This window comes from Aethalodelphis obliquidens, unplaced genomic scaffold (assembly GCF_003676395.1).
Source record: "Aethalodelphis obliquidens isolate GAN/ISIS:26980383/991018 unplaced genomic scaffold, ASM367639v1 scaffold113, whole genome shotgun sequence".
NCBI classification, from domain to species: Eukaryota; Metazoa; Chordata; class Mammalia; order Artiodactyla; family Delphinidae; genus Aethalodelphis; species Aethalodelphis obliquidens.
In genome coordinates this window covers 2,265,861-2,337,949 of record NW_020838057.1, presented here as the reverse complement: position 1 = coordinate 2,337,949, position 72,089 = coordinate 2,265,861, and the positions used below count along the sequence as shown (strand labels likewise).

General features: G+C 41.1%; 3 protein-coding genes and 1 pseudogene across 4 annotated transcripts in view; 2 read left to right on the top strand and 2 right to left on the bottom strand.

Annotated features, from left to right (window-relative positions):
* Window positions 1-5,945, bottom strand: part of ZNF583 (zinc finger protein 583) — a 23,279-nt gene extending 17,334 nt beyond the window's left edge. The window contains exons 1-2 of one of the 2 annotated variants that reach the window (XM_027097303.1): window positions 4,533-5,945; window positions 2,579-2,671 (exon numbers count right to left, since the gene is read on the bottom strand). In XM_027097303.1, the coding sequence (XP_026953104.1) occupies window positions 2,579-2,587 (9 nt within the window). In that variant the 5' untranslated portion in view covers window positions 2,588-2,671; window positions 4,533-5,945. The remainder of the gene's footprint in view (window positions 1-2,578; window positions 2,672-4,532) is intronic. The other variant, XM_027097300.1, reaches the window with a different exon arrangement.
* An 11,138-nt stretch (window positions 5,946-17,083) lies between these two features.
* LOC113615157 (zinc finger protein 420-like) lies at window positions 17,084-66,288 on the top strand. The gene is given in 13 exon segments (XM_027097227.1): window positions 17,084-17,621; window positions 18,926-19,014; window positions 20,629-20,755; window positions 21,007-21,102; window positions 40,588-41,632; window positions 41,634-41,653; window positions 52,372-52,466; window positions 52,742-52,879; window positions 54,209-54,236; window positions 54,828-54,919; window positions 57,725-57,851; window positions 59,942-60,037; window positions 62,943-66,288. Coding segments are annotated over 12 exon segments (3,894 nt in total). The 5' UTR covers window positions 17,084-17,621; window positions 18,926-19,005; the 3' UTR covers window positions 64,964-66,288.
* Window positions 26,295-28,694, bottom strand: LOC113615133 (solute carrier family 25 member 36 pseudogene; annotated as a pseudogene).
* ZNF582 (zinc finger protein 582) lies at window positions 28,935-31,705 on the top strand. The gene has a single exon (XM_027097309.1). It carries the CDS (start codon window positions 29,339-29,341, stop codon window positions 30,578-30,580), a length of 1,242 nt encoding a protein of 413 aa, XP_026953110.1. The 5' UTR covers window positions 28,935-29,338; the 3' UTR covers window positions 30,581-31,705.
* Window positions 66,289-72,089: the final 5,801 nt, after the last annotated feature.

Genomic DNA, 72,089 nt, shown 5'->3' with positions numbered 1-72,089 from the left:
CAGTGCTCTGTGGCTACCTAAATGGGAAGGAAATCCAAAAAAGAGGGGATATATGTATACGTATAGCTGATTCACTTTGCTGTATAGGAGAAACTAACACAACATTGTAAAGCAACTATACCCCAATTAAAAAAAACCAAAACAACCCCATATGGTCATACAGTGTCATGTACTATTAAATACTATGACAAAAAACAAGGTAAGGTAACTGAAAGTTACAGGAGTGTTTGTGTAAGATAAAGTAAGATAAAGTAATGTAGGGCTTCCCTGGTGGCGCAGTGGTTAAGAATCCGCCTGCCAATGCAGGGGACACGGGTTCAATTCCTGGTTCAGGAAGATCCCACATGCCGTGGAGCAACTCAGCCTGTGTGCCACAACTACTCAGCCCGCGCTCTAGAGCCCACAAGCCACAACTACTTAGCCTGCATGCCACAACTACTGAAGCCCACGCACCTAGAGCCCGTGCTCCCAACAAGAGAAGCCACCACAATGAGAAGCCCGTGCACCGCAACGAAGAGTAGCCCCCGCTCGCCACAACTAGAGAAAGCCCGCACGCAGCAATGAAGACCCAACACAGCCAAAAATAAATAAATAAAAATAAATTTATTTTTAAAAAAAGTAATGTAAAACTTAACAAAGAGGTGATTTTTGAACAAAAATCTGTCAAGACATAAAGTGGGAGAGCCAGCCATGTCATCATCTAGGGAAGAATTACAGAAGAGGGAGGAGCAAACGCAAAGGTTTAGAAATAGAAGGTAGCTTGGAACATTTGAGGAACAGCAAGTTGACCAGTGTGACTGGAACAGAGAGCAGTAAAGACTTGTGGAAAATGAGGTCTGGGGTAGCCAGGAGCTGGATCATGTAGGACCTTATAGGCCCAGGTAAGGAAACTGGACTTCATTCCAAGTAAAATGGGAAGCAAACAAAGTTTCTGGGCAAAGGAGTGAAATAATGTGTTCCATCACACTGAGCACACTGCTCCCTAGAGTCCTTCATTATTTTCTACCACCCTCTTTAAATCTCTCACCATCATGTGTGTTACTGACCCTCAATATATAGTACAACTTCCTACATCTGACAGTCACTAACTAGTGATGTGTATACATCACTTTCCTTCCTTGGCTTTTTCCTCATTTGTAAAACAAGTGTCTTAGACAAGATCACCTGTAATTTTCTTCCTGGCTTTATCATTTTATGAACCTACATCTTTGCTGTCTAATACACTAGCTACTAGCCACACGTGGTTATTTAAATCTAAATCAATTAACATTTAAAAATTCAGTTCTTCAGTCACACTAGTACATACAAGTGCTCCACAGCCACATGTGGCTAGTTGCTACTGTATTGGGCAGTGCAAACATAGAGCACTTTTATCATCAATCATCACAGTGCTTCTCTAGGTGATTGCTGCTTCTGAGTCATCTTCTTAAGATGTAAGAAAATAAAAAGATATAGTATTTTGTATGGTTTTATTTTTTATGTTTAACCTACAAAATGTATTTAACCTCAAAGTATGAGGAAGAAAATTTTTTTCTAAATGAATACTCCAGCTCTTCTCCACGGATTTAAAATAACATCATTACGTTATTATGTAATAAACAAACTAGTAGACATTGAATTCCATGAAGACAGTATTTTTTTCACCACAGTATTGCCAGCAGTTAATATACAGTAAGTCTTTAATAACTATATGTTCAGTGAATGAATATTTTCTATTCTTATTTATATTTGCATTTGTTTCTGGATATTATATGCTGATTTTTTCATTTATTTCTTCTGGCTCTCATTCTATACTATTTTTGTTATTTACTATTTATGATTTGTTATTACAGATGTATTTAGCCATTCTTTTATGTAGATTCAATACTCCCTACTATTCTCCTTTTTCAAAAAATTCCCTGCTATTTTTCCATATTAACTCCTCTAATCTTTACTGCATGATCTAGAATATTTTAGCTGTAACCAGCTACTAAGTCAGGATATCCCTAGAACAGGACCTCATTACCCCCATGGAATCCTACTCTTCAGTGCCTACAGAATGCCTGAAAAACACTCCTGCCCTAGCTGACCCACACTTTAATACTCAAGACACAACAAATCCCACTCCTCAAAATCACCTTGAGCAAGCAACCCTGTCATGTGTCAATACTACAACTAAGACTTCCCCAAGTAGTCCCTGTCTACTTTTCAAACCCAGGTCTGTGGAAAAGCTCTAAACTGTTGGTCACATCTGAACACCCACCTTGACCTCAGTGAATCACTTCACTTCCCTACAGGGAAGACTTTCAGATTCCACCAAGGAGTGTATTTTTGCCTCTTGAGACCTCCCAACAGAACACCTAACCCGCAGGAAGTGCTAAACTGTTTCTTGAATGAAGATGAAAATTCTGGCTGAGAAAAAAAAAAGGAGGCTCAGTGGGTTTTGGGGGACCTCCTTTTACTAGACTGGAGAACATGAGGACCAGGTCACTGAATGAATGGAATTTTAGAATGGGAAATTTCAGAAGAAAAGCAAAATGTTCATATAAAATCTGAAAAACAAGGCATTTCAGAGAAGAGAGTAGAAAAGCTTCCTTACCTCAGGCATGGCTTTAAGAATTTAGGACAGCCCTTCTGTCCTCCTCCTTCTGGCTTCTCTTTGGGAGAAGGGCAGTGTCCAGAGAAAACAGAGCTGGAGAGGGAGAAAGAAAACATGAAATGCTGGGCCTGCCCTCAGCTCCCAGCATCACCAGCCTAGATACTCTCCTTTCCTTCTCTGTGCACTTCTCCCCAACCACAGACGTAGATACGAGGTGTCACTGCATTGGTCATTCCTATCTAAATTTATAATTCTTTCACCTATGTGCTTTATTTTTTGAAGTATAGTTGATTTATAGTGTTATATTAGTTTCAGGTGTTCAACATAGTGATTCAATATTTTTATAGATTATACTCCACTTAAATCTCCCACGTGCTTTAGATCTCAATATGCAACATAAACTTTCTGTGCTTAAGATACCTCGTTTATATTTATAAGAAGTAACAGTATTTATCCTTCAGAATGGCACTGCCAAATAAGGATAATTCCCCCTTCACACGTGAAGGCTATTCATCAGTGAAATCATCCAATGCCTCATGGTAATTAAGTAATTGAGCCCAACTGGAATCCAGGTCTGACTCATTAGTCTTTCCACCAGATGATGACATTGAAAGGAAATGTGTCCCCACCCTTTCTACAAAGATGAGAGATAAAACTACAAAGTGAATGCCTCAGAGAAAGCATCTTTACACAGAGTAGGCATCAGAGGGATCATGTGGTCTGGAAGACACTGGACCAAAAAGAACATATTGCTTCTGGTCCTGGCTTATAATAAAATGCACCTGAAAACCAATCTCTCAACTTTTCTAAGAAATTTCCTCAGAAGGGGCTGGGGGGAGGGATATGCAGAAACAGTCACTGCAACCCCTTAATCATTAATTATTTTCCACTAAACTTCACTGCCTTGGAGAGTAAAGAAATTATCTCAGAAGCAGCATAACTTAGTGGTAAGAACAACTAGGTTTGTGGATCAGAATGCTCAGACATCTGATCCACCACTCAACTGGCTCTGCAGCCTCTATTCCAAACCTCAATCTCCTCATCAACAGAGTAGTACCTACTCTCTATCAACGGTTGGGAGGGTCATAAGATGATCCATATCAAGCATTTAGCGCAGTACCTGGTCGATAAATATCATTCAATCATTAATTTTCATAAGTAGCACACAGTAGGTCTCCCCGTCCTTTTTTCTCTTCGATTCCTCACTAGGAGAGGGACGGAAAGACCTTCTGTGCCAGAGAGGACTAAGGTCCAGCAGCTCAGTCTTCTGCTCTCCAGGCCCGAGGCTTTCTCCTCCTCTCCAGCTCTCTTCCCCTCTCCCACTCTCCTCTCCGTAAACCCCATCTCTTCCCCTTCATCTCAATCTCGGTCTTCCCGCTACAAGTCTCCCAAATCCTGGAGCACACTGGCCTCCCAAAGCATCCACACAGCCTCCCAGCCACCACACAAACCCTCATGCTGGCAGCTCCCCTGGCAGACTGTGGACATGCTCCCGAGCTGTAGCTTGCCCACCCCTCGCAGTGAGTCACACAGTCACTGACATGATGACACATGGTGCCATATACTGTCACACACTCCTAGGGTCACACAATCTCAAGCAGTCTCATGTGAACACAGCTGCACGTTCACTGTTACAGAAACTGTCACACACATTCTCAAATTCTGTTCACACACCGTCTCACAGAGCCCCATACACAAGGTCACACACACAGTGACACTGTAACACACGGTCCCATACACGGTCACACTGTTCACACACAGTTACACGGTTTCCCTATCACATTCTCAGACACTGTCACACATTCTCCCTCGGTCCCACACAGCCTCACACACTGTCACACGGCTTCACTCTGTTCAAACACGGTCACACACACCGGACCCAGGCTCCCACCGTCACAGGCCCCCTCACACGCCCGCTCCCGCCCGACAGGCCTGCCCAGGTGCGCGCACTCACCCCGGGCTCCTCACCGCTTTCTCCCCGAGAGTCGGCACTTCGTTCCGCACCGTTCGCGGAGACTGGGAGCTGAGCGCTCTGCGGCCGGGGCGTGGACTCGATCTCGGGCCCGACGGGCGGACTCACAAAGGGGCCAAAGCGCTCGGGCAGGCTGTCGGCGCCAGCCGCAGTGGCTGCTGGGAAATGGAGTCCGGGGCCAGGCGCGGTGCGGCGCGGAGCATCCTGGGACTGCTCGCCGCGGGGGGGCCGGGCAGACAGCTGCTTCCTGCCTCGTCCTTTCGCGTCGTCTCTGCCACGCTCCTTAAACACCCCGACCTTGCGACCCAGAACTCGCACTCGCCCCGCCCTCTCAGGCCGTCCGACCCACCGCCCCCGCCACCGAATCCAGCCCGGACCTGGATTGGCCGGCTCGAACTGCGCAGGTGCAGCTTGCTCGCGTCGCGGAGGCGTCCAGGCTCGGTGCACGCGTCGGCCGCGAATAGCGGACGCGGCTGTGTTGCGCATGCGCGGTGGTCGGGCTCGCGCCCGGGCGCAGCAGGTGGGGCTCCAGGCCCGGTGCTGGAAAAACGCAGCTGGTTGAGGCTGGGTGTGAGGGCTGGGGCCCGCCGGAGGGGGGGACCCCGGGAGGATGCGGGCGTAGTTAAGAGATAATGTGCTCGGGATTTCTTTCTTTGCTCTCTGTTTCTTCTGTCCTCCCTATCCTTTCATTCGCCACTTATTGAGCGACTACTGTGTGCCAAGCACTGTTGTAGATGCTGGGGACGCAACTGTGAACGTGCAAAAATCCCCACCCGTGGAGCTGACATTTTATTATGGGAGAAATTTAATAGGAAAAAAAAAGGTACTAATATATACTGGGAATTGATACGCGTTATAAAGAAAAGCAAAACAGAGTATAAACATCATTCTTTCAGTTCTTAATTCTTTGTTACACCCTCTGGTTTCTATTAAATCTATGTCTGAAAATACTTCATAAACTTCTATCTCTAGTCCTAACCCACATTCATTCCTCACCTCTTTAGAAATTTTGTTATAAGATGCAGAGCTTCAATGTAACTTGTCTCACCGAAGTAACCAATGACAAAAAGCAAATAAGCTGGTAATTTTTATATTGAGGAAATGTAAAACTGCAAATGTTATATTCACAAAGTTATTGAAACACTGTATATAGTAATAAAATGTTGAATATAAACAATATGGCTAAAAATAGAGAAGTAAATAAATAACTACATCTGTTTGAAACTATACAACATAAAAATAATCGTGTGATGATGAAGCAACCTGTAGAAATATTTCTTAAGTTTTGTTCTGAGGAGGAACAGAGCTGTTACAATTACACTAAGATTGCAAAATTGGAAAACTGTTCCTATGTATAAAAAAGTAAAAGGAGGGGCTTCCCTGGTGGCGCAGTGGTTGAGAGTCCGCATGCTGATGCAGGGGACACGGGTTCGTGCCCTGGTCCGGGAAGATCCCACATGCCGCGGAGCGGCTGGGTCCGTGAGCCATGGCCGCTGAGCCTGCGCGTCCAGAGTCTGTGCTCCGCAACGGGAGAGGCCACAGCAGTGAGAGGCCCGCGTACCGCAAAAAAACAAAAACAAACAAACAAACAAAAAAAAACATATCAGTAAACGTCCAGGTTTTTGCAGCCTTTTCCACATTTCACAAATGTATGAAGAAATTGGGCATATTTAGCCTGAAGAAGATAGGTGATGACATTTTTCGTTTTCAACCATTACCTTTTAAGCTCCTTCTGTTGACAGAACCCTCTACAAAGCTTGTATCAAAATCTACTGTGACTTGCATAAAAAACACATTTATCATTTTCAAGTCGATAATCAGCAAACAGATGTCTGCCTAGCATATCTAAATTTAATGTAATAATCTAAGTACATAATCTTGAGTATTAGAGATAGAATATGGAATCCGAGACAGAAGGAACCATTTATTTTTCCCTCACTGTCACAATGAAGATACATTTATTTTTTCATGGGTTAGTACTGGAGCAAATTTAAGTCTGTACTTTAAGGTTTGTAAGAGGTGTGAGGTCAAAGTTCTCTCTTTTTTCTTATGTGGCTATGGATGTCTAATGGCTCCAGCATTGTTTGTTGAAAATGCTGTTCTTCCTCCATTAAATTGCTTTTGCAGCTTTATCAAAAATTCAGTTCTGGGCTTCCCTGGTGGCGCAGTGGTTGAGAGTCCGCCTGCCGATGCAGGGGACACGGGTTCGTGCCCCGGTCCGGGAAGATCCCACATGCCGCGGAGCGGCTAGGCCCGTGAGCCATGGCCGCTGAGACTGCACGTTCGGAGCCTGTTGCTCCGCAACGGGAGAGGCCACAACAGTGAGAGGCCCGCGTACCGCAAAAAAAAAAAAAAAATTCAGTTCTGACAAGGACTTGTATCCAGAATATGTAAAGAATACTTAACAAGTAACTAATAAAAATACAATTAACACAATTTAAAAATGGGCAAAGGATTTGAATAGACATTTCTCCAAAGAAGATAAACAAAGGGTCCAAAAGCACATAAAAATATGATCAGCATCATCAGTCCTTGGGGAAATGCAAATCAAAACCAAAATGACTTACCACTTCACACCTATTAAGATGGCTAGAATCAAAAAGTCAGATAACAAGTGCTGGTGAGGATGTGGAGAAACTGAACCCCTCATACATTGTTAATGGGAATTTAAAATGAAGCAGCTGCCTTGGAAAAACATTCCAGAAGTTCCTTAAAAAGATAAAGATATAGAGTTACTATATGAACGAGCAATTTCAGTCCTAGGTGTATACCTAAGAAAAATGAAAACATACATGCATGCAAAAACTAGTACACAAATTGTTCATAGCAGCACTATTCATAATAGCCAGAGTGGAAACAACACAAATGCCCCTATTATTCAGCCATCGAAAGTAATAAAAGTAATGAAGTACTGATACACACACTACATGGATGAACCTTGAACATCACACTATGTGAAAGAAGCCAGTCACAAAAGACTACATATTGTATGAGTCTATTTATCTGAAATATCCAGAATAGGCAAATTTCAGAAAGTAATTAGTGGTTGCTTTGGAATGATGGAGGAGATGAAGAATGAGCACTAATAGATAGAGGGTTTCATTTTTGTGGTGATGAAAATGTTTTAAATTTAATTGTGATAGTTACATAACCCTGTGAATATACTGAAATACCATTGAATTGTATGCTTTGAATAGGTGAACTTCATGGTATGTGAATTATATTTTCAATGAAATTGTTAAAATAAGTTCAGCATACAGTGAGGGTTTACTTCTGGTTTCTCTATTCTGTTCCATTGACCTATGTGTGTATTGATTACTGTAGCAATACAGTTAAGCACTGATATTGGGTTGAGTTCTCCCACTATTCTTTGTCAATATTGTTTAGCTATTTTACAGCCTGTGCCTTTCCATGTAAGTTTTAGGAAAAGTTTATCTTATATCTACAAAAAAAAAAAACCCTTTCTTTTTTTCTTTCTTTCTGCTTGGTTTGGGTTTATTTTTGCCCTTCTAGTTTCTTGATGTAGGAACTTGGAATATTAATTAAGACCTTTCCTTATTTCTAATGTAAGCATTTAGTGCTCTAAATTTCCCTCTTAGCCCTGCTTTAAATACATCTTACATGTTTTGTTAGGTTGTTGAAAAGAAAACCTACATTCCTGTGTGTCTCCTTTCTTCTCACAGAGAACACTTCACTACACTTCTGACAACAGATGTGTGAGGGTGCCCCCCCACACACACACCAAGCAATTCTGCAACACCAGCTGGGTGTCCTAGAAACTTAACTCAATTCTGACACTATCCACCTGGAGATAGCATCAAATCCCAGAGATTAAGGGTTCAGTCCCATGAGACTGCCAATCACAAACCCCAGTTGTCACCTGTGTTTCTGACCAATCAGCTATAATTTGGAGGCTCCATGACTCTCCTCCTCAAGTTTGATTAATTTCCTACAGTGGCTCACAGAACTCAGGAAAACAGTTTACTTACCGTTTACCCATTTATTATAAAAGGGTATGATAAAGGGTACAGATGAACATCCAGATGAAGGAGGCTCATTGGGTAGGTGGTAAGGGCCAGCTTCCTGGTTCACAGACTGCCATCTTCTCACAGTAACCTCACATGATGGAAGGGGTGGGGGAGCTTTAGGGGCCTCCTTTTGAAGGGCACAAATCGCATTCATGTGGGTTCCACCCTCGTTACCTAATCACCTCCCAAAGGCCCCACCTCCAAATACCATAACATTGAGGACTGGCTTTCAACTTATGAATTTGGGAAGGGGTGGGGGGGCATTCAATCTATAGGACTGAGCAAATAAAATCTACTCACTAGGAAAAAAAAAACCCACTATTTATCTAGAAGGTAGACTCAGTAGGCTTTGGCATCTGATTGGATGAAGGGAGGGTAATGAGGTAAGAGTCAAGGGTACCACCTAAGTTTCTTGTATAAGTGGACAGAGGTGCCAGGTGGTTTAGTTGCACAACTCCATAAGTCTGCTTAAACACAAACACAGTCCTCTGAAATAAGGTCATATAATCATAGACTGAATAGACTTATATGTGAAGATAACAACAGAAGCTATAAAGACAATAGCCAAAGATGAAAAGAGATCTAGGTAAAATACTTGACAATTTGAGGGAAATTAAAGACCTTCTCAAATAATTAGAGGACTCAAATTTGTATTACCTATAAAACTTTCTTTACAAATAAATATATATTTAAAATATTAAAATACTGAAACTATGTTTGAATTTTCTACCAGCGAGAGAGATGCAATCTGAGAACCATATATAGTGTTGTCAGTAATAACAGTAAAACACAGGGTTAATTATGAATAACTGCTATTAATGGAAAAGAAAAACACAACAAAAGTATACAAACCAAAAACCCCACAGAGTTTCGTTTCCTTCTTTATAGAGATTGTATGTCAGAAAAGTTATGGGAGGCGTCCATGGTCATGGTCATACAGGGAGGGAGTAGCTAAGATAGGGTTAGAATCAACTCTGTTGTTTCTTCCATTCCTTATTCCATAAACATTCCCTGCAAGACATGGCCTCCCCACAGCTGATTTCATTCATGTGATAATGGCAGGTCCCATCATGGAGAGAAAGAATATAGCAAAACCACGAATGTAGCTGAGGGTTTATAGAAGAGGAGAGCTAGAGTTACTATGTATGTATTTTGGCACAAGAGAGGGTACAGGGTAATCTCTTGGGAAGTGGTTGACAAGGCAGCTGTGGATCTGATAGAATGGAGAGGAATCAAGACATTCATGTACTCTTGCGTGAACAAAAAAGGAACAAAGAGTATCACTCATCATCCAGTTATACAAGGGTTAAGTCTCAACCCATTGCAGTCACCCACCAACAGTGCACCCCGAGGAGAAATGAGGATGAAAAACCAGTATGAGACACTTAGTGCTTTGGCAAAACAGGCCCTTATGACAGTTAAGATGCATATCTCAGGAAGCATTTCAATGACCCCAGACTCTTGCATCTTCCCATACATAGAAAAGCACTGAAATCATTTATGTGAGATATCTGTTCTTTGTGATTAGCAGTAATCTTTTACCAGGATGTATGCTTGGTTGCATGTATATCCTAGCCCCTCAAAATCATACATATACTGGGGCTCCTCCTCTACACCTCTTGGGAGCTCTGAGTTCACTCAGAGCTACTGAGTGTCTCTCGGGCTATCCAGTTAAGACTGAATAAAACTTAAATTCACAACTCTCATGTTGTACATTTTTAGGTCAACACTTGAAAGAAACTGTGGTAGTCAGCCTCCCAAATGGCCCTCAATGATACTTGCCTCCTAGTACTCATACCCTTGTGTAGTCTCTGCCCATACTGACTCAGTCAGAACTGGTCTACGTGACCAACAAAGTATGGTGGTGTATGACTTCTGATGAAATAAAAATTCACGCTTTATGGCAAGCCAAGAAAAATTTAAAAACAAAATTTTTCTTTGCCCTTTTGGGCTTCCTCCCTCCCCTTTATTGTGAATTGTGCATCTGCATTAACCAGACCTCGTTAGGAGATAACCTTCCTTCTTATCTCATAAAGGGTCACAACTCCTTAGGAGAGAGCCTTCCTTCTCAATCTTATAAGGGGCATGATGAGCCATGACTGATGACTTGCTTTGTGTAGATCTGGATTGTGTAAGCAGTCAATGTCATCTGATATAATGACACGTATAATACATATAACCTTTTGTCTCAAAAAAATTACATAACTCTGCTTTGACCTCTAACGGGTGGAACAGTCCTCAGAGCTTTCTGAAAGAGTGTCTCCCCAATTATAATCCTCAGGTTGGCTTGAATAAAATTTTCCATTGCTTTCTTAGATCAACCGTTAATTTTTTCATCAACACTTGGTCATAAAAGTCATTGCAGCTCCTGAATCACTCATTCTAGGGGTGATTTGCCACCATGTCATAAAGACACTTAGTGCTATGGAGAGACCCACATGGAGTAGGACTGGGGCCTCTTTTTGACAAGGGATTGAACCTGAATCCTTGGCAGTGAAAGTGTGGAGTCCTAACCACTGGACTGCCAGGCAATTCCCGGAACTAGGGCCTTTTGCCCAAAACCAGCACCAACTTACCAGCCACATGAGTGAGACACCTGGAAGCAGATATTCTGGTCCCAGTTCAGCCTTTAGTTGACTGAAGCCCTAAATGACATCTTGACTACAGGCAGCTAAGCTGCTCCCAAATTCCTGACTCACAGACACTGTGGGAGATTACAAATGTTGACTGTTGTTTAAGCCATTAAGTTCTGGGGTAATTTACTATACAACAATAGGTAACTAATAGAGAAATCAAATAAATTAAAACTATGAAAGACCACATCGGAGAATAAAAAATAAATCCAAATGACCCAAAATATAACAGGAGTATGAAAATTAAGAAAAAGAGATGAAGAACTATAAGAAAAATTTTAGTCATCCTCTTAAAATAACCATGTAATATTTAAATTAATCGTCGATAATTAGTCATGAAGAAAACGTTAATAAATCTTCAAAGTACAGATTTTACAGATAGTATTTGATTCATCACACTTTACAGCATAACAAATTCCAAACAGATGGAAATAAATGCATTGTAAATATTCCCATAAAGTTCTACAGAAAAACGAAGATAGACATTTATAATTTAGGAGTAGGAAAACAACTTTTGAGCAAAATAACAGGTAGAAAGGGAAAAACTGATACGCCTCAGTATGTAACAGAATACAAAATAGCTACCTGATAAAAATATTTCTCAATTTAAGATTTCAGTCCAGATATCTCCCCTGAAGTCATGGTCAATATTTCTACTTATATACCTAACAGACATTTCAAACTATCACATTCCAAACCAAACGCCCAATCTTACCTCCACAGAGGTTAAGACTCTGGTCTGTTATACTGGCCAGCCACAAACAACCTGTCCCCACTTTGGTGCCTGGGGATCCTCACCTTCAGCCTTGTTATGGCTTTGTGGTTCCATTCAAATTTGTTCCCAGTTGGGTCATCCAGCTGCCTGACACTCACAGCCTCAGGAATCCCAGCTGACCTACCCTACAGCCCTGACCAGAAACCTATCCTTTGTGGCTATTTCTTGGAATAACCAGCACAAGCCTGAATGGCCCAGTGACTTTCTCTTCTGGGCACCTTCACACTCTGTCTCCCTCAGGTCCCAGCCCAGAGTCCAGGGCTCCAGTCTCTTTGGTTCTGTTTCCAAGAGGCCTCATGGCTTCTGTGACATCATGAAGCAAATGCCTTCTGTCTCTGAAGATGCCTTCTCCAAGGTTCCACCACACTGGCTCACTCATCACTCAGAAGGCAGAGGCAGCATCTCCTCCACCCACAGGTACTAAGGTCTGGTTTGGTGGAAATACCAAGTCCTCCACTCCACCAGCTCTGTGTCCTTTAGCAAGTCATTTAACCTTTGTCCATCTCCATTTACTTCATAGTCAAAATGAGGAAAATAGTATCTGTTTTACACTGTCAGTATATGTGAAGCACAAAGCGCAGCTTTCAGAATGATTAGTTTGGGATTGTTGGAATCAGACAGCTTTTCAAAGGCCAAGGAGTCTTTCAAATAGGTGAGAAGAAAACAACTTTTCTCGAAGAACAGAAGGGACAGGAACCTGAGAATAGGGTAGAGTTTAGATGCCGCAGCGCATCTGTTCTTCCATCCTTCCTTTCCTCAACCCCTCCCAAACATGCTTAAGCCAAGGCCACAACTAGAGTGAGGTGAGTGAAGCACTCCTTCAAGCACAACGTTTAATGGGGCACCAAAAAAACCCCCCAGAAATCAAAAAAAGTGATAGATCAATGAAATATTTTTTAAAATAAAGATCAATGTAAAAAGTTCGGGCTTCCCTGGTGGCGCAGTGGTTGAGAGTCCGCCTGCCGATGCAGGGGACATGGGTTCGTGCCCCGGTCCGGGAAGATCCCACATGCCGCGGAGCGGCTGGGCCCGTGAGCCATGGCCGCTGAGCCTGCGCGTCCGGAGCCTGTGCTCCACAACGGGAGAGGCCGCAACAGTGAGAGGCCCGCGTACCACAAAAAATAAATAAATAAAAGTTCATGATAGGGACTTCCCTGTTGGCGCAGTGGTTAAGAATCTGCCTGCCAATGCAGGGGACACGGGTTCAAGCCCTGGTCCGGGAGGATCCCACATGCGGCGAAGCAACTAAGCCTGTGCGCCACAACTACTGAGCCTGCACTCTAGAGCCCACGAGCCACAACTACTGAGCCCACGTGCTGTAACTACTGAAGCCCGCACGCCTAGAGCCCATGCTCCGCAACAAGAGAAGCCCGCGCACCATGACGAAGAGTAGCCCCGCTCTCTGAAACTAGAGAAAGCCCGCGCGCAGCAACGAAGACACAACTCAGCCAAAAATAAATAAATAAATAAAATGTGGGGGCGGGGAGGAAAAGACCCATTGGTGGTCTCAATTAGAAAAAAAGTTGATGATAAACAAAACATCAACATCTTAGAGACAAGATCTGGTTACTATATTAAATCAAGAAGTGACTGAGCACAGCAAGTTTGAATTTCACACCTCGAGAACCTACAGTCCAGAAGACAGTTGCAAATTCAAATCATTTGATTAACTGTGATCACGCTAAAGTATTTTTGTTTTTGTAGCAAGTCATCTGTGGGGAGATAATTTGAGACTACAGAAATATCCTGTTCATCATCAATCTTTAGCAACAGATTTATAATCAATGAGATTTCTGCCTGAATCAATTACTACCATGATGGTTGAAAGATATTTTCTAACTCTATCATTCCTTCTACATTTACTAGTTGGAATTCTGTAAGTTCTTTCTCATCTCATTAATTCATCATTTATTTTAGTATGGACATATGAAATATTTTGACTAATACTGCTACTCTAATTATATTGATGCTTCAATTGTCCTGGTTTTGCCCACAGAAGCCCCCTTCAAGCTGAATCCTGAAGAATATACGTCAAAGAGCTTTGACAAACATATAGATCCATGCAATCATCACCTCAATAAAGATATGGGAGGTTTCCATCATCCCCCAAATTCCCCTTCTATTCCTTTTCTGACTTTCCCTGGACCCCTGGACCAAAGCAACCACTGATCTACTTTCTGTCCCTACAGTTTTGCATGTTCTAGAATTTCACTTTAAATAGATCTATGTGCAGCTTAGCTTTCAGCCAAAAACTCAGGGAGACTCATGCATATTTCTGGAGCTCTTTGTCAGAGTATCTCCCTCCTTCCTCTTCCTTGCTCTTCCACGTTCTGCTCGGCAAATTCCAGTTACTTCAGTTTCCCCAAGTTCTGTTGTCTCACTTTAGTAAATCTGTTGCGCTGTGCTTGCGTTCCTCCTTCCTGCATTGTCTGGAATATGCCTCCAGGGAGAAAGCCATTGCAGCTGTAGGAACTCATTTATTCTTCCCTCTCTTGGGGATTAAAGTCTTGCACTACCAGTTGTCCAATATCTGAAAAAACTTGTTTCCTACATGTTACCTAGTTTAGCACTATCACACCATCACAGTTGTGAGCAGGGAATCCTCTGCGATGTTTTTTGAGCATCTCCCTACTTTTTGGCACAAGAAGATATTCCATACTCATCTTGTACTTTCCCTGCCATCGTCCTGGAATCAGACATTACCCCAAGAAGCTTTGGTTCCTTTTATTAGAGAATTGTATTTAAAGACCAAGATCTGCTTATTGCTACTGAGGCATCATTGCTTCCAGGCCCATTCACCAAATAGAAACGTAGAAAATACATAAGTACATAAATACTTTTTTTAAAGTAATAGTAAGACTAATTAATTTAAATAAACTTTATTTTAGAAGTTTTTGATTTACAGAAAAACTTCAAAGATAGTACAGAAGATTCCCACATACTCTGCAGCCAGTTTCCCCTATCATTAGTCTGTTTTATGTTTAACAATGAGTCAACATTGATACATTATTATTAACTAAAGCCCACACTTTATTTTTTCTTAGTTTTTATCTAATGTCCGTTTTCTGTTCCAGGATCTCATTCAGGATACATTATTTTTAGTGTAGTTGTGTCCCCTTAGGCTTCTTTTAGTTGTGATGGTTTCTAAGACTTTCCTCATTTTCAATGACCTTCACAGTTTTGAGGAGTTTGAGTCAGATATTTTGTCTAATGTCCCTGAACTGGCATTTGTCTGATGTTCTCTCATCAAACTGGGGTTATGCATTTTGGGGAGGAAGACCATAGAGGTAAACTGTCCATATCTTAGCAAAAGTAAATGATATCAGCATGCCCTCACTATGGGTGTTAACACTGATCTGGGTGAGGTATACAGACACACTTTTAATCATGAGTTCACACCAACCCAACATCACAGGGTTCTTCCTTACCTTCCATTATCCTTTTTTATATCTCTCTTTTCCCACAGTAGAACACTGGCTCCCAAAAAATCTATATATTTATTCATTTGCTCAATCCTATGATGCACACAAAACAGTTTGGAAATCACTACACCAAAGCTATTAGGAAAAACAATCTACTAAGTTGAGTTCAGAGATTGCTTGCATTTTCTGGCTTTTTGTCTTTATATATTAGGAATATTAGCTCCTTATCTGAGATTTATAAAGTTGTAAAGATTTTGCCATCTGTCTTTTGCCTTTGTTCGTGGTGTATTTTGCCTTACATAAGTGCTTTAATTTTATGTTTTAAGTGCAGCAGTCTTTTATTAAGTCTGGATTTTTAAGTCGAAATTAGAAAGTCTTTCCACACATCCAGGTTATAGTAGAATTCACCTCTGTACATGTCTGCTATTTGCATGGTTTAGTTTAGAACTCTGATCAATTTGGAGTTTATTTTTTGCATGATGTGAGGTATGTATAAAATTGTATAGTAATTGTATAATAATTACACAATAATACAATAATAATTATATTTTACAAATATTATAATTATAATTATTATAATAGTTGTATAAAATACAATTCTATCTTTTTCCAACTGACTATCCAATTATTCCACAAGGTTATTTATTAAAAAGTTCATTTTTATCCCAATGATTTGCCACCTTTACTACAGAGTAGATTTCCCTCTGTATTTGATATTTCTGGACTTTCTAGTCTCTTCCACCTGACAATTCATGAGCCAATACCACACAGCAGGTATAATTATAGAAGTTTTTAAAATGCTTTAATATCTGATCAGGTTAGCATACACCATAGCTTTCTTTTCTCAGAGTATTCTTAGCTATTTTTGTACGTTTATTTTTTCATTTGAACTTTAGCATCAACTTGTCTATTTCCAATGAAGAAACAGTACTGGTATTCTTACTGGGTTTAAATTACATTTCTAAATTAATTTAGAGAAAAAGACATCCTCCAGATAGGCAGCAACATGGATGTGCACAAATCTCAAAAAAGTGTTTCAAGAAGTGAGACACAAGAGAACATATTCGAAATCAAGAGACAAGGTCTCTGGACTGTGGGCCTGGGTCAAGGACAAATGTACCACCTTGGATAGGGATGCTTTCCTCATTCACAGACCAGGTATAACAGGGCCTGACCGGCGACCAGGACATTGAACTTCCGACCATACTGAAACACGCTGTCCCGGGATGGGTGAAGTTCAGAGCTTCTCATGCTTTCACAAACCAAAGTTGTAGCACTAGAGGTCTTAGCCGAAAAATGTCATCTCATAACAGGAAACTCCTTGACAACACCTTTAAAACATTTTTGCTGATTCTGCATTCTCCTTCATAATCTACAAGTATTTCGACATAATGTTTTAAAATTAGTTACCAAATGAACTCTCGGGTTTTTTCCTCTCTCCAAATCTTTCAATAAAATGGCTGTTCCACGGCAAAGGTGATTTAACAATAGACGAGAAAAATTCTGTCATATACTACTTTTACACAGCCACACGCAAACGTGTACCTGGCGTTTAACGGTCCCAGTCACACACTGAACGACCGGGTGAGAACCGAACACGGCGCGCCCAGTCACAGTCACACACACTCAACTGCAATCAGCGAGACAGTCACACGCAGACAACGGGCCCAACAGACCGACCCTCACCCTGCGACTCAGGGAACCCAACACGCTCTGCCGTAACCCCGACAGCCTCCCACGCACACAAGCACCCCGCCCACCCGAAGCATCGCGAGACGCGGCCTTGCGGTTTGGTTCCAGCCTTTAGGCCTGGAGACTACGTTTCCCAGAAGAGACTGCGGCGCTGGCCCAATCGCGACACATCAGCCGAGGGGCTTTGTGCATCTGCGCTGTCTTCCGGCTCCCGAGTCCGCCGGTACGGAGGGGGAAGCGCACCTGGGGCTGCGCGGGGCGCGACCACGGGGGCAACTGGACCCGAGGAGGCGGCAGGTGAGGGGCTTCGGAGCTTGCCAAGCGCTCCGGAGTCCACGCAGGACTGAGCGCCGCGGCCGGGCGGGTCGCGGGCCTGGGAAGAACCCGAACGTCTCGCTTCATCGTCGGTCTGCGGCTTTCCCGGCTCTGGACTACACTTCCCATAGTCCCCCGCGGCGCGCGCCCTGCTTGCGTTCCCTGTCGGCGTCAGGGCTCATAGCCCGGGTCCATAGACCCCTTAGGTGGGTGTGTCTGTTGGGGGAGTCCCCACCTCCAGAAAATACTTACGGATGTTTTGCATTTATTCTTACGCGTGCTTTTTAAAAGATCTGGGGCGAGGTCTTGTTTCATGAGATTGTCAACGAGTTGCAAGACCCCAGAAGATTTGGAACCACTAGTTTAGAAGGAGCAACTTGGAGACAATTTAGAGGATCTTGTTGAAAATTTGTCCAACCGTGGGGAAGTGGTTGAATAAATCACTAGCCACCGCTGTAATAGACTATTTATAAATAATACAAATAATGCTTAAGAAAAAGTGGTCATAAGGAAAAAGTCTTACTACATGATATTAAGGAACACTTATCATTATTTCATTTACACATTACATTACTTAGAATTAAATATTTGTAACATGCCAGGCACTGTCCTAAGCTCTTTTATAAAATACTGCGGTTTTACTGATGAACTCAGGAAGTGGTTAAATGGCATCATTGTTAACACTTGGTTGTTTTCCATTCCAGTTTTGGGTGTTTTTTTTTTGGGGGGGGGTGGTTAGCCTGTGTGTCAGTAGGTGGGTGGGTTTGACTTCTTTTGCTGAATGTTCTCTTGTTGTACAAAGGGTCCAGTTGTGAATGTATTTGTCAGTTGATGTTGTTCCACATCATTTTTGATAGTTGCTTGGCATCCATCATACGGCTGTGCCAAAAATGATTCAACTACTTGCCTACTTGTGAACTGTTAGGTACTAATCTTTGGTTCTGTTTTTTCAGCAAATGTTGTGCACACAGTTTTGCTCACTGTTGTATCTCTGTGCAGGGACACGTTTATGTGATGATAATGGAGTACGGGGCTTGCTCCATCTAATTTGCCCACTGCAAACATTTGTTGACTCAGGCAGGGTCCACAAAATTGTGTCTGCCAGGCCTTATGTATGGCTGTAAGGTTCTTTGTGAGTTAGGAAGTTAGGGTAAGAGCCAGGGAGACTTCCAAAGGTGTTACATTGTGGGAATGAGACAGTTAAATGCTTTGGTTCTGGGACTGTTTCATTGTGGGCTGGGCTGATGCAGATCAGGCAGGCTTTGCTCCCTGGCCTAAGGATGGCCTTCCTTGTCCTTGGGACACCGTCCTTAGTCACTGGACCAGGTCTGAGCATCCCCACCTCAGGTTTGCATCAGTAACAGGGTGGAGCTGGGTAAAGGCCACCGTTTGTCCCAGCTCCCTCTAATTTGGGGGGATGGGGAGTAAAGGAGGTGGGCATTTGTCACCGTGGCATTCTGGGAGCTGTGAAGCAAGCCTAGCCTCTCATGTTTGCTCTTTCCTCCCTCAGCTCTGCCATCTCAGGACTCTGCCCTTCCCTAAGAGAGAAACCAGGAGGAGGACCCATCAACCCATGAAATTTTGACAGTCATGTCCCTTGTGAGTTTTAAAATCATATAAGTATTTTCCTTCCTTATCCTGAAGCTTCCCACCTGGGTTCCATCCAAGACTCTGGTTCTCAGAGGTTCCCATTTTAGGGAATAAAAAGACCAGGCAGGGCTTCCCTGGTGGCGCAGTGGTTAAGAATCCGCCTGCCAATGCAGGGGAATGGGTTTGAGCCCTGGTCTCCGGAAAGATCCCACATGCCGCGGAGCAGCTAAGCCCGTGCGCCACAACTACTGAGCCTGCACTCTAGAGCCCGCTAGCCACAATTACTGAGCCCATGTGCCACAACTATTGAAGCCCACGTACCTACAGCCTGTGCTCCTCAACCAGAGAAGCCACTGCAATGAGAAGCCCTCGCACCACAATGAAGAGTAGCCCCCACTTGCCACAACTAGAGAAAGCCCGCACGCAGCAACGAAGACCCAACACAGCCAAAAATTTAACAAAAATAAAACTTAAAAAAAAAAGACCAGGCAGCTAGTACCGTCTCCCATAGCCCCATCCACTCTGATCAGTGCCCACACGGATTCATTCTATATAGCATTCCACATCTTCTGTTGGCTTGGTATTTTGCTGGGAGGCCAGAGGGAGAAGAAATCCATTTCCTTACACAAAATGAGAGCATCCCTTATAGGAACTGAGGTTTGATGAAATGGTGATGGCTACTGATGAGGGATCGCACATAAAAACGCAGGGAAGCTGGTATTGGTTGGTCTCAATTTCAGTGTGGGGGGTGACATCTCCTGTATTGACAACTGGGTGTGTAACTGAAGTTTAGCTGGGAATCTAGGAGAGATTAAGATGCCAGAATTAAGGTCCAGTTTGGAGTTGAACAGAGCATTGGAATCTTGGTTATTCTTCATCAGCTTCTTGAGTTTAAAAGCAAGCAAAGTGCAGAACCGAGGACTGAAAGATAGATAGATGGATAGATGTTCAGAATCTGGGTAGTCATAGTTTTGGAACAGCCTTAAGAGATCTGACCTTTGAGACCTCTGCATCCAAAGGAAGAGAATGGTTGAGTCAGTTATTTCACTTGATAGAAAATTGTACAGCTAATAATCTTCACTGAAGATTTTTCTCATAAGGAAAAATGTTTGTGATATGCTTTCACATGATCATGAGCCTACATCTTGAAGCAATTCTTGACTTAAATGAAAGTTCTGTTTTCTAAGATAGAAAATATTTTTTAATAAAATATTTTGGGGAAAGTCTACCAAAAATTGTTGGGTTTTGTTGTTGTTACTCCATAAAAGTACAAATGATAGGTTTCACATTGAGAATTTATCATATATCAAGGACAGAGTAGGCAGTGTGCTTGATTATATTGTCACAACTGAGAAACTCCATTTGGCTGGATTTTAATTTTCATCCCAGAACTGAGTACAAGAGCTTTGGTTTGTAGTAAAAAGGGAAGTTCAAGAATATTTGAACATCTCTTTTACCTGTGCTCATCTTTTCCTGTCACTTGTTCACATCTAAGGCCTCCAGCCCCAGCCTTCTTTTTCACCAGAACACCCCATTCTTGCAGAGACCTCCTCCATCTCCTCTCACCCCAGTGAAAAACGTTTCCTTGAAATACACATATAACATACCTGCCTGTTGTTCCAGGGTTCAGACTTGTTCAGGGATGTGGCCGTAGTCTTCTCCCAAGAAGAATGGGAACAGCTGGCGCCTGCTCAGAGGGATTTGTACAGAGATGTGATGTTGGAGATCTATAGCAACCTGGTCTCACTGGGTAAGGCGATGTGGTCAGTTTGGAGGTTACCCCTGGGCACATCTCTTCCTTCTTACCAATTTTGGGGTGTCTTTTGATTGGTTAAAGGGTAGCTCTATGGCCTGAAGCTACATCTTCCTCAGCCTTCAGGTGACTCACATATTCCCCTGGCCCGTCCTGCAACTGCCTCTCCTGCTCGATAACCAGGCCCTAGGTCTGAATTCTGGGGGCCCGCACCGTAACTGTATGGCATGTTTTCTTCTCACATCCAGGTTTTGCCATTTCCAAACCTGATGTGATCTCCTTCCTGGAACAAGGCAGAGAGCCCTGGATGGTGGAGAAAGTAGCGACAGGAGGCCAGTGCCCAGGTGAGTGAGGCATGTGTGGGGAGAGAGAACCCACTGCAGATAACTATCTAGCTGGCTGGTGAGGAGGTAGTCCTTTTGAGTTAGAAAATTTTCCTTCCAAGTTGCCAAACTCAGAGGTCTGGTCTCAGTCATCATCTTCCTTTGCTTATCATCAGCATTTGACAAAAGTGGTTGTTCCTTCCTTCCTGAAACATTTATGTATATCTGGGTCATCACTACCTCTTGTTCTCACCTACCTCATTAACCATCCTCAACTTCCTTTGTTGGATCTTCTCATTTTCTGTAAAAGCTGGAGCACCCCAGGGCTCAGACTTGGGCCTCTTCTGTTTATTTCCATTCCCCAGGACCTTCTCCATGACCATGCTATACGTACCACTCACACCTGTGCTGTCTAATGTGGAGCCACTGGCCACATGTGGCCATCGAAATTTAAATTCATTACAATTAAATACTTTTGGGGTGGGGGGCATGGCGTGTGGCTTGTGGGATCTTAGTTCCTGGACCAGGGATCAAACCTGAGCCCCTGGCAGTGAAAGTATGGAGTCCTAAGTACTGGACCGCCAGGGAATTCCCTACAATTAAATACACTTTAAAATTCAGTACCTCAGTTGCACTTGCCACATTTCAAATGTTCCATAGCAATTTTGTGGCTTGTGGCTACAGTATTGGACAATGCAGATACAGAATATTTCCATCACTGGAGAAAGTTCTTTTGGACAACACAAATTATTACCTTCACGTTCAGCTTCTCCCTTAAAACTCCAGATACCTATATCCTACAGCCTTCTTATCAACTCCACTTGGATGTTCACCAGACACTTTGAGCTTAAGTCCAAAAGGGAGTCCTTGATCCTTCCTAACAAATATACTCTTCCCCCTTTCTTCTGCACTTCAGTAACAGGGGACTCTATTCTAATTGCTCAAGTCAAAAACTGCTGAAGCACCCTTGACTTTTCTGTCTCACACATGTATTCATTCTGTCAGGAAATCCTGTTCACTCTGCCTTGAAATATATCCAGAATTTAACCACTTCTTACCAACAAACAACACTGCTACCACCCACGTCCCCAGCGCCACTTGGACTACAGCAGTAGCCTCCTCCCCGTGCCTCTGCCTGCACTGTTGTCCACTACAGTGCATTCTCCACACAGCAGCCGGACCGTCTCAAAACTTCAGTGAAGGTGTATCACATTTCTGCTCAAAACCTGCCCACAGGGCTTCCCTGGTGGCACAGTGGTTGAGAGTCCGCCTGCTGATGCAGGGGACACGGGTTCATGCCCCGGTCTGGGAAGATCCCACATGCCGCGGAGCGGCTGGGCCCATGAGCCATGGCCGCTGAGCCTGCATGTCCGGAGCCTGTGCTCCGCAACAGGAGAGGCCACAACAGTGATAAGCCCGCGTACCACAAAAAAAAAAAAAAAAAAAAAAAAAAACCTGCCCACAACTTCCCATCATTCAAGAGGAAACCTAAAACCCATACCATGACCTAGAAGGCTCTGTGTCTGTACTGTAGCCATCAGCCACACATGCTGTTTCAATTTTAACTAAAATGAAACATAGAATTCCATTTCACAGTCGCCCTAGCCACAGTGCCAATGCTGAGTAGCCATGTGTAGCTAGTAGCTGCCGTACTGGAATAGAATAGAACATTTTCAGTATCACAGAAACTTGTGTTGAACTAAGTTGCTCTAGAAAATCTGCCCTGCAGCCTCCACTCTGATTTGATTTCCTACCACCCTCCATGCTGCTGACTCGGTTATAGCCACACAAGCCTCTTTGCTGTTACATTAACATAGAGGTTGGCAAATATCTTGTTTAAAGGTCCAGACAGTTAAGTGTTTCAGGCTTTGCCCGCTCTGTGGTCTCTGTCGCAAGTACTCAGCTCTGCCATGGGAGCACGAAAGCAGACAATACAAGTATATGCATCCTGGCTTTGAAACATCAAGCGTATTCCTGTTTCGAGGCTTCTTCCCTTGCTGTCCCTTCTGCCTGGGGTGCTCCTGTTCTGGATGGGGATTTCTGAACCTCAGTGGTATTGACATTTTGAGTGGGATAATTCTTTGTTGGGGCCAGTGTGGAGGGGGTGTCATTCTATGCATTGCAGGATGTTTAGCAGCTTCTCTGGCCTCCCAAAAATGTCTCCAGACATTGCCAAGTGTCCCCTGGGGGGGCAAAATCTTCCCGAATTAGACCCAAAGTTACAGTGTGACACGAGACCAAAATCATGTCCATAAACAGTTTCTGCAGCATTCAAGAGAATTTCAAATGGGAAGCTAAGAACTAAGCGTTACTGATGTGGTAGATTCATCCACGTTGAAGTGGTAGTTGGCCCGTTGGAGTGAGTGAGATCAGGGGTGGAGTGAACATGGGGAGAGAAGCTGTGTGCTTCCGTGTAACCTAACATATTCGTGGTTCCGAGAATTAGGACATGGGCATCTCTGGGAGGCCATTATTCTGCCTACCACACCTGAAATGTCACAGAACAGATTTTTTTGCTTTTGTCGTTTGAGTTTTGACAGCATGTGTTTGTTTGAGGTGCTCAATTTGTTTACTCCTTAGATATGTGGGTTTGTGTCATATTTAAAGAGAACTTCACCCTCTGAGGTTATGAGTCTCCTGTGATATTTTTCTAGCTTATTTATGATGAAATTTATGATCCATATGGAATTTTTCCCAGTGTAAGATGTGATTTCATGTTATTTTCCAGATTATTATCCACTTATTGAAACAGCATTTATCTCTTCACCACTAATGTATAAAGCCACCTTTGTCGTCTGCTTTATCACCTCTGTATTTGGATCTATTTTTGGACTTTCTGTTCTAGCTCATTAATCTCTCTAACCATGTGTCTATACCATTATGGTTTTAATTTATTAAGAGTTTAAATGTTTTAAATATCTGGTACAATTAGTACCTCTTCATTCTTATTTTTCAGAGTTTTCCTGGCTAGTCTCATTTACTTTTCTATCCAAACCCTAGAATCAGAATATTTGCTTTCAAAAAAAAAATCATGCAATTTTTATTACTGCGATCACTGTAAATTTATAGATTAATTTAGGAGAAAACTGATTTTATTATGCGGAGTCTTCTATTGAAGAACACGACAGGTTTTTCCTTTCATTTATGTCCATCCCTGATTAAGGTTTTAACATTTTCTTCATATAGATCTTATATGTGTCTTATTACATTTATTCCTAGGTAGTTTATATTTATTGCTGTTACGGGCAATATCTATAATATAGACTAATATGGCATTCATCCATTTTATACTCCAACTGGTTATTTTTTTATATATGACAGAAGCCATTCACATCTTCAGATGAATTTTGTAGCTAACCCAACTTAATGAATTTTCTCATTGTTTATGACAGTTTTTTATGTAACTCTCTTGAGTTTTCCAAGTATTCAATTATATCATCTGCAAATGGTGATAATGTTTTTACATTTTTATACCTTGCAGGTTGTTTTCTCTTGCCTGATTAGGATGCTGATTATGTAGTACCCGCAGAACACTGTTAAGTGGGGTTTTACGTACTAATCTTGTTCTTGACCTTAATAGGAATATTTTTAGTGTCTTTCATTAAGCATAATATCAGCCATAGGAATGAGATAGGGGTATTTTCTTAGGTTAAAGAAGATCCACCTTTTCATATTTTATTAAGTGTTTTTTTCTTTCCATCTATAAAATCTGCATTATATGAATAGGCTTCCTAATACTGAACTCCTGATACTGAATACTGAATCTAACATTCAAGTGTTGCATTTCTTGAGCCAGTTGTGGTCATTTATAGTTTTTATGGAAAATGTTTTAAAATTTTTTTAACTTATGGTAAAATATACATAACAAAATTCACCTTATTAAAGTGTATATATAGTTCATTGGCATTTAGTACATTCACCATTATCTAGTTTCAGAATATTTTTATCACCCTGTGATATTGTGATTTATAATAAGAAATATATATTTGTTCTTCATCCCTGTTTTTTGGCACACAAGTCTTAAAACCCTTGGAATCTCCAGAGTCATATGTGTCGTCTTATATGCTAATTAGATGACTGGTGGCTGGGGTCTCCTGGATAGCTTCAGGATGGTGGCTGGTTGAGAGGGAAACCAATTATGTGATTAAAGGGTTGGAACTGTCAGCTCCACCCCCAACCCCAGAAAAGGGGGTGCTGGAGGTTGAGTTAATCACTGATGGCCAATGACTTGATCAATCATGCCTACGTAGTGAGGTTTCCATAAAAGTCCCTGAAGTATGGGGTTCAGAGAGCTTCCAGTTTGCCGAACACATGGAGGTGCTGGGAGGGTGGTGTGCCCAGAGGTGGTATGGAAGCTCCAAAGCCTTTCCCCACATCTTGCCTGATGCATCTCTTCTGTCTGGCTAGTCGTAAGTTACATCCTTTGTAATAAACTGGTAATATAGTAAGTAAACTGTTTTCCTAAATTCTGCAAGCCATTCTAGCAAATGATTAAAACCCATGGAGGGGGTTGTGGGAACTTCCATTTATGGGGGGTGGGGCGCTGGTAGGGGCAGTCTTGTGAGACTGAGCCCTTAATCTGTGAGATCTGCAGCAAGATAGTGTCAGAATTGAATTTGTAGGTTGCCCAATCAGTATCTACCAGAGAGATGGAGGGCTGCTTGGTGTAAGCGAAAAACCCACACACATTTGGTAACCAGAAGTGTCAGAAGTGAAGTGTGGAGAGTAGAATGGTGTTGAGAAGTGTGTTTTTCCTAGATATACCCCAGAAGGAAACACATACCCATTAAGCAGTCATTCCTCATTCCCCCCCCCCCCCCCCCCAGTGCTTGGCAACCACTAATCTGCTTTCTGTCTCTATGGATTTGCTTATTGTGGATATTTCGCATAAATCATACAATATGTGGCATTTTGTGTCTGGTTTCTTTCACTTAGTATGATGTCCTTAAGGGTGACCCATAATGTAGCATGTGACAGGATTTAATTCCATTTTAAGGCTGTATGTATATGCCACAATTTTTTAAACCATTCATCTGTCAATGGACATTTGGGTTGCTTCTACATCTTGGCTATTGTGAATAAAGTTGCAGTGAACATGGGTGTGCAGATATCTCTTTCAGATTCCGCCTTCAATTCTTTTGGATATATACCCAAAAGTAGAATTTCTGGATCATATAATTCTGTTTTTAACTTTTTAAAGAGCCACTATACTATTTTCCATAGTGACGGCACCATTCTCCATTCCCACCAACAGTGCATAAGGGCTCCAATTTCTCCACACCCTATCAACACTTTTTTTTTTTTAATAGTGGCCATCCTAATGGCTGTGAGGCAGTATCTCATTATAGTTTTGATTTGCATTTCTCAAATGATTAGTGATGTTGAGCATCTTTTCGTACGCCTGTTGGCCATCTATATGTCTTCTTTGGAGAAATGTCTATTCAAGTCCTTTGCCCATTTTAAAATCAGGTTATTTGTGTTTTTTGTTGAGTTTTAGGAGTTCTTTATATTGTCTATTAACCTCTTACCAGTAATATGGTTTGCAGATATTTTCTTCCATTCTGTAGGTTGCCTTTACACTGTGTTGATTTTTTTCCTTTGATGCACAGAAGTTTTTAAGTTTGATATAGTCCCATTTGTCTATTTTTGTTTTTGGTGCCTGTGCTTTTGTTACCATATCCAAGAAACCATTGCCAGATACAGTGTCATGAAGCCTTTCCCCTATGTTTTCTTCTAGTTTATAGTTTTAAGTCTTAGGTTTATAATCCATTTTGAGTTATTTTTTTAAATGTTGTATAAAGTAAGGGTCCTGCTTCTTTCTTTTGCATGTGAATATCCAATTTCCTCAGCCCCATTTGTTGAAGAGCCTGTCCTTTCCTCATTGTGTGGTCTTGGCATCCTTGTTGAAGATCATTTGACAATATGTATATGGGTTTACTTCTGCGCTCTCTATTCTGTTCCACTGGTCTTTATGTTTTCCTTTATGCCAGTACCACACTGTTTTGATTACTGTAGCTCTTTAATATGCTTTGAAATCAGGAAGTGAGAGAGGCCTCCAACTTTGTTCTTCCTTTTCAAGATTGTTTTGGCCATTTGGGATCCTTTGAGTTTCCATATGAGGAAACCAAAACATTTTAATGCTAAGTCTATACATAAGATTTTTAGACATTATTTCATTTGTTGTTAAAAACAGTAACTACTAATGCTAAATAATCAGCTTCTAAAAAAACTGCAGCAGATCCTATCAGGAAAATATAAAAATAATACAGAGGACCTCATTATTATGTTGCTATTTTGCAACTTTACATGAAGTAGAACAGAAGCCAGAAATTAGAAAATTAGTACTATCTTTGTATAGTTATAGCACAATATATGATTGGAGATGGCTTAATCCAGATGAGTGCAAAGTGCTCATGGAATAAACACTGTACTCTGACTGCCATAAATCAGCAAAACTCAACTGTGTCTGATGTCTGTGACAGAAAATATGGCATTTTGGAGAGAGGAGTGCTTTTAATGGCATGTCCTTAGAGGCAGCAGTTTTTTTCACATTGCCAAAAAGACCAAGTAATGTGTTATCACTTTAGTTCTTAAAGCCAGATTTCCATTAGGGCATAGTTACATTCCCAAACTAATTTTCTTCTGTCCACCAGGCTGGCTTTAATATTCCATGGTCCACTGCAATCTTTTGGTCCCTTCTTTATAGGATGGTAGCCAGATGTTGCTAACCATTGAGTAGATGGACCACCAGTTCATAGGTAGCCATTATAATGGATGTGTTTGGAATCTGTCTTAGCACAGTTGTTAGAGCACAATAAAGAGACCCGTAAAGAGAGCTTCCCTCTTCAACAACCAAACATGGTGTCTGAAAAAATACCTCTACTTTCTGCTCTTTTCACTCTTTTTGTTCTTACAACTTCACGTGGTGCAAATTTTTGAGGCGACAGCAGCATCATTCCCAGAAAATTGATACTTCTTTCACAGACTTTTCATCATCTTGCATTGTCAAAATAATCTTTTATTCCAGTAGTTTTTGCTTAATAATTTCACAAAAAAACCAATAGTGGTCTCTGATATGCTACCACAGGAAGCAGACGTGCCCCTATAAAGTCCCCTTTGGCCTTCTGTCTGTAACTTATGAATACATTCAAAAGCACCCATTCACTTTTCCCCATAGTTCCTTGCATGAAGCTGAAACCAATTCTTTATTAACCAAATGGGACTGATTTCTGTGACTGCAGTAAAACGGACCACTGTACAGAAATCATGTACCAGGTAGAATCAAGATCAAATACACCATTCAGCCTTTCCTTGCAGTTTGAATAACCAGCAAAGAATATTGCTCTGGAAGAGGCCACCCCTATTAAATTTGGGCCTAATCTTCTAAACAAGGAACAAGGCCCTTCTTTTTCCAAGGACACTTTTAGGCAGTGGAAAAGTCCAGGAGAGACTGGTCCAGCTGACATTAGCTCTAGCCACGGTGTTCAGCTAAACTTCAGAGACAGAAAGCATTACAGCAGAAGGCCACAGCTGTGTTATTACACCTTCCAGTGGACATGTGAAAATAGCCCTCCTATAACACCACATCCCCTGTCAAGCAGATGCACCGTCATGTTCTTCTGGCCAGAGAAGTATCCAGTCACCCCTCTCCATCATTTTTAAAAATCTACTTTATTGAGGTATAATTTATATTAAATTAAATGCATACATCTTAAGTACAATATTTTAATGGCTACTGACAAATGTATACACTTACATGACCACCGCCACAGACAAGATAGAGAACATATTTATCACCCTGAAAAGTTCCCTATGCTCTTTCCCACACAGTTGCTCATACCCCCCCAGCCCCTGGCAACAAATGATTTGCTTTCTGTTACTCATATGTGTCTTTTCTAGGGTTTCATAGAAACATTCATTTTTTAAAGCCATGGTTCAGTGGTGATTCTGATCCACACTAACATTTTAGAACTACTCTTATAATCTCTTTGATTACCTCATTCATCTTTATTTATGGTATTTCCTCTTTCTCTGTTCTACTCCATTTTCTAATTTCTTAGTCACATTCAAGAGCTTACAGATATTATCCTGAGTCTGAACTTTCCAGTTTTTACTATAGAAGTTACTTTTTCTGGAAAAGGAAAAAACAAATACATACTTGTTTTGTTCTTTTTCAGTATTGGAGTCCAGGTATGATACTAAGGTATTATCTCCAAAGCAGCACAGTTATGAAGTACAGTCACCCCGGTGGCAGATAATGGAAAGCCTTACAAGTTATGGTTTTGAGTGCTCAAGTTTCCAAGATGATTGGGAATGCAGAAGTCAGTTTGACAGGCAAGAGGGAAATCCAGATGGACATTTGAGTCAAATGATAATCGATAATGAAGAAATGTCCACTTTTGACCAGCAAGCATCCCTTACTTTTTATCAGAAAATTCATATTGGAGAAAAACCCTATGGATATAATGAATGTAGAAAAGACTTCTGGCAAGAGGACTTCCTTATTAATCATCAAGGGATTCATACTAATGAGAAACCCTACAAATGTAAGGAATGTGGGAAAGCCTTTAAATATGGCTCACGACTAATTCAACACGAGAATATTCATTCTGGCAAGAAACCGTATGAATGTAAGGAATGTGGAAAGGCCTTCAATTCTGGTTCAAATTTCATACAACATCAGCGAGTTCATACTGGTGAGAAACCTTATGAATGTAAGGATTGTGCAAAGGCCTTTAGTCGAAGCTCACAGTTGATTGAACATCAACGAATTCATACTGGTGAGAAACCCTATCAGTGTAAGGAATGTGGCAAGGCCTTCAATCGGATCTCACATCTTAAAGTACATTATAGAATTCATACTGGTGAAAAACCCTATGCATGCAAGGAATGTGGGAAGACCTTTAGTCATCGTTCTCAGTTGATTCAACACCACACTATTCACACTGGCAAGAAACTCTATGAATGTAAAGAATGTGGGAAGGCCTTTAATCAAGGCTCAACTCTTATTCGACATCAGAGAATTCATACTGGTGAAAAACCCTATGAATGTAAGGCATGTGGGAAGGCCTTTAGGGTGAACTCACAACTTAAGCAACATCAGAGAATTCACACAGGAGAGAAACCCTACCAATGTAAGGTATGTGGTAGGGCTTTCAAACGGGTCTCACATCTTACTGTACATTATAGAATTCATACGGGTGAGAAACCATATGAATGTAAGGAATGTGGGAAAGCCTTCAGCCATTGCTCACAACTGATTCAACATCAGGTAATTCATACTGAGGAAAAGCCCTATGAATATAAGGAATGTGGGAGGACTTTAAATCATGACTCAACTACCATTCAACATCAGAGAATGCATAATAGAGAAACACAAGTGAATTTAATAAATGTAGAAAAACCTTCCATCAGCACTTATCCCTTATTAATCATCAGAGAATTTATGTTAGCAAGCAACCATATGAATGGAAATAATGGGAAGAGTCCACTAGCTTAGGCTAATCACAACTTACTCTTTTTATCTTGGAGAAAGACATGAAGAATGTAATGCAAGTGAGAATTCCTTTATTCAGAGTTGTCCTTTATCCTGAGTAATAAAATTCATATTGAAGAAAAATTATACGGATGCAAATTTTTTAGACCATGATTGTCAAAGACGAAAAGGTTGGAAAAAATTTTGTCTCTAACACACACCAGAATCACACTTTCTCACCACAGTGTAATAATTTTAACAATAGCCAAGTGTGAATTTTATTGGAAATTAAAAAGAAAAAAAAAAAAAAAACAGCCGAATTACTCTTGGGTTAACAAGAAACTAAGGAATGCAGTTACCATCAGTGGTAATGAACAGAATGACAATGAGAGTTTTTACATGTCAAGAAATGTGTGATGTGGCTGAAGTTACTCAGAGGAAATTTTATGGCCTTTAAGTATATGCAAAACATGAAAACCTGAAAGATAGTACTCAAATATACTAAATGTACTATTTAAGAAGCCAGAAAAGAGAATACCAAACACCCTGATGATGAATAAATGAACAGAAAACAAAAACAGAAAATGATGAAATAGAAAGTGGTTATCCTACAATAATCTCATTTTTTATTTCTTTCTGATCCAAGAGTAAACTAAATTTACGAGACTGTTTCTTAGTTTCCAGGTTGTTGTAGATTATCTTTTATAATATCACAGACAGAAGGGGTTGGTTGCCTACCTAGCAGCCATACCCAATTCCCATTCCTATTGGCAACATCTGTGTCTTGTCTTAGAAGCTGCAGATGTCACATGCTAATTTTCAGCCCACTTTGCAGCTCAAGATGGCCCAGATGTTCCAGTGTATGGCCAGTATGTTCTAGGGATCTACAGGGCCTTCTGGGAACGATCTTCCTCATTCAGAAGAGACAGATACATTAGGAAGACTCCCTCCTCTTTCATTTCTTGCTTTTAAACATTTTCCTCTGAGAACTTGATGCCTGGAGCTGCTGCAGCCATCTTGGAACCAAGAGCAGAAAAGAAAGGACCTCAAAGAAGCTGACCCAGCACCCTAACACTGAGCTATGAGGCCAATTTGGAACTGTCTCTTAGATGCCTTGTTATCTAAGAAAAATAAACCTTTATTGCTGAAGTTACTTTTAGTTGGACATTTTGTAAACTTGAGCTGAAAACATCCTAAGTGATGTAACTTCAAATTTTATTTTATTATGATTGGTAAATGTGGCCTGAAAGTATCTACTTTTTTGTATTTAGCATTTTTCTTTGTGGCTAAGTACAGGATTGATTTTTGTATATGTTCCATAACATTGAAAAATAATGTATATTCTTTTTTGGATACTAGATTCTATTTAAGCAGTAGATTATAATGATAAAATTCTCCACATTCTTATATAATTTGGTATACTGGATCAGAATTTCCTAAAATTGAATTTTTTAACCACAATCTTGAATATCCAGAGATTTTTTACTTTATGTTGTTTGACCTATAAAGACATATAACTTAACCCCTATTTAAGAATCATACTTTTATCACTAAACAATATCCTACTCTGCTAAGTGTAGGGGTCAACAAACCAAATCTGGCCTGCTGCCTGTTTTATAAATAAAGTTTTATTGGAACACAGTCATGTTCATTTATTTACATATTGTCTACAACAGCAGAGCTGAGTGGTTGCAACAAGGACTATGGCCACAATGCCTATTTATTTCCTATCTGGCCCTCTAGATAAGAAGTTTGCCAACCTTGGCCTAGTATAATCCTTTTGGTATTTTATTTCCATACTGTGTAACACTAATAATAATGATTTATCCTTGTTTACTTGGTATGTTTTTGCCCATCCATTTATTTTCAACCTCTGTCGTTTTAGTTATTTCTTATAAAAAAATATAGCTAATTTTTTAATAACTCAAAATACAAATTTCTTTTTCTGTAGGGAAATTCACTTTTTTTTTTTTTCCGGTACGTGGGCCTCTCACTGTTGTGGCCTCTCCCGTTTCGGAGCACAGGCTCTGGACGCGCAGGCTCAGCGGCCATGGCTCACGGGCCCAGCCACTCCGCGGCATGCAGGATCTTCCCAGACCAGGGCGCGAACCTGTGTCCCCTGCATCGGCAGGCAGACTCTCAACCACTGCGCCACCAGGGAAGCCCCACATTTTTATTTAGTGTAATAACTCCACCTTATTCCTTTCATTTTACTTTGTACTATTTATGTTTTCTTGGTCTTTTCCTTTCCTTATGTTCCTTTTCTCTTGCTAAATTGGAACTTCCCACTGTGCTTAGGGTAGTGGTTATCTCCCCATTCTTAATCATTATTGGGCAGAATGAGAGCACTATTATACTTTCTAACCCATCATTAGTTTTCTTTGTTACTGTCCTCTGAGAAGAGACCATCCTTGCTTTCTCTTTCCCTTCCTTCACAGCCTGTTCTTTAACATTTCCTCCGTTTTGCTAACCTAATGAAAACTCATAGTTTTACTAGTTTTACTCTTATTTACAGTAAGTCCCCTACATACGAACGAGCTCTGTTCCAAGAGCATGTTCGTAAGTCCAATTTGTTCATAAGTCCAACAAAGTTAGCCTAGGTACCCAACTAACACAATCGGCTATATAGTACCTACTGTAATAGGTTTATAATACTTTGCACACAAATAATACAAAAAAAACAAACACAAAAATAAAACAGTTTTAATCTTCCAGTTCAGTACCTTGAAAAGTATTGTAGTACAACAGCTGGCCCTTCTTACCAGTTTCATCACCGCTGCTTTTACGCTTCCAGACATCCTGGGCTTAAAATAAAGATACTGTACTACTGTACTCTACACAGTACTGCATAGTAAAGTACACAAAAGCACAACTACTTGGAGAGGATGCATACACATGACAATGTACGCCAGACACATGAACTAACGTGATTGGATATGCAAATGCATGTTTGCATCTTTGAAAGTTTGCAACTTGAAGGTTCGTATGTAGGGGACTCACTGTATTCGATGCTTATATTACTTACTGCCAGACCCATTCATGATTTCCATTTAAACTTAAATATAGTATTCAGAGTAACATTCATTGCTGGCCACTGTTTTTTTAACTGTTTTCCCCTGTCTTGAGTTTACAGATTTATTTCAAATGCAATTTGGTTAGACTATTTTATTGAGTATTTATGTTTATCTCAATAAATGTTACATAGTTGGTATTCTCTGAATCCTTATATGTCCAAAAGAGTTTCTTGGACCTTCACAAGTTATATTTTTGGTTAGTGGAATGTTCTTGGATTACAGTTTTTTTCTCAGTAATCCAGAGATGTCACTTCACTGAATTCTGGCTTCTGATCTTCTAGAAGAGGAACCCAATGCTAGTCTGTTTATTTTAGCTTATGGGGATGTATTCATTTCCTGTTGCTGCTGTAACAAATTATCAAAACCTCGCATCTTAAAAAAACACATTTATTGTCTGGAGATCAGAGTCTGAAACAGGTCTCAGTGAGCCAAAATCAAGGTCTTGACAGGGCTGTGTTCTCTTCTAGAGGCTCTATGGGAGAATCTATTTCCTAGCCTTTTCAGCTTCTGGAGGCTACCCACCACCTTCCTTGGTGTGGCCCATTTCCACCTTCAAAGCCAGCAGTAGCCAGCTGAGTCTTTCACACATTGAGTCATTCTGACACTGACTCTTCTGCCTCCTCCTTTCTTTTCACCTTTAAGGACCCTTGTGATTATATTGGGCTCATCTGGACAACCCAGGATAATCTTGTCCTAAGGTCAGCTGATTAACCTTAATTTTATTTGCAACTTAATTCCCTCTTGCCATGTAAAAACATACCCACAGGTTCCTGGGATTAGGACATAGACATCTTTGGAGGGCCATAATTCTGCCTACCATAGTAACTGCTTCCATCCCAGCATTTGGCAAGAGTTTCTTTCTATCCTTAGAATTCGGGAACTTAGCAGGATATGTTTAAATATCTCATGTCTTTTTTTTAGCCCAAGATAATTTCCTTCTAAATATTATTACTTCTCAATTGTTCTATTTTATTTCTGCTTAAAAATGTTTAATATTTTGAATAAGCAGTATATCCTCATGATTCAAAAACTTGAAGATGTAAAAGGGATGCAGTAACAACTAAAGTGTGAGATTCAACCTCTTTATGCTAACATCACTTTTAATATCAGTAATTGTAATTCCTCAAAACAACCTTGTAGTCAGATTTTCTTTGTAGGAGAAAAAATAAGACAAATGTAGAAAAGTGACTTGCTGAAAACCACAAACTACAAGTGACTTGTAGAATGTGAGTGGTTGAGTTGGTATTTACAGTCAGATCTCTGTGACTCTAAAATTTCCTTCCATGAAATACAAGGCCTACAGGGAAATGTTCCTCTATTTATTCCAGCCCCATATGGGTGGAATCAAGGTGGTAAACTCTTTAGAGAAAGCAATATCAGAGATAGCAGACATTTGCTTCATGACATCACAGAAGCCATGAGGCCAGATAAAAAAAACTATATTAAGGGATAGAAACTCTGAGTTCTGGGTCTGACTCAGGGAGAAACTGCTGCCTTGGGCAAGCTTCGAGACCTTCTGAGGGAAAGCGTCCTTCCTCAGAGAGTGGGCAGACCAGGCCATGCATATTGTAGATGAGCGCTTCAGGATGGGTAACGCTAATTCTGCAGTCCAAGGCTTCCTGAATTTCTGCAGGTACATTCCAATCAGCAAAAGGAAATGACTAACTGTGGTGTTTGGGGCAGAGCCAAGACAGGCCGTACCATACTATTGATAAGAAATTGTTTTGAACAAACCCATCTTCATGGTTTAACATTTTAGGCTGATTTTGAATTTTTCTCTATAATAATTTTGAGTTTACTTAATGTAAAAGTCATGTTTTTATCATGTTTTATGTTGTTTGCGCTTTGCTGCAGAACTTCAGGGTAATAAGAAATTTGGAGTTATTACCCTATTTGTAAAGGGGGAAAGCAAACCTGGAAGCAGTTATCACAATCCCACAGGCAACCTAACAGAAACCCACATTCATGTTATCTTAAACCTACACAGTTTCTGAACAACTCCGGTCACACTGATAGACTGAAGGAAGGTTGAGAGTCACACCAACTTTTCACACATAACCAAGGCCACACATTCTAAGACCTGCGGTCACACACAAAGACACGTCACATACAAAGCCCTCCTCGCACGGTCACGCTCCACGTCGCAGAATCCCATCCGCCACCCACGCAGAGGCAGGTGTATCCACTCACCTGCCTCTCCCCACCCTCAGTCACTGGCACCGTCTTGGGCCAAACCTCTCACGTCACAGACCCACAGCCTCCCCTTTGTCACAAACAGGCTGCCCCACAGCTCATACCCGGAGAAGTACGCAGGACAGGTCATGGCCCACAGGCACAACTCACGGAGAAAGATTCGGTTCTGGGCGGTCATACGAGGCCAAGGTTGAGGAGATGGAAGACCGGGCTCCAGCTTGACCAGAGCGACGCACCGAACTACGCTCCCAAAAGCCAACTGCGGCCGGGGCCCAATCACGGTCCGGGTTTGTCTTCCCAGCATTCTTCGGGCGACCGGCCCTCCCGCTCTGGACTACATTTCCCAGAAGGCACTGCGTTGGGGCCGCTCTCGGATGCCTCCTTGTTGTCCAACTGAGGGGCCCAAGCTCCCTGGAGTTTATAAGCGGGTTCGTCCGCGGAGCCTTCGCGCGTTTTAATTCCGGGCGATTGTTTCCACGTTAGAGCGGGTCGACGTTCGGCTCCGCCCGGAGCCGGGTCCGAGCTCTTTATGGGTGGCGGGGAAGGTATTTTGGGGGTTCGGGGGTGGTGATGGGATGACCAAGTTCTGGCTATCCTGCCTCTGGACTACGTTTCTCAGAGACCATGGTGGCAGGGAATGTGTCCAGCCACAAATGGATCCCAGCGTCTTTTCCTTAAAGATACTTAATCTGGGATTCGTAGACCCCACAAACCACTTAAGGTTTTGTGCAGTTTTGCTTTTTTTTTTTTTTTTTTTTTTTTTGCGTTTTCTCTTAGGAATAGGACTATAGTTGTATGGATTCCCAAAGTTATCTGAGCCTTCCTCAGTATATTGTCAAAAAATACCAGAGCCGGACAGAATCGAAAGCTTCTCAAGGCAAACTTTATTCAGGAATTACTGCCATAGGGCGAGACACCTTTGTCCATAACTGGGCTCCATTCCAAATACAAGAACAAGTGGGGATTTATAGTGAAGGGGGGCGGTGTCACTGGATATACGGTTACTAAAAAAGAACCATCAAGGGTAAGAGGGAGTATCTGGCTAAAAGGACTTAATAGGATTCTTGCTGAGGGCTGGCGAGAGTGATGAGATGTTAAGGATGGGGACGGGTGGTGGTGTTCTTGATAAACTGACCTAGGGGAATTCTTCCTAAAACTGGACTAAATGGGTGAAGGACAGAGCCCAAGACTGGGGCCTAGAGGAGCCTGACTAGAGTTAGTTCAGGGAGAGAGACAGAGAGAGTGTGTGTGTGTTTAGAGAAAGAAAGATAGAGACTGACTGACTGATATCCATTGATAAATATATCTGATACATGTCGATATAGATATCACTCTATATATACAGATGGTCCCCAACTTACGATAGTTCAGTTTAGGATTCTTTCACTTAGCAATGGCGTGAAAGCGATAATGCATTCAGTAGAAACTCTACTTTGAATTTTTAATTTTGACCCTTTCCTGGGCTAGTGCTATGCTCTATGATGCTCTCATGATGCTGGGCAGCAGCAAGTTGCAGCTCCCAGGCAGCCAGGAGGTTATAAGGGTAAACCATGGATACACTTACAACCAGTCTATTTTTCACTTTCAGTACAGTGGTCAATAAGTTACCTGAGATGTTCAACACTTTATTATAAAATAGGCTTTGTGTTAGACGATTTTGCCCAACTGTAGGCTCATATAAGTGGTCTGAGCACGTTTAATGTAGGCGAGGCTAAGCTATGATGTTCAGTAGGTGTATTAATTGCATTTTCGATTTAGAATATTTTCAACTTACCATGGGGTTATCAGGCCATAACCCCATAGTAAATTGAGGAAGATCTGTAGCTATAAATGTGTGTATATATACATACAGATTTATATATACATATATATATATATATTTGCTAATCACTATATAGCAAGCACTATAATATAGTAAGCACATAAGTCAATCCTCACAGCAACACTTTGAGGTACATAATGTCACCTATCCCATTTAAAGATTAGAGAACTGAGGCATGGAGAAGTTAAGGATACTGGTGCAGCTGCCCTTCCAACCCCAGCAGTCTCACCATGTTTAGACTCAATATATGTATACCACCTCTCAGAAATTTGGAACCACTAGTCTAGAAGCAGATTCTGGGAAAGACCTTAAGGTCTTATCTAAAAGGAGTGCCCTACAATCAAGAATGACTGGGCAAGTAATAGACTTACATGTGAATCTCATGTCCATTCATGTGGTGGATTACTCTACTGTTAATAAAAATTATGTTTGAAGAATTTTTCAGAACAAGGGAAAATGTCTGTGGTAATGTTAAACATTCACAATGATGTACGTGTTCTCAAAAAATAATTGTATTTAAATTGCACTGTCAGAAAGAAATTTGCCGATTACATTCAAATACTTTTTTAAATGAGTAAATCCATGGGTGTTAGGTAAGTTATTTAACTAGTATTGGACTCAATACATTAAAGCTATCTGAGAAAATTTTTTTATAGTGCCCTCTTTCCCTTTCCGAGACAAATTTGCCCCTCCCCTTAGGGTCATGTGGTCACTTAGCTCTCAAAGTCTAAAAATGTTGGTTTTTCTTATCAGGATAACCACAAAGATGTGGCCATCAACTCCACTTAAGCAGAGTGTGTGTGGGTGGCTAATTCCCTCCCTCTCCTCCCACACATAGCCACCCAGAGGGATGTGTACAAACTGGAGAACGACAGGAGTCTCAGCTGTTGGTTAAGACCGTCCTCTCATAATTCACTATCACCTGAGCATCATGATTCCTCCATCTTGACCCTCCAGGGAAGTGCTAAAGTGTTTGACTGCATTTTGGAAGCAACAGTTTGAGATTTGTAAAGCTAGAAATAGGTCTGAGTTACTTCTGAAACTTCACCTTCCTGATTTTTCAAGGCATTCTCTTTACTTTGCTGTATCCATGTCCCCTCAAGGGATTGGGCATTTGGATAGCAATAGCATGACCAGGTCCCACTCATTTTCCTACATGGAAAGTTTAGCAATTCTAAGCCAAGTGTGATCGATTGTTGGAACAAGGGAATAGCTGTTGGTGGTGAAGAGACAGCAGCCTAGTAGCTGAGTGAGGAAGGGGTAAGCCATTGTAGGGAAAAACAAACAAACAAACCTCACCTGTTGGGCTTTCAAAGGTTTTCCTTCTAAACTCTTTTCTCAAAGGTTTACAGAGAAAATGAGGCTCCTTTCACATGCGATCTTAAACTGACTTTACTTTTGTCTTAGGGCACAAGCTAAGCTGCAAACTTAGCTTGACTCCAAAATATGGTGGCTCAACATAAGAATTTATTTCCTAGACACTGAGTGCCAGCACCTTGAGCTCATTCTTCCCAGCTTCCAGAACTGTGAGAAAAAATTTTCTGTTGTTTATAACTTACCCAGTCTGTGGTATTTTGTTACAGCAGCCCAAATGGACTAAGACACCTGACATAGGTTTGGGCAAAAAAGACACACACACACACACACGATCACCTGAACTAAAATTAGGATTGGTACTCAGGGCAAACCAGCTTCAGTATTCTTTGTGCTGGTAGCTCAAATTTCCTTAGATTTTTGCCTGGTAATTCTGGGCTATTTTTTTCAGATCTTTGATAAAGATTTTTTGGTGTAAGTTTTATTTTTTAAATGTGGTTTTATTGGAAGGGTTGCTCTGGCTTATCTTCTCCTGAAATCCTGTTTTTTTTTTTTTCCTAATTTCTTAAGATCAGTATTAAGACTGTGTATGTGTGTGTCTTTTTTAAATTAGGAAGGTATTTAAAGATATAAAATATGGGAAATGGGTGCTTAAAAACTGTTAGAAGGGTAACAGGAGCTGGCTCTCCAGAAATGCCTTCCAGAATGTGGCAACACTGAATCTTTGGAAGATGTGCTACCTCAGCCACAGCCAAGATGTAGAGACACAGGAGCTGCCACTAGGACCACCACCTGCAAGTGCACACTGCCTTAGCTATGATCTGGGATCAGAAAGTAAGGTGATGAAGCCACCACCACTGCTGCTACATGTACTTTGAAACTGGAGTGAAGAGGCCAGCAACAACATTTTGATAGCCAAAGCAGCAGAAAATGTTGCTTCTATCATCTGAATTTCACACAAGTGTGCCTAAAGGGTGGAAACTTAGTTCCCTTCAGAGTCCTCAGTGCCAGGAGCTGGAAAATTACTTTCCCAGCCTAAGTAGAGGAAGGCCAACTAGGAGGTGGGAATGGATACTGAATGCCAGTTGACAAAATTAACTACAGTCACTGTACTTTCAATTGCTAGAATTTCTATTTAGTTCTTTGTCAGTGTCCTTTGCTTGGTTTGTTTTCCTTTCAGCAGTTAAGATTTTTGTTTCTTCCTTGATCTCTTGATGCATTTTAAACCATACTTATGTTCTCTCTCAATATATGCTGCTGTCTTGTTCTTGCTCCTGGTTTGGGCTTGTGCACTTCTCCTTGGCCAAGGGCACCCAACCTCATCCTGCGTGCTGCCCTGATGAGGTTGTGTCTGGTCCTTGCAGCCAGGGGGGCAGCTCTTCCAGGTCAGAGCCCACCTAGTATCCCATCAATGTTTCAAGCATGCATTGCTGATTGGCTGGATCCTTCCAGCTAAAGCAGGAACTCTGGGGATTTTGGAGAACAGGAACTGCATAGTCACATTTGGGAGCTGTATGGAACACTTACTTTTTTCATAAGCATTATTTTCAGTTTAAAACTATTTCTACTAAAGAAGCTCTAACTGACACCAGGGACTAAAGCATCTCTGCTTTTTCATTATTTTTCAGATCAGGTATCCCAATGGGAGAAAATGGAAAAATTTATAAACAAAGATCCTGAGAACCCCAGTTTCCAAGATGACTGGGAATGTGAAGGCACATTTGAAACATATCACAGAAATGAGGATGGAAGTTCCAGTCAAGTCATAATCACTCATGAAGAAATACCTGCTTTGACACAGCAAACATCCCATAACCTGCTTCATAACATTCCACCTGGAAGTAGACCCTATGTGTGTAATGAATGTAGAAAAGGCTTTTGGCAGAAGAAATGTCTTCTTAGTCATCAGAAGATTCATACTGGTGAGAAATCTTATGAATGTCAGCAATGTGGGAAGGCTTTCCATCGCCGTTCCTATCTTCCTCAACATCAGAGAACTCATAGTGGGGAAAGACCCTATGAATGTACAGAATGTGGAAAGGCCTTTGGTTCTGTCTCACTCTTTACCAGACATCAGAGAATTCATACTGGTGAGAAACCCTATGAATGTAAGGATTGTGGAAAAACCTTTGTTCGGCTCTCACAACTTAACGTACATCACAGAACTCATACTGGTGAAAAACCCTATCAATGTACTGAATGTGGAAAAGCTTTCAGTTACTTATCACTGATTATTAAACATCAGAGAATTCATACTGGAGAAAAGCCCTATGTCTGTAAGGAATGTGGAAAGGCCTTTAGAGGTATCACCCAACTTAATGAACATCAAAGAACCCATACTGGTGAGAAGCCATATAAATGTAATGAATGTGGAAAGGCCTTTGGCCATCGTTCATATCTTCCTCAACATCAGAGGATCCATACTGGTAAGAAACCTTACAAATGTAAGGTTTGTGGGAAAGCCTTTAGGCAGGGCTCACAGCTTAACCACCACCAAAGAATTCATACTGGTGAGAAACCCTATAAATGTAATGAATGTGGGAAGGCATTTAGGCAGGGCTCACAGCTTAAACAACACCAGATAATTCACACCGGTGAGAAGCCTTATGAATGCAAGGAATGTGGGAAAGCCTTTAGTCAGTGCTCACAACTTACTCGACATAAGAAAATTCATTCCTAATGTATGTAAGAAATGTGGGAAGGCCTTCGGGCACTCTCCTCTTCCTCAACTTTAAGGAATTCATGCTATGGAAAATCCCCATAAATAAGTGAAGCAAAGACTTCACTGGTCTCATCCCTCAAGGAACATCAGGTAATTATGTACAACCTTGTGAAATGTGGAAACGCTTTTTGGTTCAACTCATGTTACATTCATCAGCAGATTCATCACCATCACATTCAACATTAAAGATCATATTAATATGATAATGTAGCAAAGCTTCCCAACACTATCTATCAATCATTAGTAATTGGAAAATTCATGCTGGCTAGCAACCATTAAAGTAGAGAAATTTTGGAAACCCTTTAGTTTAAGCTAATTCTAACTTACATAAAGAAAGCAAAAGAGAAAGTAATCCTGTGAATGTCAGGTATGTGGGAAGTTCTTTAGCCATAAGTCTCTTATGGCTAAAGAAAATTCATATTTGAAGAATATAAGTTAAAAAAAATCCCCATTCATCATTTACTGTGCATCAGAAAATACACAGTGAATAAAACACCACACATTTAAAAACAACAGTTAAACATTTAACTATCAAGTTGAGGAAGGTGTGGAGAAGTTTGTAACCAATCATATAGGGCTATAGCTCAGGTAAAAATGTAATAAGTTAGACATTAACAAAATATTTATGTTACATACTACCTAATATTTTCTCCTTCAGTGAAACAATGAGAGCAAGATGAAGTGAATGAGCAGTATAAAACAAAACCCGTGGGATGTGACCATATCTATACTCAAAGTTACTACTTTAAATGCATTTATAGATAAGAAAACTACAAACAATGTAAATAATAAGCAAACCAGAGACCTCGAGAAGGTAGAAAATGAACATAACTCACCAAAAGACAGAATTAAGAAAAAAAATTAATTGAAATTTAAACAGAGAAGTAGGTTTTATTAACCTTGAAGTCTTTTCTTTAAAAAGAAAATATAAGCACTTATAAATTTCGTAAAAGTATGCTACAGTATTGTTAAAAACGAGAATGTAAACAAGCAAACAAAAAAAAAGAGGATGTAATAACACACATAAAGAGTATTCAAAAATAAGGTTGAATGCTTTACATTTTTGATACCAATAAATTTCAAATTTATATATACTTCACTTCCTATAAAGAAAAACCTAAGTTTTCCAGAGTTGACTGAATATTAGAAAAGGACAGATTTTATAGGGAATTCACTTAAGTGGTTTTTTTTTAAACTGTAGTATCATCAGTTGTTAAGAGCAAAGATTTACCAAACTATAAGTGTATAGAAAATATCTATGATACAAATTTCCAAGTTTGAAAACATGCAGATTTCATCAGTTCCTTTTCTGAATCTTGCATAATTTCAATAATATAAACAGAAACCAAGATTTGCAGATGTCCTCAACCTCCCAATTACAAAAAAAATGTTGAGTACCTATGAGAGCCAGGTACTTTTCTACATGTTAACTGTGAATTTAAATTTAAAAAGTCATAAGAACTAGCATATTAATACATCTTAGTTTTTTCTCTTTAAAATGGAAATATTTTTAAACCAGTAATATATTCATTAGTATTTTTTAAACTAGAAGATTACTTTTCAGGAATTTAGAAGAATGTATTTATTTCCAAGTTTGATTATCCTTCCACAGTTTACACAGATTAACTAAAAGGAAAAGATTTAAAAATTACTTGATCCTTGCATTGAAGAATGGTATGATGACCTAGGTAGAATCAGAATGTGATACTTAATTATTAACCACAAAAATAAGAACAACTTAGAATCACCTGGACATATGCATTTTCTTTAGAAAATGTGGAATGTCTTCTTTTATTCAGCCTTCTTTAAAATGGAAATTTTAAAAAATGAGTAGAAAGCTACATTTCTCAATTTTTACATAACTTATACAAATGTTTGTAAAGGCTGTCCTTGGAAGAGAATTGAAGAAAACTTTAGCTAAGCAAGTTTAACCTATGTCTCAAGAAGACCAGTTCTAACTATGTCTTCCTCTATATCCAAATGAAAACATTACTTTTGAGGTTTCCTTCAGTCAAGTATAAAAAGGAAGATTTCATAATATCAGTGTTTTCCTTTATTTTTAAAGTTTGTATTTAAGCATCTCTGAAATCTTTAAGCATGAATCTTGAAAGAACTGCTTGCAGTCCTAAAATGTATTATTTTGTTTTTGTTTTGTAGGAAATAATGTTAATAGTCCTTGAAATATATGCTTCTTAAATTCCTCTGTTACATCGTGAACGACATCAATATAATTTTTCTTCTTTTTGCTTTAGTCTTCCAACCATATACATTCTGTGAAAATTTCTAAACAGAGAGAAAGCAATATTCTCTATTTCCAACTTTTGTTAGGTTTTAGGATAACTGACAAGATCAGAATGAAGTCATTACAGCAATCAGTTATTACTGTTTCAGTTATTCTTGATTTGTGACAACTGTTCTTCACTATACCAACAGAATGTTTAAGTGGCTATAATAAAATCAGTCAATTGCATATACAATCTTGTATAATTATGTGAAATACTTCTAATACACTGACATTATTCCTTCCAAGTATATTTTTATATTAACATATACCTTGACATGCCTACCAACAATATCCTTTCCAACATTTATTCCGTATCATAATGTTGGTATGTGGACATTCCTTTTATTTTATGTATGCTGATATGCGTGGTGGTATCTCACTGTGGTTTTAATCTGCATTTCCCTAATGACTAACATTGAACCTGTTTTCATGTACTTATTTGCCATCAGTTAATCTTTAATGAAATATCTGTTCAAATCTGTGGCCCATTTAAAGTTGATTTGTTTGCTTTCTTTTGAGCTTTGAGTGCTCTTTATATATTCCAGATCAAATCCCTTTTCATATTTGTGAAATGCAAATTTTTTCTAGGCTGTTATCTTCTCATCTTAGGAGTATGTTCTGAGGAGTAGAAATTCTTAATTTTTGATGAGGTCATTATTTATCTTTTATGAATTGTGTTTTTGGTGTCATATCAAAAGAAACCTTTGCCTAACCTAAAGCTACAAATATTTTCTCCTAAAAGTTTTGTAGTTTTAGGTTTTACATTTAGCTCTATCATATTTTTGAGTCAATTTTTGTATACGCTGCAAGAGATGGATCAAAGTTGGTGGTTTTTTTTTTTTTTTTTTTTGCATATAGACATCCAGTTGTTCCAGCATCAATTGATAAAACACTTTCCATTCTCCACTGGATTGCCTTTGCTTCTTTTTCAAAAAAAAATCAATTGACCATATATGTACAGGTTTATTTCTGGACTCTAGTTTGTTCCATTAACCTTTTTCTGTCTTTATACCCAATACTCTCTTGATGACTGTAGCTTTATGAGTCCTGAAGTCAGGTAATGTAAGCCCTCCAACTTTACTCTTTTTCAAAATTGCTTTGGGACTTCCCTGGTGGTGCAGTGGTTAAGAATCCTCCTGCCGGGCTTCCCTGGTGGCGCAGTGGTTGAGAGTCCGCCTGCCGATGCAGGGAACACGGGTTCGTGCCCCAGTCCGGGAAGATCCCACATGCCATGGAGCGGCTGGGCCCATGAGCCATGGCCGCTGAGCCTGCGCGTCTGGAGCGTGTGCTCCGCAACAGGAGAGGCCACAACAGTGAGAGGCCCGCGTACGGCAAAAAAAAAAAAAAAAAAAAAGAATCCTCCTGCCAATGCAGGGGACACAGGTTTGATCCCTGATCTGGGAAGATCCCACATGCTGCAGAGCAACTAAGCCTGTGTTCCACAACTACTGAAGCCTGTGGACCCTAGAGCCCGCATGCCACAATTACTGAGACCACGCACCACAACTACTGAAGCCTGTGCACCACAAGAAAAGCCACCACAATGAGAAGCCCATGCACCACAACAAAGAGTATCCCCTGCTCGCTGCAACTGGAGAAAGCCCATGCACAATGAAGACCCAACGCAGCCAAAAAATAAATTTAAAAAAAAAAACACTTAAAATAAAAACTGCTTTGACTATTCAACTTTTGCATTTCCATATGAATGGTGAATCAGATTATTGATTTCTATTAAAAAGGCTACAGGGATTTTGATTGAGATGTTGTTAAATTTACAAATGAATTCTGGGAGAACTGATGTTTTAACAATATTGGGATTTCCAATGCATAAACATATCTCTGTATTTCTTCAACATTTCTCTCAACTGTGTTTTGTAGTCTTTAGTGTACAGGTCTTTTAAGTATTTCATTTTTTGGTGCTATTTTAATAAGTATTTTAATTTCAATTTCTGATTTTTAATGCTAGTATATAGAAATGTAATTGATTTTTTTTTTTTTCAGTACGCAGGCCTCTCACTGTTGTGGCCTCTCCCGTTGTGGAGCACAGGCTCCGGATGCGCAGGCTCAGCGGCCATGGCTCACGGGCCTAGCCTCTCCACGGCATGTGGGATCTTCCCAGACTGGGGCACGAACCCATGTCCCCTGCATTGGCAGGCAGACTCTCAACCACTGCGCCACCAGGGAAGCCCTGTAATTGGTTTTTATATATTGATCTTATATTCTGCAACCTTGATAAACATTTATTTTTAAAGTAATTTTTTGTACAATCCATAGGACTTTCTATGTAATCATGTCACCCACAAATACAGTTTTACTGCTTTCTTTCCAGTCTGCCTTTTGTTTCTTTTCTTTTTTTTTTTTTTTTTTTTGCGGTACACGGACCTCTCACTGTTGTGGCCTCTCCCGTTGTGGAGCACAGGCTCCGGATGCGCAGGCTCAGCAGCCATGGCTCACGGGCCCAGCCGCTCCGCGGCATGTGGGATCTTCCCTGTCCGGGGCACGAACCCGTGTCCCCTGCAACGGCAGGCGGACTCTCAACCACTGCGTCACCAGGGAAGCCCACTTTTCATATTTTGATGCAAAACTGAGATACATTTTTACAGCCACACCTCTCTTTCACATCGTCTATATGTATGAACGTGTAATTTGCAAAACTGGCCATGGGATGGGGCCCAGATATTTGGTCAAATATTATTCAGGGTGTTTCTGTGAGGGTGTTTCTGGATGGGATTAACATTTTAGAAAAGTAAAAAAAAATTTTCTTTGGCTGTGCTGCACAGCATGCAGGATCTTAGTTCCCCAACCAGGGATCAAACCCATGACCCTGCAGTGGAAGTGTGGAATCTTAACCACTGGACTGCCAGGGAAGTCCCGTGGGATTAACATTAAAATTGGTGAAGGGACTTCCCTGGTGGAGCAGTGGTTAAGAATCAGCCTGCCAGTGCAGGGGACACGCGCTCAAGCCCTGGTCCGGGAAGATCCCACATGCCTCAGAGCAATTAAGCCTGTGTGCCACAACTACTGAACCTGTGCTCTAGAGACCATGAGCCACGACTACTGAGCCTGCATGCCACAATTACTGAAGCCCGCGTGCTTAGAGCCCGTGCTCCACAACAAGAGAAGTCACCGGCATGAGAAGACCGTGCACTGCAATGAAGAGTAGACCCCGCTCGCCGCAACTAGAGGAAGCCTGCACGCAGCAACAAAGAACTGACGCAGCCAAAAATAAATAAATAAATAAATTTATGTTAAAAAAAATCATACTTTAAAATTGGTGGACTTTGAGTAATCAGATTGTCCTCTGTAATAAGGCCTGAATACAACAAAAAGACCAGCTTCCCCTGGGCAAGAGGGAATTCTCTCGCAGTGGCCTTTGGACTTCATCTGAAACATCAGCTCTTCCTGGCTCTACAGCAGATGGCCTTCAGGCTGGAGCTGAAACATCAATGTTCCTGGGTCTCAAGCCTGCCAGCCCACCCTGCAGATTTTGGATTAGCCAACCTCTGTAATCAAATGAACCAATTCCTTACAATACATCTCTATGTCTATATACGTCCTATTGACTCTGTTTCTCTGGAGAAAAACCTGACTAATACAAAGTGCCTATCTGTGTTTCTAGCTTGACCATGAACTCCTTATGGGCTGACACTCTATTTTATTGGTTTCTGAACTCTCAGGATCCAACATGTGCCTAGAGAATATTTGTTGACTAGAGTTAAACTGACAGTATTTTAAAACCATTAAGGACTTCCCTGGAAGTCCAGTGTTAAGACTTTGCCTTCCAATGCAGGGGGTGCGGGTCTGATCCCTGGTTGGGGAGCTAAGCTCCCACATGCCTCGTGGCCAAAAAACTAAAACATAAAACAGAAACAATATTATAACAAATTCAATAAAGACTTTAAAAATGGTCCAAATCAAAAAAAAAATCTTTAAAAAAATAATAAAATATAACCATGAATATCTCATCTTCCTGAAGTATTAAGTGGGACCCCCATCTGCACTGGACACAATCTCAGTAGAGATTTTATAGGAAATATTGTTGGTTTTTTTAATAAATGATAATTTTAAAAAAACATTTATTTATTAGGTTGCACTGGGTCTTAGTTGCGGCACGCGGGCTCCTTAGTTGCGTCATGTGAACTCCTAGTTGTAGCATGCATGTGGGATCTAGTTCCCTGACCCAGGATCGAACCAGGGCCCCCTGTATTGGGAGCGTGGAGTCTTATCCACTGTGCCACCAGGGAGGTCCCCAGGAACTATTGTTTTATATGAAATATATTTTCTGGTTCTTAGGGAGGGGAAATTCCTTATCTAAGATCCCAGGATTATTTTAACAGTCGTAAGCTTTGTTTTGCATCAATTTGCATATCGTATCTCTTAAAATGTGAGACAACTAGTATGACCTATTTCTCCCTGTCTTAGCCAACTGCTGTGATTTTTAAAGTATGTAAAAATTACAACAAGTTCCTACTGTATAGCACAGGGAACTATATTCAATATTCTTTAATAAACCATAATGTAAAAGAATATGAAAAAGAATACATGTATACATAATATATATATATATATATGAATCACTTTGCTGTACACCAGAAACTAATACAACATTGTAAATCAACTATACTCCAAAAAAAATTTTTTTTAAGTAAAGTATGTAACAATTACTAATAAAATCAGTTGCCCTTTCTTCTCTCTCCTGTTTGGGTAGAAAGTAGGCCGTTGCTCCTCTAGATTCTTAGTGTTTTGTGAGGCCTAGTTCTTAGAGTGTTGTCTAAGGCAGGCTGATGGCTTTTCATTTGACCTGTTCTGCTACCTGACCTTTATTCTTCCTCTTTGAGGTTGTCATCGGTCTGGAGAGCTGCCACCATCAGCAGGTACCATCAGCCTTCTTGTTGGCCGAAATATCAACAAATCGGGCCCAGGAGTCTCAGAGGAACCTCTGTGAAAAAAGGCCCCTAGAGCTAGTGCATCTTTAGGAGGCAGAGATAGGGATAGAATTTCCCAGAAAGGGTGGCTGTCACCCCTTCGTGTAAAACTGAGATGACGCCAGGGCCGTGTCGGCTACACCCCTGAATATACTATGTTCATTTGGCCAGCGAAGCCAGTGGGGTCCTTTGCTTGCTAATCATTCGTCGACTTGCTCAGGCATGCGGATGTCAAGGGGAGACTCACAAGGCCTCCAAGAGAGAAATCTCAGCTTCCAGGACATAGAGCCGTTGCACCTGGGGCCTCTGTCCGGAAGGTGGCGCTGCCGTACTGCGAAACAGCATTTCCCACGGTGATTTTTTTTTTTTTTTTTTAAACTGATGCCTTCTTCTTTTTTTTCTTCTTTTCTTTTCTTCTAGGATGCCATACCGTTTTCATTAGGAACCTCTGTCTCCCAACTGCCAAGGCTCACTTTGATGACGTCAACAACATGGATATTCTAAATTCTGAGTCCACCAAACGCAGTGTTGGGTGGAAAACTCCTACTCTCGCCTGTGTATCTCATCACCGGTTTCCTTCTCTAAGATAATCATAGTTCTACCAGAGTTCTCCTAAGGGCCCCACACCCAAAGTATTATATCAAAGAACTACAATGCCTTTTATGTTTCTGCCTGTTTTCCCAACAACCTGCCCAATCCTAGATCCAGGAGTCTTATGCATCTCTGATGACAGTGAATTCCAAACTTGGCTGTAAATCTGAATCACCTGACCAGAGGGTTACTTTAATTTTGATATTTTCTTACTCAATAATTTTAATTTTCTAGTGATTCAAATAAAACAAGAACATATTACTTTATGAAAGAGCAAAATATATATAGAGAGATCACTGTCTTCTCAAACTGTTTTTCAGTATTGTCCTCCCAAGAAACCTTTTTTAGACTTTTCTTTTTCTAATCATTCCCACCTCCATGAAATTTTAATACCACAGAAGTACTGTATATGTTTATATATATGTTTATGTATGTCTGTTTCTTTTAAAGAATAAAGGAATATTTTTCCCCCACCAAGAATCAATTTTTAAAAAAAATCATTTTTTGCCCCCTTGGGGATGATATCGCCCCAGTGGAGAACTATAATATGCTATATAATAATATACTAATATACAATAAATGGAGCAAAATTTCCTTTGGATAAGTCTTTACCGTTTGAAGATTCTTCCCAAGAAGTAACTAAAAATAACTTCGGTCTGAATGATTCCAGACACTTTTGTAAATATTATCACATACATACATAAATGTACTCATAAAAACCCAACAGGGATGGCATCAAACAAGAAAACTATAGACCAATATTATTTATCAATATAGATGCAGAACTTCCAAATGCAGTGTTAACAAATTTAATCTACCAACTTCATTGAAGAGTAACCCACCATAACTAAAAAAGGCACATCCCAGGAATAAATGATTGCTCACATTATTAACACAGCTCAGAAAATGAATAATTTAAAGAAGAAATGATCATCTCCGTAGGTTCCAACAAATAAATTTCATCCAAACCAGAGAAAACTGTCTGCAATTTCAAAATGGAATAAAATCTCTTAGTTTGATTCAAAAGCCTAACAATATTATTATTATTATTATTTTTTTTTTTTGCGTACGCGGGCCTCTCACTGCTGTGGCCTCTCCCGTTGCGGAGCACAGGCTCTGGACGCGCAGGCCAGGCGGCCATGGCTCGCAGGCCCAGCGTCCATGGCTCACGGGCCCAGCTGCTCCGTGGCACGCGGGATCATCCCGGACCGGGGCACGAACCCGCGTCCCCCGCACCGGCAGGCAGACTCCCAACCACTGCGCCACCAGGGAAGCCCAGGAAGCCTGATTTTTAATGGTAAATATTGATAGTATTTGTGGTCAAGACAGGAACAATACAAAGAGACCCATAATTACCATGACAAGTATTATATCAGAGAAACTTGCCAACACACTAAATCTAGAAATAAGAGGTAAATGTTGGATAGAAAAAGAAAAAAAAATTGTTATATGGTTGTACAGCTTAGACATTCAAGAGATTCAACAAACAAAATAATGGAACTGACAAGCGGATTAAAAACCCGGTCTGATCTAGAACAGAGGAAGAAACAATCTTACCCAAGTAACCAGTTAAAAATGTAATCAGAATAAAACAAAACAAAAAATCCTTCCCAATGGTGATGAAGCCAATATAAACCTTAGGAATAGATTTAGTATGAAAAAAATACTAGACTGGAATGAAATATATACCTATAAAATATTAATAAAGGAGAATGAAAACAACATGGTAAATGGAACGTTATATTCCTGAAAGGAAAAATTATTAATTTCAAAGATGTCTGTTCCCCCACCAATTAATCTATAAATTCACTAAAATTCCAATCCACGTACCAATAGTATTTATTAGGAGATTTTCCAAGACAATTTTAAAATCCACACAAAGGAGGAATCCACGAGAATAAATACCACAACTTTGCAAATGGTGAACGCTTACGTAGGAAATGTGGTACCCACTATCAAACACAGAAGTATAAAGTTCCCACTATTAAAACAATGTGATAGTTGTTCCGTAGAGAAGAGTGGGGTGTGAGGGTTGAAACAGACACCGAGTCCATAAATAGATGGATTGGATTCACGTATAGAGATTTACGATACAACAGATTTGGACATTTCAAATCAGCAGGAAAATAAGACTATTTATTCAGTAAATTGTCTTAGAATATTTTGGATATCCACGGCAGAATTGGTGGAGGGTAATACTTAAGGCGTCTCTGAGTTCAAATAGAAAAATGAGAAAATACAAACCGAAAGACTACATAAAAGTGTTACTACAAACAAGGTGAATACGAAATGGTAGAATATAACAGTAGATTCAACGTAAAGAATCTCCCGCCGCCCCCTTCCCCAAATGAGCCGATGTTGAAATTCAGGATGAAAGTTTGAATGATGGTTAAAGTTTGCAATGCCCTGACTACTCATTTTTTGACAATAAATATTCTAATTTCCTCTACTCTCTATTCCTCTTCCCTGTTTTCCCCACAGCCTTTTCAACATTCGATATACTATTTATTTTACTCATTCTTTGGTGGTCTGTTTCTATTCACTTGAAAGTAAGATCTGAGAGGTCGGGGGGATTTTGTGGGGTTTTTTTCCTCTGCTATATCCCTCTGAACGGCTTTTCCTTATTTACTCCAACTTCCAAAGCAGCTACTAATTTACCGTTTTCTTAGTCTCCCATACGACGGACCATTTACACTCTGGTCAGGGGCAGAATGGGGTTCAATTCCAGTGATCTGGTCCAAAGACGTGCGTCTCATATTCACTACTTCTGAACAGTGATAATAACGACATTCCCATTTTGCAGGTGAGAAGTGTAATAATTTGCTGTTATCACAGAGGTGATAGAGCCTATTCGGGGTTCCCTCGCTGATCTTGCTGCCATAAAACTTAGCACAGAAAGAAAATCACGTTCCCGCAGACAGGCTCAGAGGGCCGCACTCGGAGCGACACGGCGGTCACACGGACACAGACAGCGTCAAATCACAGGTACACACAGGAGCACACCAGGGGCTCCGCCGCACCTGGCTTAGACCCCGTAACTAGGGACATTTCTGGTCTCCAGGCGCGGGAGGGACAAGTGCGCATTCTATGGGCCTGCGCACACTCGCACCCAGCCACGCCACGCGCCCCGAAACCCTGGGCCCCGACCCCCGATCGTAGTCTTTCTGCTGAAACCCTGGGCCAAGACCCTCGAGCGTAGTCACATACCTGCGCAGGCACCCCCGCTCTGACGCTAAGGTTCCGCCTCCCATTCTCTACAGCCTAAGAACACGCCCCTCTCCGTTAAACCACGCCCCGTTCCACGCCCCTCGAGTCTAACCCCTCCCCTTATTCCGCCCACCTGGGAGATTCGGCGCCTGCGCACTCGGTTCCCGGGCGTCGGCTCCGAAGTCCTTCGGGTGAGTGCGGCTGGCTTCCGGGGGGAGGCCTCTGGGTTGTTTTGGGTGGTCGGGTGTCCAAGCCCGAGGGCGGGGCGGGGCGGGTCAGGGCAAGCGAGGCCAGCGGCTCGGACCTGGCCGTGAAGCCCTGGCCTGAGCGCCGCTGCGCCGTCTCTCCCGGACCGACTACATTTCCCAGAGGCCCGCGCAGGTGCGCCGAGGCCGCGGCTCGAACCGGGCTCTGGGCTGTGGGGCGGCTGGAGCGGCGTGGGGCGGCTGGAGCGGCGTGTGTGTGAGAGGCAAGACTGGACTGTGAAAAATACAGAGAGAGTGCGAGCGGGGTGTGTTGGTGTGGGTGTGAGAGAAACGGATGTGCCTGTGTGTAAGAGGTCAGCAGGTGTGGGGCCCCGGGAGAGACTGAGAGGGAGAGATCGTATTGAGAGCGGGTGTGTGTGTGTGAGAGAGAGAGAGACCTGACTGTGAGTGTGAGAGACCGAAAGCATGTTGGTGTGTGTGAGGGAAACGGGTGTGCCCGAGTGTGAGAGGTCAACAAGTGTGTGGGGCCCCAGGGAGGCTGAGAGGGAGAGATCGTGGGGGCGGGTGTGTGTGTGAGAGAGACCGAAAGCATGTTGGTGTGAGCGTGTGAGGTTATGACAGTCCGTGTGTGTCCGAGTGTGAGGGAGACCCCAGTGTGTATTGTGTGTGTGTGAGAGAGGTAGCAATTGCAGTGTTTGTGTATCTATGTGTGTGAGAATTCCGTGTGTCTCTGAAACAGAGATCATTAAGGATGTGTGTGAGAGAGAGAGAGAGAGGAAAACTAGTGATGTGTGTGACACCAAAGTGAGTAGGAGAGAGACTGTGAACCATGGATTGTCACAAGGCTTGCAAATATAGCTTCTGTGAGGTTGCGGAGAGTGTGGGTGTGAGTGAGACAGAGATGAGGGGCAGTGAGCCATGGGTGTGTGTGAAAGAATAAGATTGGGGGTATATGTGTGATGTTTGTGTATCACCATGTGTGTTTGTACCCATGGCCTCTCTGAGACTGTGATATATGTGACTGCATATGATGTGCCTTCCGTTGGGTGCTTGCGATTGTGTCCTCTGTGTAATCAGGAGGTATGTGAGGTCTTGTGTCAGTGTCTGTGTGTTACCCTGTATGGTTGTAACTGGCCCTGTGTGACTGTGGTGTGTGTGGGGAGACTACTTGGAAGGTTGATAGCTTTGGCTTCTTTGTGTGTGTTGCTTTATGGAATTGTGTGTTGCCAGGATAAGGATCCTGGAGTAGAATTCCCTGCTCCCAGTCCAAGAGTTCCAGTGAGAAGCAAGAGGTGGGGTGACTGGAGCTCCTGACTGAAGCAGGAGACACCCTCAGTTCTGGGTGACAAAAAGGAGGGGAAACCGAGGGGTTGAAGACAGAGATGAGAGTGAAGGTGGCAGAATTGAGTGCTAAAGGATCCACTGTCCCAGGGTGAGAGGAAAGCAAAGCCCCTGGGGGTTTGGCAGGAGAAGGTGGATAACCCTGGCCTCTGGTGGCATTTAGGAGTCAGATTTTCAAACTGAAGACTGTATCAAAGCATGAAGCAGGGACGCAGGAAGGGAAAGAGTACACCTTTACCTACAAAATATAAAATAGAGGAAACAGCTATTTCATGGGATCATTTTAAAAATAAGGTGAGAGAAGATAATCTATGCAGAGTACCTAGCAAGTCTCATTATTTTTATTCATAATAAGACCAAAGAATGGGAAAGCAACTTTTAGAAAAAAGATTAAATTTAGGACCTTGAGCATAAGAGAAACAGAGTTATAAGTTATACATCTCAACTGCCATCGGTTGCCCATAATCTCCCAGTTATGTGGGCAGTGGAAGCAAAGAAGGCTGGGAGGAAGAAGGAGAAGATGGAGTTTTTAGGCTGGTGATTCTGGGAGTGCAAAGGCCTCATCTTTTCACTCTCCTTTTTCTCCCTTCAGCCTTACCCTTCCAGGACAGTGCTGTTCCCCAAGAGAAAAGCCAGGAAAAGGAGGCGAAAATGACAGTTGAACTAGTGAAAGCCATACCTCAGGTTAGTTATTTCATTTCTCCTTCTTGAAAAGCAGTCTTACTGTTTAGGAATTTGTAAAGCTGCTTTCCTTTTGAAAATTCCCTGATTAACAGTCTTATCTAAGGGCCTGGTTCCCACTTCTCCCAGAGAGCACTGTCCTTAACTCAGACTGCCTAATGGGTAAATAAAACTGAGTGTGATGAGGCATAGAGCCCCCTCTTCTTCCCACTTCATTTTATTTATTTAATTTATTTATTTTTGGCTGCATTGGGTCTTCGTTGCTGTGTGCAGGCTTTCTCTAGTTGTGGCGAGCAGGGGCTACTCTTTGTTGCAGTGCATGGGCTTCTCATTGCGGTGGCTTCTCTTTGTTGCGGAGCACGGGCTTTAGGCGCGTGGGCTCAGTAGTTGTGGCTCACAGGCTCTAGAGCTCAGGCTCAGTAGTTGTGGTGCATGGGCTTAGTTGCTTCACGGCATGTGGGATCTTCCCAGATCAGAGCTTGAACCCATGTCCCCTGCATTGGCAGGCAGACTCTTAACCACTGCACCACCAGGGAAGTCCCTCTGTGAGTTTTTATTTTCTGATTTTTTTCCTCTTAATTTTGTCTTATGTGCCTCATTATTTTGAGTTAAGTGCTGGACTTTGTATATTTAAAAATCTTAGAGATAATTTAAAGCTTTGATGTCTTCCTTTTGATAGGGTTTACTTTTTTTTTTGGCTGCGCTGTGTGGCTTGCGGGATCTCAGTTCCTCGACCAGCGATTGAACCCAGGCCATGCAGTGAAAACCTGGAATCCTAACCATTAGGCAAGCAGGGAACTCCCTATAGGATTTACTTTTTAAAATAGATTTTTTAAAATAAACTGTTTTTAATAATAGAAAATTTGCTGATAGCAGGGAGGATCCTTATGCATCACACTCAGCTTCCCCTGTTTCTAACATCTTACATTAGTATGGGACATTTGTTAAAATTAATGAACCAATATTGATACATTATTATTAAGTAAAGTCCATTCTTTGTTCAGATTTCCTTAGTTTTTACTTAATATCCTTTTTCTGTTCCAGGATCCTATCCAGGATACCACATTACATTTAGTAGTTCTATCTTCTAGGTAGTTTTGTCTCCTTGTCTGTGACAGTTTCTCATACCTTCCTTCTTTTTGATGACCTTGTCAGTTTTGAGAGGTTCTCTGGTATTTTTCAGAACATCTCTCAAACCTGATGTTTTTTTCCTGGTTAGACTGGAGTAATGTGTTTTTAGAAGGAAGATCACAGAGTTCCATTTTCACCATATATCAAGGGTTCATACTATCAACATGAGTTATTACTATACCTTGATTACCTGGTTGAGGTAGTATTTGTCAGGTTTCTGCACTGTAAGGTTACTCTTTTTTGTTCCACTTTTCCATACTGTACTCCCCTCTTCTCTAGCAACTACCAGTTTGCTCTCTACATCTATACAAAGTCTGTTTCTGTTTTGTTTTTTAGATTCCACATATAAGTGAGATCATACAGTATTTGTCTTTCTTTGACATATTTCACTTAGCATAATACCCTCTAGTTCCATCCATGTTGCTGCAAATGACAACACAGCATTACAAAGATTTTTATTTTCAGTGGAAATAAATGTGAAGATGAAAATGCCCATAATACTTAAAAAAATTTGTCACAACCCTCACAGATATAGAGAACAAACTAGTGGCTACTGGGGGGAGGGGCAAGATAGAGGTATGGAATTAAGAGATACAAACTATTATGTGTAAAATAAATAAGCCACAAGGATATATTGTACAACACAGGGAAATATAGCCACTATTTTATAATAACTACAAATGGAGTATAACCTTTAAAAATTGTGAATCACTATGTTGTACACCTGAAACTTATTGTACATCAACTATGCCTCAATTTAAAAAAAAAGAAAAAAAATTTATCTCAACCTGATGGTGATGGTAACTGGACATTAAGTCTTTATGAAACTAAAAATTATAATTATTTCATTTTGATATTGTCTAAGTATATATTGGTTTGTTATACTCAAATTCAGCACACAAGTTAGATGTGTTGTAGTCTTTTTTTGTGTGTGTGGTACATGGGCCTCTCACTGTTGTGGCCTCTCCCGTTACGGAGCACAGGCTCCGGACGTGCAGGCTCAGCGGCCATGGCTCACGGGCCCAACCGCTCCGCGGCATGTGGGATCTTCCTGGACTGGGGCAAGAACCCGTGTCCCCTGCATCGGCGGGCGGACTCTCAACCACTGCGCCACCAGGAAAGCCCGTGTTGTAGTCTTATGCTGGGTGATTTCTCATATTGCTATCCAGGTCACTGTGGTATGGCCTGGCATGCTAATTAATTCTTAATGGTACAGCACAAAAAAATTGCATTCTAGATACATATTTTTATTATGTAAGAAAAAAACCACAGCCATGTCAGTTCAATGCCTCTTTCCCCTGAAACACTAGGATCCCATAGAGTACAATTTACAAAATATCAACTTAGATATTCTTTTGTTGCTGTTTTGGAAGGTTCAACCACAGGTATACGTCCTTACTTGAAGCCCTTGTTTACTGCCCTGTGGCCACCTGTCCATATTTCCCCATGCTGAGAAATGGATTAGCACCATCATATACAATGCAGTTTAGCATTTTAGGTTAGCATTTTAGTTCAATAAGTACTATTTTAGGTTAGCGTTTAATATTATATGTTTAAGTTTTTTTTTCTCTCTAAGGGCTATTTCTCACATAAAGTAGGGACAGCTTAACACTTCAACTCGAAGTCACGTGTGGACATGAGCATTGGTTGATCAAGAATGTCTTTGTGTCATTTCAGGACTTGGTGACATTCAAGGATGTAGCAATAGACTTTTCCCAGGAGGAATGGGAATGGCTGAACCCTGCTCAGAGGAGTTTATACAGGAGTATGATGTTGGAGAACTATCAGAGCCTGGTATCAGTGGGTGAGGATTTTTTCCCCTCTCATAGTTCAGAATTACCCTTAGGGACTCTTTAGGTTTTGGTTTTTGTTTAATTATTAAAACTTTTTTTTTTTTTTTTTACTGTGTGTAGGTCAGAATCGAATCTGGGAAATAAAGAGGGTATTCAGGAACTGATGAAAATTTCAGATTTAATAAGTGAATTTGGTGTGTATCAGATATTTCATGAGTGTGCCCTTTAGTTAGTTGGGAACAGGATGTGATGTGACTCTCACTGGTCTCCTGTGCTGCCTTGTTTCCTCTGTCCTATGGTATTGTTACCACCATAACAAAGTTCACAAAGAGTACAGCTGGATTGTTAAAAATTCAGAATATTGCTTTAAAATCTGTATATTTTTATTAACTTGCAATAAATGAACTAGCGAGGCACAAACTATGAAAATTGCTTCAGATATTCTTAGGGAAACTAAAATGGACCCTTCTCAGCCCTGGGGCCCACCATTGGTTGGATTAGCTTTCTGTTGTCTAGAGCTCCCCCCCCCTTTTTTTCCCTCATTTTTCCCTAGGAGGGTGTTTTATATTTATTTTTTATTATATTACTATTTTTTTGGCTGTGCTGCATGGCATGAGGGATTCTAGTTCCCCAACCGGGGATTGAACCCACATCCCTTGCATTGGGAGGGCAGAGTCTTAACCACTGGACCACCCAGCAAAATTCCAGAGGCCCCCTTTTTTTTTTTTTACATTTATTTCTTTATTTATTGTTTATCTTTGGCAGCATTGGATCTTTGTTGATGTGCTTGGGCTTTCTCTAGCTGCGGCGAGCGGGGGTTACTCTTCGTTGCAGTGCCCGGTCTTCTCACTGTGACAGTTTCTTTTGTTGCAGAGCACGGGCTCTAGGTGTGCGGGCTTCAGCCTAGAGGCCCCTTTTAACCTGCTTGTGGTTCACTGAACTTCTTGAAACTAAATATGTCTTTCACCAAATTTGAGAAATTTTTGGCCATTATTTCTTCAACTAATTTTTTCTATTGATTTATTAGATAATTTCTATTGTTGTGTCTTCAAGTTCACTGATTCCTTCCATGTCTTTTTCAATGTCTTGTTAAGCCCATCTGGAGAATTTTTGTATTTCAGATACTGTATTTTTCAATTCTAGACTTTTTACTGGTTCTTTTTTATAATTTCTATTTTGCTGCTGAGAAATTACAAGCATATTTTCCTTTACATTCTTGAATATAGATATTTTAACTGTTTTAAAAGCCTAGTCTACTGATTCTATGTTATCAGTCCTGTGTTATCACAGGTTAGGTCTCCATTAATTGTTTTTCTGAGTCTGATTCATTTTTTCTTCCTTTTATGTAGTAATTTTGGATTTTATCCTGGACACTGTAAATAATGCATTGTGGAAACTCTGGATTCTGTTATATTCTTCTGAAGAATATTGATTTTTTTTTTTTTAATCAGGCAGTTGACCTGACTCAAACTCCAAACTGTCTCTAGGGGCCCCCCCTTTTTTTTTTAAGATTTATTATTTGTTTATTTATTTTATTTATTTTTGGCTGCATCGGGTCTTCGTTGCAGCATGTGGGATCTTCTTTGAGGGGTGTGGGCTCTTCATTGCAGTGCACGGGCTTCACTCTAGTTGTGGCTTGCGGGTTTTCTCTCTCTAGTTGTGGCATGCAGGCTCCAGGGTGTGTGGGCCCTGTAGTTGTGGCACATGGGTTCCAGAGCACATGGGCATGCAGCCTCTCTAGTTGAGGTGCACAAGCTCAGTAGTTGTGGCGAGCAGGCTTAGTTGCCCTGCAGCATGTGGGATCTTAGTTCCCTGACCAGGGGTCGAACACCCTGTCCTCTAGGGGCCCTTTGTATTACCTCACTTACTGCTGTCTGATGATCCTCCGAAAATGCTGGGCTGAATTTCTGCCCCGGCCCCTTAGAAAATGGTTTAACTTTTATAGAATTGACTGTTGGCAGTCCCACTAAACTATGCCCAAAGCTTTATATAGTCTGTCACCCCTTGATCTATTCATTCCTGAATGTCATTCCATCAGAATTAAGGAACCAGCTGAAATGCCCAAAACATGGCCAATTTTCATATCGATTTTTGTATACAGGACTTTGTGTCTCTAAGCCATATGTCATCTCCTTATTGGAGCAAGGGAAAGAGCCTTGGGAGATGAAGAGTGAGATGAGAAGAACCCCATTCCCAGGTGAGTGTGGAAGAACCAGATAGGGGAATTCTTTCTAGGTAATGGCTCAGCCATTTTTCAAGGTGATACTTCCTGCTTTCTTATGCTCTTAGAAACATCTCACGCCTTGAGTCACGCCTTGACTCAAGCCTGGGAAAAAACTGAAACTTGACTACTTAGCATGGGCTCCCCAAATATCTTCTCTTCTACTTGACTCTCTTCTAATAACTCATTTTGCAAAAATCTTTATCCAGCTCCTTCTCATCCTCTTTTCTTTTCTATATACAGACTTATATAAGCTTCTCTCCTTCTTACATCTTTGCTTAACTCTAAAATTAGATGCTACCTAAAATCATAACATACCCTGCTGCTTAAATCTTTTTTTGCTTTCCTGTTGCAAATAGAAAAAATCCAAACCCTACCAGCCCCTATGTAACCAGCTCCTTCCTACTTCTCCAACCCTATCGTCTATCACTTTTTAGTTTTTTCACTATACTTTAGCCCAGAGTTTTCTAAACTATGCAAGGTATACAGGTATGTTCCAAGTTTGTTACAGGTATGCCAAGATCCTGAGTCTCTAAGCCTTGGAAGACCACATGGGGCTAGCAGCAGTCTGAGTTCCAAGTCTGGTTGCCTCTGGATCATAAGCAGTGCCATGTGTCTTACAAATGTCATTATCAATGAGTGCCTGACATACAGTTGAAAAGCACTGCTCTAGCCCACTGGTCACCTTTTCTGAACTCACCAAGCTCTTTACTGACTCAGGCTTTTGAATTCCCTATTTTCTCTGCCTAGAAGACTCCTCTGTCAGCTCTCTGTCCATGCTTGGCTATCAGGCCAGAGCTCAAAAATCATCTCACTGGAGGCCGTCCCTAACCACATTGTATAGTGAACTTTTCCCTTTTCCAACCCAATTACTCTCTACTAAGCCACTGTTTATTTTCTTTGTAACACTTAGGAGAGCCTATAATTAACTTTTTTCTGGTGTACATGCTTATTTTCTGCCTCCCCCAATGAACCAAAAATTCACAAACACAAGGGAATATTGGGATCACATGTGATAATTATGCCTTTATGAAATTCTCCTTTCACTTCTATAACAGTATTTGATCTTTACATTTGGAGATGATTTGGACCCTAGACTTCTAGGATCCTCCAAATACCCAAATATTAGGAGGGAAATAAGCTGTGCTTAGACACACTTTATACTTTGGTTATGTAGGAATCTACCATCTGCCTTAAATAGGAAAAGAGAAAGAGGAACTTTCCTGATAAGAGGTAATAGTTGGCCATGTGAAGAATAGATAGAGGATGAGGGAAAGGGAATAAAGAAGCCTGTAAATCTGCTGGGACGTTGAGTCACAGTATAGATGTAAGTATAATTCAGTGACTAAGATATCTCAGCATCTGTGTTGAGAAAAGCCCAAAAGATAAGGGACAACCATGACTCTTCATGGGAGGCTGGAGATGAAGGCAGCCTTCACAAACAAGAAAGAATTTGAGGGAGGAGTAGATGATGCCGTCAGGTTTCTGTTTTTCTCTTTCTAGTATTGCTCCCCTCAGCCCATCTATGTAAGAAAAACTGTAGGTGATTGGTTCACTGAACTCTTATGGCCTCAGTTCTAGAATTCTTGAAGCTTGGGTGTTTCTGATACCACAGATGACCTGGGGTAGGAAGCTTGTTAACACCTCAGAGTCTTTCTTAACTTCTCTGGTAGATTTGATCCCTCCCATCTCTGAACTTTTATACCAATTTTACTTTTTTACCACATGGGTTCGCATTTGATATTCCATATTTTCTTCTTCTCAGATTACTTCCTTTGTTGGCCTTGTCTTCCTAATCACTTTCTGTACTTCTCAAGAACAACTGTCTAATTACTCTAGTGTTCCTAATGCTTGACATGTAATAGAAAACTATTTAGGGAGCATTGGATTAGTCCATAATTTGCTATGGACAAGATGGGAAAGGAAAGCACTTTCTCCTTTGCCCTTTCTTGATATCACCTCTCCCCTAAATTTTTCTCTTAGTGTCACCTCTTCAATACAAATTTCTTCTTTATAGATTTATCGAGAATTTCTTATATATGCCTGAGTTTCTGTGATGCATGTTAAGTGACTTAGTAGTAGTGTGTAAGGCTCATCTAGTCCTTCCCCAAAGCTTATATTCTAGCTCACAAGGCAAGACAGGTACTTATGTGGCAGGAAATAAGAACGTGATTAATAATAGTGATACCAACCCACATATTGCTGTAAGATTGTTTCTACAAAAAGACACATGGCAAAACCCTATTAAGATGTGACACTTTTCCTACTTTCCACTTTTCCTGGTGAAAGTGAGAAGGTGAATGGAAAAATCCCTTAATATGCAGCCTGAAGTTCAGGGATCTATGAGAAGTGAAGAGAGTTTACTGTATTAAGACACATGGAAATGGTTCATAGGGACACTATTTTCTGATTATGAAGAGATGACTTTAAGATTTTACCTAAATCCCAAGGGAAGTCACAAAGCACAAAGTATTTGTGATTTCTGGGAATCTACAGAGATTTTTGAGTGGCAGTAGTTATGTGATGATATTGGTTTTTAAACAAAGTTAGCCTAACTATATATGCAAGTCTCTCAGAAGTGGGAAAGAATAGAGGAAGTTTCATTTATAGTCTGTTATGTTAATATAGGCATAACATATTATTACCATTGCATTACTACTTCAGGACTTTGTTATCCTACATTTAATTTTCTAAATCACCTTTTCCATGTTCCTCTATGAGGTCTCATTCTCTAGGGTCTGCTTGCATATTTGTTCAGTTGACACGCCTGTGTATCATACATTTTGTGGGATTCATTATTTCAATTCACCTTTTCTGTGTTAAATGTTTCCTTTGTTATAGCCCATGATAAAGGAAACATTTGCTTTTTTGAATCTTTCAGATTGGGAATCTGTATATGAGACACAAGAATTACCCCTGAAGCAATTTGTGTGTGATGATGTATTAATGGGGAGAATTATAAGCTATGGACTTGAGTGTCCCACTTTTGGAGAAGATTGGAAATGTGAAGATCTTTTTGAGAGGCAGTTGTTAAGCCAAGAGACATTTATCAGGCAAGAAACAATCACTCATAAAGAAACACTTACAGTGGAAATAGACCACAAATATAACAAATCTGGGAAATTTGTCTCATTGGACAATATAGAAGAGAATATTTATAATCACAAGTCAGATAAAAAAAGCTTTTCTAAAAATTCCATGGTAATAAAACACAAGAAAGTCTTTGTAGGAAAGAAACTTTTTAAATGTAATGAATGTGAGAAGACCTTCACCCAGAGCTCATCCCTTACTGTTCATCAGAGAATTCATACTGGAGAGAAACCGTATGAGTGTAAGGAATGTGGGAAAGCCTTCAACCAGAGTCAACACCTTGCCCAGCACCACAGAATACATACTGGAGAGAAACTGTTTGAATGTAAGGAATGTAGGAAAGCCTTCAGCCAAAATGTTCACCTTATTCAACATCAAAGAATTCATACTGGAGAAAAACCATATAAATGTAAGGAGTGTAGAAAAGCCTTCAGCCAGCCTGCACACCTTGCCCAGCATCAGAGAATTCATACTGGAGAGAAGCCCTATAAATGTAAGGAATGTGGAAAGGCCTTCAGTGATGGCTCATCCTTTGCACGACATCAGAGATGTCACACTGGCAAAAGACCCTATGTATGTATTGAATGTGGAAAAGCCTTTAGGCAGAACACATCCCTTATCCGTCACTGGAGATATTATCACACTGGGGAGAAACCCTTTGACTGCATCGACTGTGGGAAAGCCTTCAGTGATCACATAGGACTTATTCAGCATAGGAGAATTCATACTGGAGAGAAACCCTACAGATGTAATGTGTGTGGAAAAACCTTCAGCTATGGCTCATCCCTGACTGTCCATCAGAGAATTCACACAGGAGAGAAACCATACGAATGTGATATCTGTGGGAAAGCCTTTAGCCATCATGCCTCACTCACTCAGCACCAAAGAGTGCATTCTGGAGAGAAGCCTTACGAATGCAGGGAATGTGGGAAAGCCTTTAGGCAGAGCATACACCTTGCTAGTCACCTGAGGATTCATACTGGCGAAAAACCCTATAAATGTAAAGAATGTGGGAAAGCTTTTAGCATCAGTTCACAGCTGGCTACTCATCAGAGAATTCATACTGGAGAGAAACCTTATGAATGTAAGGAATGTGGCAAAGCTTTCAAACAGAGAGCACATCTTGCACAGCATCATAAAATTCATACCGGAGAGAAACCTTATGAATGTACTGAATGTGGAAAAGCCTTCAGCCAGACTACCCGCCTTATTCAACATCAGAGAGTTCACACGGGAGAGAAACCCTATAAATGTACTGAATGTGGGAAGGCCTTTAGTGATAGCTCATCCTGCTCTCAGCATCGGAGACTTCACACTGGCCAAAGGCCCTACGAATGTGTTAAGTGTGAGAAGGCATACAGAACAAAATCGTTGCTCATTTGTCATCAAAGATGTCATACGGGGGAGAAACCTTATGAATGTAGCATGTGCGGTAAAGCCTTTAGCCATCGGCAATCCCTTACCATTCATCAGAGAATTCACTGTGGAGAAAAACCATATCAGTGTAAGGAATGTAGGAAAACCTTCAGCCAGATTGGACACCTTAATCTACATAGAAGAATCCACACTGGAGAGAGATCTTATGAATGTAAGGAATGCAGAAAGGTCTTCAGACAAAGTGCGCACCTTGCTCATCATCAGAAAATTCATGCTGTAGAGTCATGTCAGGCCCCCAGCTCTTCCTCACCTTCTGTGTCACCAAGTCCTGTTGATATGTCTGCTGAATATTTTTGGAATTCATCCACATCTTTCCATTCTCGTTGCCCTAGTCCAAAACACTGTCATTTCACCTGGACTATTCCAATTGTCTAATAACTGGTCTCCTTGCATCCTCTTTTGTCCGCTTCAAGTTCATTTTTCACACTACTGCCACAGTGGTATTTTCAAAATGTAAATGTAATTTTATGACTCCCTTAAAACCCTTGCTATGCAATTTTGAACTACTTGATGCATACAAAGTGCTCAGCACAGTGTCTGACCCAGACTAAGTGCTCCATAATGTTAGCTCAGTATCCTTCAGAGTCTGCTTGAAAGTTATTTTTAAACAGTGAACTCTGGAAGGCAGTATATGTACTTGGAGATCATAACAATTTTGGAACTGAAACAATGCATATGATGAGGGTTAGCATGAGTAGTATGTTTAAAGCTTGAGATCACCACAAAATAAGTTTGTGTTCCTTTGTTGGTGAGGAAATTCAGTGTGACCTGATACATAGAATATGTTTTAGGAAATTCTAGAACTCTGGATAAGACTGGAACAAAAGAACTAGAATTTACTGGGAAGAATGTAAGACTATATTTATTCAAGGCAGAAAGTAAAAATTCCTAATATTTAAAATGGAAGAAACAGAACTTGAATAGTGTAGCCCTCTTCTAAGACACCTGGGTTAACAGATTAATTCTAAACCTTCAAGGAATCATAATTAAGCTGTTCTAGAGTGTAGAAAAAATAATGAAATGGATTATTTTGCAGTATTTGGAATACTTCTTTCATGAGGCTAATTCAACCCTAATATCAAATCCAGAAGAAAAAAATTATAGATGAATTTACTCATGGTTTTATATATAGGAAGGAAATTATTAACCTCTGTTAAGGAGAATAGAGGTTCTGAATAAATGGAGATCTGTGTTTCCAGATGGAAGTTTCAATATTGTTAACATGTTTGTACAGTCAATTCCAGTCACAATCCCTATAGGATATCTTTACATTGACAGTTTTGTTCTGAAAATCATGTAGAATGGTAAATAGGAAAGCATCACAAGGAAATTTTTGAAAAAGATCATATACCCATGAATTTAGTTTATTGCAAAAGTAATTATTTTTGATGTGTCAGTGGGAGAGATGGATTACTTAAATGGTGCTTGACAGTTATCCAACTGGAAATAAGGTCAGATCCACATTTCACCCCTTACAGAGAAGTTCATTCAATATGATTAGAGATGTAATAGGAAACAATATTAAGATTCTAGAAGAGAATGTAGAATATTTCTATCCCTTTGAGTTCAAGAAGGCTTTGGTAAGCAGGACACAGAGTCCAGAAGTCATGAAGAGAGACAGAGTGATAGGACCATGTAAAAAATTTAAACTTTTCCATGGTATAAGACACTGTATTCAAAGTTAAAAGGCACATGACAGACTGAGATATATATATATATATTTGCGGTATGCGGGCCTCTCACTGTTGTGGTCTCTCCCGTTGTGGAGCACAGGCTCCGGACATGCAGGCTCAGCGGCCATGGCTCACGGGCCTAGCCGCTCCGTGGCATGTGGGATCTTCCCAGAACGGGGCACGAACCTGTGTGCCCTGCATTGGCAGGCGGACTCTCAACCACTGTGCCACCAGGGAAGCCCCCAGACTGAGATATATTTTAACCATATATTACGAAGCATATAGCCCTTAAAAAAGGGCTGTTGGAAAGCAGCAAGGATAAGGTAAGATATACAGTCTGACAAAGTCTGATAAGATGAGATACACAGTATAACAGCAAATCTTAAATGAAGAAATTAAAACAGTCAAATAAAGGAAGATCTTAATTGCACTAATGATCAAATAAATGGAAATTTTAAAAGTCCTCATCACCAACACAAACCAGCACACATTTTATGGATAATATCCAGTACGGTTGCAGATGTGAGAAACCATATTTTTATATTACATTGGGAGGGTACATAGGTGGAAAGCCATTTTAGAAGGCAATATGGTGTGACCTGTCAGTATTTAAAATGTAATTAATTGGGGCTTCCCTGGTGGCGCAGTGGTTGGGAGTCCGCCTGCCGATGCAGGGGACGCGGGTTCACGCCCCGGTCCGGGAGGATCCCACATGCCGCGGAGCGGCTGGGCCCGTGAGCCATGGCCGCTGAGCCTGCGCATCCGGAGCCTGTGCTCCGCGACGGGAGAGGCCGCGACAGTGAGAGGCCCGTGTACCGCCAAAAAAAAAAAAAAAAATGTAATTAATCACTGCTGCAATTCTACATCTAGGAATTTATCTTCTCGAAAAGCACAGGTACAGAAATATAGATGCATAAGCACATTCATTACAGAATTGTAAAAAACTTGGAACAGTTTAAATGTCCAGCAGTAGTAAATTTGTTACTTAACTGTGGAAAATCAGTTCAGTGGATTATTAAGCAGTCACTGGAAAGAATGAGGTGGATGTCTATGCTCACAAAACAATGCTTTGTAGTTTATTGAGAATGTAATTTTCATAACTATATAATATGATGGCACAGTTATAAACACAAACTTTCTAAAGTTAAAATTATGAAATGTGTTGTTTTTGTCTACAATACAAATAGAAACCATGCATACACAAATACAGACTCCTTCCCCCAGCTGTGTTGGTTGGGCTGTTCTGATGTCATTCGCTGAGGTTTTGTTTGCATTGCCAGCTGTACACAGTTCACTTTAATCCAGTCATATACTCTCTCCTTGGGACTCAGGAGGAAGCTGAATATGAGTCATCCTTTGGCCACAATTTTAAGATGGCTCCTGAGTTCCTGCTGCTCTGCTTGCTAGAGCTGACTTGTTTCATGTTCTGGTAGGTTGTTTCCCACAAGCATTTTGTTTTCATTTTATTTTATTTATTTATTTACTTATTTAATTTATTTTTTGCTGTGCTGGGTCTTTGTTGCTGTGCACGGGCTTTCTCTAGTTGCAGTAAGCGGGGGCTACTCTTTGTTGCGGTGTGCGGGCTTCTCATTGCGGTGGCTTCTCTTGTTGCAGAGCAAAGGCTCTAGGCACAAGGGCTTCAGTAGTGGCGGCACATGGGCTCAGTAGTTGTGGTGCATGGACTCTAGGGCATGCGGGCTTCAGTAATTGTGGTGTGTGGGCTCAGTAGTTGTGGCTCGCAGGCTCTAGAGCACAGGCTCAGCTGTTGTAGCACATGGGCTTAGTTGCTTCGTGGCATGTAGGATCTCCCCAGACCAGGGATCAAACCCATGTCCCCTGCATTGGCAGGCGGATTCTTAACCACTGTGCCACCAGGGAAGTCCCTTGTTTTCATTTTAAAATTAGATTAAGTTCTTTTGCTGTCAAACAAGGAAACCTACCAATATAGAAATTGGTAGCCTTGAGTGGGTTTTAGGCAAAAGATCCTTAGAAAATGTGGAATTATTATTAAAGTATGGTTATTGGATGAAATGGAGCAAAGCAGTGTAAGGCTCCTAGTCATATTTTGTGCCATGGAAGTAATATGCCTTCATAGCAACTGTAAAACAGCTGATCAGCTGCGGTCTAGATGGCTTTTGCTTTGGACGAATTCAAAGAGGACAAGAAGTGCCAGTCCAAGAAATATGTATGATGTTTGTTCATAGTGGAACTGAATAGTATAAAGCAAGAAGAAAAAAGGGCTTATTAAAATTTTTGCTTTAAGGCATGGAGTAGAACACAAGCCATTTTTGTAACATAGTTGAAAGACTTGCTTGTAGCTATCAGGCTGTGCTTGCTAAATATCAAAGAATGAGCTACAGTGCCAGGTTAATTCACAATTTTGGCAGGTCTCTTAAGTAGAATGTTTGATATTAATTAGGAACAGTTGGTATCCTGGTTATTGGAAAGAGGACTTGTGGGAGAATTTTGAGATTTTGAAACTCTAAGCCGCTAAGAAACCTTAAAACAAAAAACATACCAACTAATTCACATTTGCCTGAGATAGCCATGGATGAAGGTTAACCAATTTCCCTTTTAGCTTACCAATATTATGGCTTCACTGATTTAAAAAGAAGAAAGGAAGAATGGGGGGAGGAAGGAAGGGAAGAAAGAAAAGACAGAAAGGTCTGATTCTCAAGTGGTCTAGAGGTTGATATAAGAAAAGAGATTAGGAAATGGATGAAGGACTCCCCAAAGTATTTATCAACATTCATATCAGAATCTAGAAAATGGCCTCAGGAACGGGTTTTAATAGTGCTTGGCCTGAGAAGTTGGAATAAAATTTTGAGCTGGGTTGAATTTATTTATAGGTTTACACATCAGGAATTACATATTCAATGTGCTAATTTGTGCAGCTTATTGCTTTTCCAATAGTTTTCTGGGTAGACAAATGCAATCTATTAAGTCCTAACTGATGACTAAATGACATTGAATGACCAGAAATGATCTTGCCTGATACACAGGAAGGACCTGGGAAAACTTGGGGATGCTGAATTTGCTTTCTTATTACTGAGTTTCTCTCTTACTCTATCATTAGGCTCCGTGAGACAGGGCCAAATGCCTTTCCTTGAATCCGTGCCACGGGGAAATCATCACTATATTCAGAAAGTGCTTTATGGCCATTCCTTTTTTTTTTTTTTTTTAAAGTATTTTTTAAAATTTATTTATTTATTTTTGACTGCGTTGGGTCTTCGTTGCTGTGCGTGGTCTTTCTCTAGTGGTGAGCGGGGCCTACTCTTTGTTGTGGTGCACAGGCTCCTCATTGCAGTGGCTTCTCTTGTTGAGGAGCATAGGCTCTAGGCACACGGGCTTCAGTAGTTGTGGCTTGTGGGCTCTAGAGTGCAGGCTCAGTAGTTGTGGCGCACAGGCTTAGTTGCTCCGTGGCATGTGGTATCTTCCCGGACCAGGGCTCGAACCCATGCCCCCTGCATTGGCAGGTGGATTCTTAACCACTGCACCACCAGGGAAGCCCTATGGTCATTCTTAAGATGCTGGGCTTACTGGGGTGGGGGCTGCTTCTGAACTCCCGTAAATGCAGGAGCCCAGGAAAGCTGAGCTCCAGATAGCAGCAACTTGCCAGGTGCAAGAAGTCAATTCAGGGGCCATCATTTAAAAGTCTACAAATAACAAATGCTGGAGAGGGTGTGGACAGAAATGAACCCTCTGCTCTGTTGGTGGGAATGTAAACTGATGTAGCCACTAAGGAGAACAGTATGGAGGTTCCTCAAAAAACTAAAAATAAAGTTACCATATGATCCAGCAGCCCACTCCTGAGCAAATATCCAGAAAAAAATATAATTCAAAAGGACATGCACCCCAATGTTCATAGCAGCATTATTCACAATAGCCAAGACATGGAAGCAACCTAAATGTCCATCAACAGAGGAAAGAAAGAAGACGTGGTACTATATACAATGCAATATTACTCAACCATAAAAAAGAAATGAAATAATGCTATTTGAAGCAACATGGATGGACCTAGAGATTGTCATAGTGAGTGAAGTAAGGTCAGACAGAGAAAGACAAATATCATATGATATCACTTATATGTGGAATCTAAAAAAGGGGTACAAATGAAGCTATCTACAAAACAGAAATAGAGTTACAGATGTAGAAAACAAACTTATGGTTACCGGGGGAAAGAGGGGGATAAATTGGGAGACTTGGATTGACATATACACACTACTATATATAAAACAGATAATTAATAAGGACGTACTCTATAGCACAGGGAACCCTACTCGATACTCTGTAATGACCTATATGGGAAAATCTTAAAAAGAGGGGATATACGTAAATGTATAACTGACTCACTTTGCTGTATAGCAGAAATGAACACAACATTGTAAAGAAACTATACTACAATAAAAAAAATTTTTTTTAAAGTTCGTACAGTAAAACGCACTCATTTTGGGTGTAGAATTCTAACTTTGACAAACTCATACAGGCATGTAACCTCTACAACCAGGATGTAGAGGACCCAAGAATTCCCTTACGTCTTTTGTAGTCAGTCTCCTCCTCCTGTCCCCAGCCTCTGGCTACCACTGCTTTGTTTCCTGTCTTATATAACATTATAGGGTGTCACATAAGTGGAATCACACAGCATGTAGCCCTTAGAATTTTTGATGATGACTGTAATAATAGCATTATGCCTGGCTGTTGTTTGTGAGGTCATTCACTGAGCCAACAATGTTCTCAACTTCTGGGATAAAGAAAGCTCTGGAGGCAGGTGAATCAAGATAGCAGAATAGAAGAGAATAGAAGGACGTGGAGCTCACCTCCTTCCACAAATACATCAAAAGTACATCTCCATGTGGAACAGTTCTCATAGCATAACTTACTGAATGCTGGCAGAAGAACTCAGACACCAGAAGGGCAGGAAATATCACCATGTAGCAGGGTAGGATGAAAGAAAGGAAAAAAAAAACAAACAAACCGGAGGAAGCAGGACAGGACCTGTGCCCCTAGGAGGGAGCTGTGAAAGAGGAAAGGTTCCTGCACCCTGGGAAGCCCCTTCAAAGCCTTTTCAGCTGGGACAGAAAGGGAGCCTCAGATGCTTGGAGGAGAGCACAGCAGCTGGTTAGCAGCAGGCAGAACAGAGAGAGACTGACACAGAGGGTCTGTGCTACCAACCTGCACTTCCCAGCCCAAGAGGCGTGCAACTGGGGGTGTATGGGGAAGAAACCCAAGCCCACCACAGGGGCGAAGCACCACTCTTTTTTTTTTTTTTTTTTTTTGCGTTACGTGGGCCTCTCACTGTTGTGGCCTCTCCCGTTGCGGAGCACAGGCTCCGGACGCGCAGGCTCAGCGACCATGGCTCACGGGCCCAGCCGCTCCGCGGCATGTGGGATCTTCCCGGACCGGGGCACGAACCCGCGTCCCCTGCATTGGCAGGCGGACTCTCAACCACTGCGCCACCAGGGAAGCCCCGAAGCACCACTCTTAAGGGGCATGTGAAGGGGGGGCGCCATAGCACCCTCACTCTTGGTGTGCTCACAGCAGGTGCATGGCGATTGAAACCCCACTGTAATGCATGAAGGGCTCAGTTATGCATCTGTGGTCAGCTGTGGGTTGGATGGGGGCTGGCTGGTACAGAAGGGCTCAGCTGACTCACATCTTGCCTGGGTGTGCTCTCATGGACAGAGCAGGGATTTATGAGAGTGGGGACACACAGGCACAGCTTCAAGTTTGTTTCTAATCCCATCGGCCAAAGCAGGCCCCATGGCCAAGCCAGGAATATCCTAGGAAGGGCCTACCCAATGGTGTGGCTACAGGGAAGAGTGAAACAT

Excerpts from the sequence above, each read along its gene's own strand:
- ZNF582 (XM_027097309.1), top strand. The coding sequence starts at position 29,339 with ATGGAAAGCCTTACAAGTTATGGTTTTGAGTGCTCAAGTTTCCAAGAT.